Source organism: Mobula birostris, chromosome 12 (assembly GCF_030028105.1).
Source record: "Mobula birostris isolate sMobBir1 chromosome 12, sMobBir1.hap1, whole genome shotgun sequence".
Lineage (NCBI taxonomy): Eukaryota > Metazoa > Chordata > Chondrichthyes > Myliobatiformes > Myliobatidae > Mobula > Mobula birostris.
Window position 1 is genome coordinate 112,617,690 of NC_092381.1, and position 72,089 is coordinate 112,689,778.

At 46.0% G+C, this 72,089-nt stretch overlaps 1 protein-coding gene across 2 annotated transcripts; it reads right to left on the bottom strand.

Annotated features, from left to right (window-relative positions):
• Positions 1 to 5,803: 5,803 nt before the first annotated feature.
• On the bottom strand, positions 5,804 to 43,263 carry LOC140206411 (homeobox protein otx5-like). Of its 2 annotated transcripts, XM_072274779.1 has the most exons (5): positions 43,163 to 43,263; positions 29,471 to 29,486; positions 23,469 to 23,472; positions 22,738 to 22,889; positions 5,804 to 6,424 (listed from the first exon to the last, which is right to left on the bottom strand). In XM_072274779.1, exons 1-5 carry the CDS (start codon positions 43,261 to 43,263, stop codon positions 5,804 to 5,806), a joined length of 894 nt encoding a protein of 297 aa, XP_072130880.1. The 2 variants fall into 2 exon arrangements, with proteins under 2 accessions (XP_072130880.1, XP_072130881.1); XM_072274780.1 differs by lacking the exons at positions 23,469 to 23,472; positions 29,471 to 29,486 and having other exon boundaries at positions 43,167 to 43,263.
• Between the last annotated feature and the right edge of the window lie 28,826 nt (positions 43,264 to 72,089).

Sequence of the window (72,089 nt, forward strand, 5' to 3'; positions counted from 1 at the left end):
CCTTTTCTTTTCCATATCCATATCTTCTATCCCTTCCTTTCGTTTCCCCAGCCAGGATGAGGAAACTCCTCTCGATATTTTCTGTCTTGCCAAGAAGCCACCCATCAGCTTGCACCGAGGTGCATGAACCCAGCAACAAGTCTTCCAGGAACAGGAGAAAACCGGAGGTCTGAGTGAGGTATCCAGATCCGGTCAGTGGTTCTAAAGTTGCCAGTGTGGACAAGCCACTGGAGGACCAAATGGGCTTCGATGGTCATGAAACTGGCCTTCAGGAATGGCTGAGGATGGAGAGGACTCCTCCACTGGCAGGTGAGACCAACAATAAAGGGTTGAAAATCAAGGGTAGGTTTGGGCAAAGCCAGCTGGGAATCTGGGAGAATCTTCCATTGCTGGAAACCAATGGAAATATAGAAACTCTCTCTCTCTCTCCCACAGAAAGAAGTCAGTCAGTAGTGGACTTTGGGAGAAATGGGTTAAATTTACAAGGTAGGAGTGGATAGATGATGATGAGGGGATGATGGAGACAAATGAGAGGACTGATATTCTATTTTACAGGGTGATGATGAGAAGACGTGGCTAAGATAGGACAAGAACTCCAGGGTCACTTAATCAACCCTGAAGTTCATAGGTCATGTTATCAGCCCTGGGGTTTTGAGCCATTATATCAATCCTGGAGTTCAAGGGTCATCATAGCAACCCTGGGGTTTAGGGGCTGGTACACCAATCCCGGTCCAGTCCGTGGATGAACCAGCCATGGATCCTGGGAGCAACTGCCCCGACTGAGTAAATGCTCCTCCTGCAGGTGGAGCTGGATTGTCTGAGATGCACTGGGGTGCTGTGGAATGAGGGGTGATGCCAAGTTTTCGAGGGAGAGGGTCGGTGATGGGAGGACCTTTGAGCCACTTGGGATTGAAAGAAAAAGAAAATCTGTCACTCAGAAGGTCTGGCATCTTCAGAATTCTTTACCTTGGAGAAATGGGAATGTGTAACACTGAAGTTCACAGGTATTTGAAGCAGGAGGTCATCGGTGCTAAGACCGAAATTAGACCGGGCAGTGCATCATCCACAATCTTATTGGGTCTAAAGTTCTCCCGCTGTGGCTAATAAACTCTTAAGAGGCCATAATTACTTCTTCAACCCATCCCTTCAACATCCAGTTTGACATTGACCAATCAGAGCTGAGAGGCAATATGAGGGACCAGACTGACTAAGAACACGACACAGAGATCAGACCAGGCCTGTGTCTCAGTCACGTTGAGCTCACGTGATTGAATGAGGTGACCTGTTAAGTAGTTCACCTTGGAATAGGCTCCAGGATCTGGCTGACTTATTGGAGAGTCACCTCGGCACTGTGGGCAGAGGTGCTGTCTCACCAATCTGGAGTCCCAGGTTCAATTCCAACCTCTGGTTCCATCTGAGTGGAGTTTGCAGGTTCTCCCTGTGACCACACAGGTTTCTCCCCTGGCTTCCAAAAGACGTGCAGGTTGGTAGGACATTTGCCTCCTGTAAATTACCTCCTGTACAGAATGGAATGGCAGAGTAGCACAGTGGTTAGTAAAAACTAGCAACAGTAAAATACCAGCGACTTGGGTTCAATTCCCACTGCTGTCTGTAAGAGTTTGTATTTCTCCCCATGACCGTGTGGGTTTCCTCCGGGTGCTCCAGTTTCCTCCCACAGTCCAAAGACTTACCGATTGGTTGGTTAATTGAGGAGGGAGAAGATGGCAGCGCGACGCAGCGCGCGCGGCCGTTCCGAATGAATATCGATATGTGTAACTAGGGGTGCCATGCACAATCCGGATTTGATGGGGACAGCCGTGAGAAGCGCAGAGGAACGTCTGGAGTAACTTCTGAAATGCCTGCTTCGCTGCCGCTGCTACTGTGTGATCGAGAATCTCTGGAGACAAAGGGCCCAAATCCTCGGCTTTGCCTATTGCCTGTTGCTGGGCCGGGGTCGAAGTGCTCGGCAGAGATGGTGCTCGGTGCTCAGTGTCGGAGAGCTGGTTGGAGGCTCGGAGTTTTCAGACGGACTCGGAGTCGGACAGTGGTCGGATGCTTCCGGGATGCTGCATGGGGAAGTTGGCGGCGCTGGAGGTTCACCGTCTGTGTGAGATGATGGGACTTTCGAGAGACTTTGAGACTTTTACTCTGCCATGGTCTGTTCTTATCAAATTACGGTATTGCTTTGCACTGTTGTAACTATGTTATAATTATGTGGTTTTTGTTAGTTTTTAAGTCGGTTTGTCATGTGCTTTCGTGATATCATTCTGGAAAAACATTTTTATCATTTCTTAATGTATGCATTACTAAATGACAATAAAAGGGGACTGCGTGTTGTCAATCATAATAATTGGTCATTGTAAATTGTCCCATCATTAGGCCAGGATTAATTTGGGGGTTACTGGGCGGTGTGACTGAAAGGGCCAGAGGGCCTGTTCCACACTGTGTCTCAATCAATAATAGAGAAAGAATCGGTGGCTCAAAAGGCCTGGTTATTTTATTGATTGATATGTGGTGCAAAAAGGCCCTTCCAGCCCTTCAAGCCGCGTGGCCCAGCAACCCCCAATTTAACCTGAGCCTAATCGGGACAATTTAGAACGACCAATCAACCTACTAATTTGCATGCCTTTGGACTGTGGGTGGGGATCAGGGCAGCCAGAGGAAACCCACAGGGTCACGGGGAGAACGTACAAACTCCTTACAGGCAGTGATGGGAATTGAACCCGGGTCGCCTGTACTGTAAACCGTTGTGCTGACCACTCCGCTACCGTGCTGCCCCAGTTAGTACAATGCTTGGTGACTCCCTGGACCACCTTCCGCTGGATTTTTCCTACTGCAGGTCTTTTCCCAAGGTGCACTCACACTGCGCGGGTTCTGAGAGCAAGGTTCACTCGACAGCGTGAATCTTTGCCCCCTCATCCCAGCCACCCGGATCCCGTTCGGTTACTCCCTGCTGGCTCAGAGCAGAGTCCGTCAGCTGGGTTACAGCGCACGGCAGGCAAGTGGTGACGATGATCATCTTGAGGGATGCCATACCGAGGAACTGGGGCGCTGCACCTTGTTTCATTTCTCTCCGTGTTCTCCCCCAAATCTCCAGTGACTCCTCCGAAACCCAACATCCTGACTCAGAAACACGGAAGATTATGCAGGAGCAAGAACATGCACGAAACACTGCAGCAACTCAGTAGGTCAGTAGAAGGGGATGAACGAAGGGTCTCAGCCCGAAACGTCAACCATTTATTCCCCTCCATAGATGCTGCCTGGCCTGCTGAGTTCCTCCAGTGGTTTGTATTTTACCCACACTCAGAAACAGGTCGATGCTCTCTTACCGTCACTGGCTTTAAATCCTGTGACTCCATCCCCAGTAGCACTGAGGGAGCACCATCACAACAAGGACTACACGGTGAACTCTGCCCCCAGCCTTCATTCAAGAGAGGCTGGCCTTCCCAGCAATATCCTTCATTAAGGGATTGGGTCTGCAAACCATGCGGATCCCCAGTTTTGATTCTCCCATGGGGTGTTATGTTGAAGTTGTACAAGATGCTGGCAAGGCCTAATATGAGCGAGGCTATCAGAGCTTGCAGAGGGACCTGGATCAGCGGGAAAAATGGGTTGAGAAATGGTAGATGGAATGCAATGCGGACAAGTGTGAGGTGTTGCATCTTGGGAGGGCAAATCAGGGCGGGACTTACAGAGCGAATAGTAGACCACTGAGGAATGTGGTAGAACAGAGTGATGTGGGAATACAAGTCCATAATTCCTTGAAAGTGGTGTCACAGGTAGATAGGGTCGCAAAGAAAACCTTTGGCACATTGGCCTTCCTAAATCAAAGTACTGAGTACAGGAGATGGGATGTTACACTGACGTTGTACAAGACATTGGTGAGGCCTAATTCGGAGTGTTGTGCCCGGTTTTGGTGACCGACCCACGGGACAGGTGTAAACGGGTTGAAAAAGTACAGAGAAAATTTACAAAGATTGTCTGAATAGGTTCGGTCTTTATTCCCTGGAGCGTAGGAGAATGAGGGGAGATTTGTCAGAGATATACAAGGATAAGCAGGCTTTTTTTCCATTGTGGTTGGGTGAAGCTGGAACTAGAGGTCATGGGTTAAGGGTGAAAGGTGAAATATTTAAGGGGATCATGACAAGGAACTTCTTCATTCAGAGGGTGATGTGAGTGTGGGACGAGTTTCCAGCAGAAGTGGCGGATGTGGGATTGATTTCAACATTTAAGAGAAGTTTGGATGGGAGGGATATGGTCCGGGTGCAGGTCGATGGGACCAGGCAGAATAATAGTTCAGCACAGGACTAGATGGGCCAAAAGTCCTGTTTCTATGGCTTTCTGACTCTCACTGTGTATCCACCACTTGAATTTAGTTGTTCTGGGAAGGATAGGAAAGAATTCCCAAAAAGGCAACAGGAAAAGGGAACAGCACTGGGAGAGAGCTGTGAACCCCTCCACAGCTGGGCATGCTCAGAAGTGGGAACCAAATACTTATTTACTTTATACAGAAAGATTCCCTGGACCTGGTCTGTCTCATGAAGCCAAAACCCTTCCCAGAGTCACTAAGCTTGGTGACAAGGAGGCCCACGTTACAAAGCACAACTGAAGGGATTTGTTCTCATATCATTCTCAAGTGGAGCCTGCCCCGTCCTCTCAGTACAAATAACAAAGAGCTTTAAACATCCCCTGAGTGAAAACCGTGTTTATTAGTATTTCTAATGTTTTATTATTTAGAAATACAGCACGGACAGGCCCTTCCAGTCCAATGAGCTGTACCACCTAGCAATTTAACCCTAGTGTGATCACAGGACAATCTACAAACACCAGTTAACGTACTAACCCGTACGTCTTTGGACTGCAGGAGGAAACTGGAGCACCCGGAGGAAACCACCCCCCTCCCACGTGCTCACAGACTGAACTGCTAGGCTACCATGGCACCCCAGTGTTCCAGAAGATTTGTCAAGCTTAGTCACTTCCCTGACACAAACAGCTGACAAGCTGTAATCCGTAGCTCACTGTCAATAATCTTTAAGGTAACTCTTCTTTTGTAGAGAGTCCCAAAAGAAGTTGAAACAAAAATTCACACACACACACACGCACACACACATAGGATGGGATGAGAGGGAGAGAATTCCCAAAACACTTCGACCGGAATAACCAAACTAAAAGTTCCCGTTAACCCTCCTCTCCATCCAAGCAGTTCCGCAGTGTTTATGAAGCAGGGTTATTTACTAATCTGTAGAGACTCTTTCGATCACCCTCTAACATATAGAGTCAAGCAATAGGTCCTGGTCAGTGTTCAGTAACTCTGAAAACCTCTTCCCTTCAAAGTGGAAGTTCATTGAGGTCAGGTGAAAGACTGGACTGAACAAATGTGAGATTTTATCAGACTGTTGGTGTTCTTTGCAAAGTTCCAGCTGGCCGCAAGTCACTTTGGCCAGAGAGATTTTTTCCTTTCTCCGTTTCAACTCCACCCTGGTGACCAGACCTGAAACTCCTTTCGAAAAATTGTTAGCATTTGTTTTGGAGTCAACTGGCTTCACAGCTTCTATAATTTGCAACACAAGAGATTCTGCAGATACTGGAAATCCAGAGCAACGTAATCCAGAAGTCCTGGTGAAAGGGACTTGGCCTGAGACATCAACTGTTCATTCCTTTCCATGGATGCTGCCTGACCTGCTGAGTTCCTCCAGTGTTCTGTGTGTGTAGTTCTATAACTGTTATTGATCCGGGTTCAAGAGGGAATAATAAGAGAGAAACAGGACAGGGCTGTTGGGTTTTGATCGTTTGATCGGCAGCTTTACAAGACTTGGAACTTCCAAGAACTCTGGTCTTTGTAATCCAGGCAGTCAGCAGCACTGAAGTTCAGCTTCCAGGATGTGCCTTGGTCTTTGTAATCCAGGCAGTCGACAGTATTGAACCCCAGCCCTGTGGAGCCGTAACCTTGAGCAGACAGAGGGGCTGGGGACTGGCTGAGGTGACTGCCCATGGTCGGCGTGCCCAGGGGGCTGAGGGTGCCCCCAGGAGCGGAGAGCTGAGGGGGCATCGGGGAGAGGTAGGAGCCGCAGTCGAGGCCGCTGAAGTAGGCAGAGGAGCTGCTGTAGCCTTGGCTGTAGGCCGGAGCCTGGCTGTAGGTAATGGGGTAGGCGGTGGACCGCTGCATGCAGGACGCCGTGGAGGACAGCGGGTCCGGGATGGGCGAGATGGAGGCTGGGCTCCAGATGGACACGGTGGCATTGGAAGTGGAACTGGCTGTCACCCCCGTGCAGGCGGGCGTCGGGCTGTAGTGGCCGCTGGCGTTGGTCTCCGAGCTTGTGTCCCGGGCCGGCGAGTTCTTCTTCTTGGCTGGCCGGGCCTTAGCCTGGCCGCTGCTCTGCTGTTGTTGCTGGCGACATTTGGCTCGGCGGTTCTTGAACCAGACCTTCACGGGGACAGTAAAAACAGAGATTAGAACAAACGTCCTAGCCTTTCTGAGCCCCGTCGGGAGTGAGCCACAACCCGAGTCACTTCCTATGATGCACAGCAGATTCCACTGTCAAAGCATCTCCTCTCACTCATAAACACAAAATGCCAATAAGGTTGAAAGAGTGCAAAGAACATTTACAAGCATGTTGCCAGGACTTAAATACCTGAGTTATCGGGAAAGGTTGAACAGGTTAGGACTTCAATCCCTGGAATGTTGGAGAATGATAAAGGAGCACAAAATTACGAGGGGTATAGATAGGCTTTTTCCTCTGAGGATGGGTGAGACTAGACCTAGCGACCATGGGCTGATAGTGAAAGGTTTAAGGAAACATGAGGGGGGACCTCTTCGCTCAGAGGATGGTGAGAGTTTGGAATGAGCTGGCAGCAGAAGTGGAACTCAGCGGGTCAGACAGTGTCGATGGTCAGAGTAACACACACAAAATGCTGGAGGAACTCAGCAGGTCAGGCAGTGTCGATGGTCAGAGTAACACACACAAAATGCTGGAGGAACTCAGCAGGTCAGGCAGTGTCGATGGTCAGAGTAACACACACAAAATGCTGGAGGAACTCAGCAGGTCAGACAGTGTCGATGGTCAGAGTAACACACACAAAATGCTGGAGGAACTCAATGGGTCAGACAGTGTCGATGGTCAGAGTAACACACACAAAATGCTGGAGGAACTCAGCAGGTCAGACAGTGTCGATGGTCAGAGTAACACACACAAAATGCTGGAGGAACTCAGCAGGTCAGACAGTGTCGATGGTCAGAGTAACACACACAAAATGCTGGAGGAATTCGGCAGGTCAGGCAGCATTGATGGAAAGGAATAAAGAGTCAACATTTTGAGCTAAGACAGTTTAACAGGACATGATGAAGGGTCTCAGCCTGAAACATCAACTGGTTACTCCCCTCTATAGAAGCTCTCACTCAGCAGGATAAGGCAATTATGGAGATTATGGACACGACCCATTTCCATTACAGAAATCAGCTTGACCTCCACTGACTCTGTCTACACTTCCACACTGCCTCTGCAAGCTACCAACATTTGGATCCCTTATCTGGCTGATGAAGGCCTTGGTCCAAAACATTGGCTGTTTATTCATTTCCATATATGCTTCCTGACCTGCTGAGTTCCTCCAGCATTTTGTGTGTGTTACTCTGACCATCGACACTGTCTGACCCGCTGAGTTCCTCCAGCATTTTGTGTGTGTTACTCTGACCATCGACACTGTCTGACCCGCTGAGTTCCTCCAGCATTTTGTGTGTGTTACTCTGACCATCGACACTGTCTGACCCGCTGAGTTCCTCCAGCATTTTGTGTGTGTTACTCTGACCATCGACACTGTCTGACCCGCTGAGTTCCTCCAGCATTTTGTGTGTGTTACTCTGACCATCGACACTGTCTGACCCGCTGAGTTCCTCCAGCATTTTGTGTGTGTTACTCTGACCATCGACACTGTCTGACCCGCTGAGTTCCTCCAGCATTTTGTGTGTGTTACTCTGACCATCGACACTGTCTGACCCGCTGAGTTCCTCCAGCATTTTGTGTGTGTTACTCTGACCATCGACACTGTCTGACCCGCTGAGTTCCTCCAGCATTTTGTGTGTGTTACTCTGACCATCGACACTGTCTGACCCGCTGAGTTCCTCCAGCATTTTGTGTGTGTTACTCTGACCATCGACACTGTCTGACCCGCTGAGTTCCTCCAGCATTTTGTGTGTGTTACTCTGACCATCGACACTGTCTGACCCGCTGAGTTCCTCCAGCATTTTGTGTGTGTTACTCTGACCATCGACACTGTCTGACCCGCTGAGTTCCTCCAGCATTTTGTGTGTGTTACTCTGACCATCGACACTGTCTGACCCGCTGAGTTCCTCCAGCATTTTGTGTGTGTTACTCTGACCATCGACACTGTCTGACCCGCTGAGTTCCTCCAGCATTTTGTGTGTGTTACTCTGACCATCGACACTGTCTGACCCGCTGAGTTCCTCCAGCATTTTGTGTGTGTTACTCTGACCATCGACACTGTCTGACCCGCTGAGTTCCTCCAGCATTTTGTGTGTGTTACTCTGACCATCGACACTGTCTGACCCGCTGAGTTCCTCCAGCATCTTGTGTGTGTTGCTCTGGATTTCCAGCATTTGCAGACTCTCTTGTGTGAGTACAGTAAGGTAGTATTTATGATTGTCCATTCAGAAATCTGATGGTGGTGGGGAAGAAGCTGTTCCTAAAACTTTGAGTGTGTGTCTTCAAGCTCCTGTGCCCCCTCCAAGATGTAGGAATGAGAAGAAGGCACGTCCTGGGTGATGGGGGTCCTTAATGATAGACGCTGCCTTTTTGATGCATCGCCTGTTGAAGATGTCCTAGATGCTCTGGAGGCCAGTACCCATGATGGAGCTGACTGAGTCTACAACCATCTGCGGCTTTGTCTGATCCTGTGCATTGGTGCACCCATACAGGACAGTGATGTAACCAGTAGGAATGCTCCCCATAGTACATTGAAGAAATTTGCTGACATATACAACCTCTTCACAATCTTCTCCCTGTCCTGTTAAACATCTCATTAAGATATTTTTCGTTCCTTAAGGTTGTTATAGTGGGGGGTGGATATTGGGGACAAGATATTGGGGAGAGGCTCTCACAGCCTGCTAAATGCTCCCAATGATGTGTGTCCCAAATCTTCACGTGTGGCTTAGCTACTAAGCCCGGCATAGGAGAAGGGATAAAGAAGGGTTATTGGCTCGTCAGCCATGGTTGGCACCTGATCTAGAAGAAGGAAAACTCTGATATCAAACTTCCGTTGTTTAACGGCTATACTCACTCATGGGGAAGGCATTGGAACAAATCCCTGAGGGAAAAATCTGGAGCTAGAATCCCTAAGGCAGTCCTAGTTGAGTTCAATGCCGGCTGGCAACTCCTGTGATGCCACTGGGTTCATCAGATGCCTGGAGAGAGGGAGCTTCCTCTCCACGTCGTACTGCCCTGGCGTGTTTATCTAGACGGCTAGGACGCAATGTCCATGGTCAACCCAGACCAACAGACGCCTCACACATATTTTAGGAAAGAATTAATGTAAGAGTCGGAGACTTGATAATCACCAAGAACCCTTGGGGCTGGAACTGAAGAGAATTGGACTAACAGTGAGATCACGTTTCCACCTCTACTGTTTCTGTGCTGTGTGACTTAGTTGCATAAGGAGGTGAAGGTGGAGAGACTATAAGACCATAAGACGTAGGAGCAAAATTTGGCCATCGAGTCTGAAAAAGGATCTAGTGCTTTCCCAGCGTGTGATGGATAAACTCTTCTCAGACTTCCAGTCGATTATTACTGATGTCTCGATGACAGACTTTGCCACCTTCATCAGGGATGATGCCTGGGGATGTATAGTCCTGTGGTATTTATACCCCCATAGTCCATTCCTCCTAATTGGTTATTCCTCATCCAGTCAGGTTTCTGCTCTCCCACCTTGTTTGCAATCGAATTCCAGTTCTTACTTAGAGTGAGACCTTCGTCTTTGTTATGATTTTTTTCTTCTAATTTTATTGCAATAGCTTCCTTTACCAAATGGTCCCAAAAACCATTGGCACGACACAGTAGTTTTGTGCCATCAAAGTCAATCCTATGGCCATTGCAATTGCAATGTCCGGCTACCGCCGATTTCTCCGGGTAACCCAAAAGATACAGCTCCTGTGCTCCTTGATGCGGGTTTCCACCGTGTGGCCGATACACGCTGCTCCGCATTCACAGAGAATCCTGTAAATGCCAGCCGTCCTGAGTCCCAAGTCATCTTTGACCCTCATAAGTGGTGATTGGAGCTTCGTTATGGGTTTGTGGATGGTATGAATCTGGTATTTTGCAAGATGCTGGCGATCCTTCCAGAAACCGTGGAAATTAGGGAAGACAGACGGTAGCGATGGGTTCCTCCTCATTGTCAGATGTCCTGGTTTTCTGTTAGCTCTTTTAAGGGCCCGATTGATTTCCTTCACCATCTCGACCAATCAATTGGGCCCTTAAAAGGGCAGATGGAAAAACCATGATACCTAACGACGAGGAAGAACCCGCTGACTTGGCCTCCACAGCTGTCCATGGCAGTGAATTCCACAGATTCACCATCATTCTGGGGAGTGTCTAGCACTCACTGCCTGAAGAGGTTGGAGACGCAGAAATCCTCCCCACTTTTAAACAGTACATGAGTGTGGAGAAGAGGAGCTGTGGCGACAGACCCAGAGACGCAAATCAGGAACGGAAACAAGATCTCCACCTCGCTGACGACCAACACTGGCGCACCGCAGGGATGTGTGCTTAGCCCACTGCTCTACTCTCTCTACGCCCATGACTGTGTGGCCAGGCACAGCTATAAATTTGCTGACTATACAACTATTGTTGGCAGAATTTCAGATGGTGACGAGAGGGTATAGAGGAGCGAGATAGATCAGCAAATTGAGTGTTGTCACAGCAACAACCCTGCATTCAACATCAGTAAGACCAAAGAACTGACTGTGGACTTCTGAAAGGGTAAGATGAGGGAGCACACACCAGTCCTCATAGAGGGATCAGAAATGAAAAGAGTGAGCAGTTTCAGGTCCCTGTGTGTCAGCTTCTCTGAGGATCAATTCTGTGCCCAACGTATTGAAGCAGTTACAAAAAGAAGGCGCGACAGCAGCTACATTTCATTAGGAGTTTGGGATTTGGTATGTCACCAAAGTCACTTGCAAATTTCTACCGATGTACCATGGTGAGCATTCTAACTGGCTGCATCACCATTTGGTATGGGGGCGGTGGGGGTTACGGCACAGGATCGAAACAAGCTGCAGACAGTTGTAGCCTCAGCTCCATCGTGGGCACCAGCCTCCACAGAATCCAAGACAACCTCAAGGAGCGGTGCCTCTAAAAGGCAGCGTCCATCATTAAGGACCCCCATCACCCAGTACATAATTAAATATTGCGTTGTACTGCTGCCGCAAACACAACAAATTTCGTGACATAGGCTGGTGATATTAAACCATATTCTGATTTCATTTCCTCCAGGAGGACCACGACTTTACTGTGAGTTTGGAGGTTTGTGTGCCTCAGTGACCCAGAGAGCTGTGTTGGCTGAAGTCGGGGCCTTGTGTTTTGGCTCCTGGTAGGGTCACCCATGCCAAACAGGTCAAAGGGTAGAGGCCAGACTAAGGGGGGTCCACTGGTCCTCCAGGTTTGGGGGTTCAGCTCAGGGCTAACAACCCTGACTGGTCAAACATAATTGTTACAGAAACAGCAATGAAGAATCCTTCTACATCTGAGTGTGACGGTATTCCTGAGTCTCCACCTGGGACTTGTATGACTGACAGTAGTGAAAACCAAGAGGAAGCTACTGACACGATGAAGGAAGCCCTGAAAACAGCCAGCGGTGTAACAGGCAGTAAGTAAGTTGGTTGAATTATCTAATACATTGAGGGTGAGAGGGGGTAGGTTCAAGGGGATGTGAGGGGGAAGTGTTTTACTCAGTGAGTGGTGGATGTCTGGAATGTGCTGCCTGGTCTGGTGGTAGAGGCAAATACATCAGAGGTTTTTAAGAGACAGTTGGATAGACACATGGATGTGAGGAAGATGGAGGGATATGGACATGGTGTAGGTAGGAGGTCCCCGAGGACCTGGAGGAGGTTGCTGCTGACCGTACCACTTGGCGACAGCTGTGTAGGGACGGGGTTCGTATCCTGGAGATGGAAAGAACAACCAGAAGACAGCAGAAGAGAGCCAGGAGAAATGCAGCCATGGTTGCCCCCACTACCATGTATACATGTCCCACCTGCAATAGAGCTTGTGGGTCCAGGATAGGACTGTATAGTCATCAAAGATCTCACCGTTAAAGGAGTGGACGTCGTCATCGGATTTCAATGGAGAACCGAAGAAGAAGAAGTAGATAGGGAGGGACCAGTGTTTGGGTGTTTTTGATTTGCCTTTTAGCTGGTTCAGTACAACATTGTGGGTCAAATGGGCTGTACTCTACTATATAAGTAAGTGATTCTGATTTGATTAGGCTGGTCTTTTACCACCACATACACAATGGGCTGAATGTACCCCCTGCCCCCGAAGCTTTGTAAATTTTCCACGTTTCTAACAGCCCTATTACTAAATCAGTTTATGAAATGATAATATCTCCACATCATTCATGCTTTGCTGTTAAGTGAATGGCCTGTGGTGGTTTGCAAACAGCAGTTCCACACCTCCTGTTTATTAATGTTCATAATTTAACCTTGTTACTGTAAAGATCTGTCTGGGCAAGCAATCACTAGAGAATATGTGACTGCTGAGATCCTAATACACTGCTGTCTATTAACCTGGCTCATCAGAAAGAGAAGTGACAGGTTAATCTGGCAGAGGTCTGCCTGAGCCACAGTAACTGTGCTGTAATGGGTCGCCTGTCTTGGGAACCTCAGGCTCTGATGTGTTAGTGGTCTTGAACCTGGATCTGAGGGCTGGACTCGGGGGCGGGGGGCACTGTTCAAACAAGCAAGACCTAATGAGACACTAAAGGGATGACGAACGGGAGGGGACACAGAGGACAGGGAGACGTGGAGAGAAACCACCTCACCCCCCCCCCATCTCACAGAATCTGTCAAAGTCACGGAGAGAATGGCAAGGAGAGCCAGAGACAGTGGAGAAGTAATTCTAGAGTTATAGAATCAGAGAGAAATAAGCCCTTCTTGTCTATTCCAAAACCATTTAAGCTGCCCTCTCTGATCGACCTGCACCGGGACCATAGCCCTCCATACACCTACCATCCATGTAGCTATCCAAACATCTCTTAATCATCGAAATCACGCTCACATGCACCACTTTCACTGCAGCTCGTTCCATACTTTCACCTCCCTCTGAGTGAAGAAGTTTCCCCTCATATTCCCCTTAAACTTTTCACCTTTCACCCTTAACCCATGATCTGTAGTTGTAGTCCCACCCAACCTCAGTGGAAGAAGCCTGCTTGTACTTACCCTATCTATACCCATCATAATTTCGCATAGTGCTATCAAATCTCCTCGATCTTCTACATTCCAAGGAATAAAGTCCTAGCCTATTCAATCTTTCCTTATAACTCAAGTCCTCCAGTCCCAGCAACATCTTGATAAATTTTATCTGCACTCTGTCAACCTTATGTAAGGGGGTTTCGTCTTTATGTTACTGCGTAGGCTAATTAAAATGGCTTCTTTGTTATGTTATACTTGGGAATGCTTCTTTGTTATGTTAAACGCTGAGAAAGTCCTTCCCGCTAGCAGTTTGTTGAATCACGTTACTGATAAGAAGATGTTATGAACCAATTGGGATAGTTGTTATGTTTTTGGTGTATTTGTAAGATATTGTATGCGCGGGGTTTTGGGGCAGAAGGCGGGAGAGAGAGACAGAGAATGGACCAGGTGCTGTGAGTCCCCTAACGGGGTTGGACCCCAAGTGGAGCGTTCGGCGAGGAGGGGAGATGGAGATGGACTCGTGTGGAGCGTCTGGTCGACCACCGTTGTTGGTCCCAGGCAGCCGGTTGAGGTGGTCCGAGGGGTCGCAGGGCGAAGAGGAAGGTTCCTGAGCTCCAACTGTTTGTGCACGAAGAGATGGGCCTTTGATAAGTGTGGTGCCTTTTACTTTCCTTTTATATTTTATTCTCTATTAATTATATAGCTCCAGTAATATCTATAAACTGTAAATCATTTAGTCATATCTGGTGTATTGTCTGTTATTTGGGCGGGGTGGGGTACATCACACAGCATCCACACAAACTATTACCCAGTTTGGCGGGGCCGAGGGCTGTTTCCCTAGATGACAGCGAGCCGAGCAACTCTGAGGGTGGCCGGGGGGGCTACACCTATTTACATCTTTCCTATAGGTAGGTGACCAAAACTGCACACAGTGCTCCAAATTAAGCCTCACCAATGTGTTGTATTCAATCTAACCTATTTAATCTTGTGAAAAAGGTTTGGAATTCTGGAAAGTATAATTACAAGACCCTTTGACATTATGCAATCAGATGACAGGCCAATGAGTGGTACAGTGATACAGCAGGTCAGACCACCACCTCCCTGCACCAGGCTCATGGACCTAGCATCTACCCTTGAGTGAAGTTTCTACACTCTGAGGGTTTGCTCTGGGGGCTCCAGTTTTCTCCCAGAGCCCAAACCCCTGTGGGTTGATAGACTAGTTAGCCACTGTAAGTTAACTTTAATGTTCAGGAGTGGTAGAGAATATGCAAAGATAATGGAAATGTGTTTAAAATAAAATGGAATTAATGTACATCGGTGCCATTCTCTACGTTGCATGACACTGTAACGAAACAGTAGAAAGTCTGTAGGTGCTGAAAAACCAGAGCAATACACACAAAATTCTGGAGAAACTCAGAGGTTTATGAAGGGTTTTGGCCCGAAACATTGACTATTTATTCCTCTCCAAAGATGCTGCCTGACCTGTTCCGCCAGCATTTTGTGCGTCTGACACCCTGACTGCCGTTTCCAACTTCAACAGTTTCCATTTAACATCAGCGAGTGTCAGAATCAGAATCAGGTTTATTATCACCGGCGTGTGACGTGAAATTTGTTAACCTGGTGTCTATGGTATAGAACCTGCAATTCTTATTCTTCATAGAAAATTTAATATCAGAGAGTGTATACCGTGTACAACCTGAAATTCTTACTCTTCAGTTTAGAGTCAGCAGCGCAATTTTTGCAGTTTGCAAATGACGTCGAGATTGGGGGCTACAGGATAGCATCAAACAGCAGATGTTATTGATAAAATTGGGGAAATCTTTATTGGATAGAGATCAATGTGTCTCTGTTTTTTTTTCCCCTTTTCAAGGTGAACGGGCTGTATCAGTGGCCTTGACCCGCAGCTGCATTCAAACTGTGGTTCTTTGTGGCGATGGGACTTGCTCCCAGGGCTCACTGACCGGCCGTTTCTCAGTATCAGTTCATTCTATGCTGGTGCCGTTGACTGAAGCGTCACAGGAGAAAGCGGAATATTGGGAACAGCAGATCAGTGTCAGGGGCTTTCTACTTGGTGAACCACTCTTTGTGTCTCTCCCTCTCTCATTGGTGGGGGAGAGTTCGTTGCCGATTCTCGAGTTGGAGAACTCAAAAGGTGATGCGGCAGATTTTAACACCATAAATCAGAGAGTTGCTTGTTTTTGTAGGTCTCCCCTCTCACTGTGTGACACCTCTCTGCCCCTCTATTAGGGCACAAGAGGGCCTGTAGCATGTCAAACTGTTGGGTGAACGATGGTTTTTGTTGGACTGCAGAGCACGGTCTCTCTTTGGAGAGCTTTGCTATTGCTTACTTGGTGGGTGTTGGGCGCTGATGCTTCCTGCTGAAATGAGTAGGGTGGGGGAGAGGGGAAGGTTGATGCTTTGCTAAGGCTTGTGGAGAAGGGGGCTTTGGGATTCTAACATTTTTGCTGTCACTCATTCTTTGGGGTACTCTTCTGGCTTTTTCATGGATGCCTGTGAAGAGCAAGAATTTCAGATTGTATATTGTATGCATTCTCCAATATTAAATGGAACTATTGAATGACTGAATTTGTGAAGGGGCTTGTCACGTCCAGTCTGGGGCAGCTCACTCACCTCTGATCCTCACAGGACACTCAGCTCTTACCCGTGGGGTTGAGAGGGATAATAAATCAGCCATGATGGAGTGGCACAGCAGACTCAATGGGCCAAATGGCCTAATTCTGCTCCCATGTCTTATGATCTTATGAGCAACTCAGGATCTGAAAGGCAGGGGTGAAGTGCTAAACTATAAAACTAGGGACGGAGGAAACAGAAAGTACAACTCTAACTTGGAGTATTGGGAGCTATTTTGGGCCAGGTTCTCAGGAAAGAGATGCTGGCCCTGACGAGGGTCCAAGGGATGTTCACAAGGTAGCCATTTTGGTTGGCATGGATGTGTTGGGCCCCAAGATCTCATTGAAATCTTTTGGTTACCAAAGACCTTGATAGTGTGGACATGGAGTGGATGTTTCCACCAGTGGGGGAGCCTAGGACCAGAGGGCACAACCTCAGAATAAAGGGACTGAGATGAGAAACCTAGTCAGCTTCAGTGTAGTGAATCTGCAGAATTCATTGCTACAGAGGACTGTAGAAGCCAAGTGACTGGATGTATTCAAGGCAGATTTTGACAGACTCTTGTTTGGTAAACGGGGGAAAGGTAACATGGAAATTAAGGAGAATGGGGTGGAAAATATTCAGCCATGATTGAATGGTCCAGTAGAATTGGTGGACCCGACAGCCTAACTCTGCTTCTATATCCTGTGCTCTGAGGACTAGTAGGAGCTGAATGTCCTTCTGCTGTGATGTATATCCTACGGCCCTGCACTACGACAACCAGTGTCGAACATACATTCAGTGGCCACTCTATTAAACATCTCCTGTACCAAAAAATAGGGGCCACCAAATGTATTTTCATGGTCTTCTGTTGCTGTAGCCCATCATCTTCAAGGTTCAGTATGTTGTGCATTCGAAGATGCTGTTCTGCACACCACCGTGTACATTAATATTTTGATTGTCTTTGGCTATACACATGATCAATGCCTCTCATCATCTTATACACCTCTATCAGGTCACCTCTCATCCCTTGTGGCTCCAAGGAGAAAAGGCCAAGTTCATTCAATCTATTCTCATAAGGCATGTTCTCCAATCCAGGCAATCTCCTCTCAATCTCCCTATAGTATTCACATTCTTCCTCTAGTGAGGTCAGAACTGAACTTGGTACTCCAAGTGGGGTCTAACTAAGTTCTTATATAGAAACATAGAAACCCTACAACACAATACAGGCCCTTTGGCCCACAAAGCTGTGCCGAACATGTCCCAATCTTAGAAATTACCTAGGGTTATCCATAGCCCTCTATTTTTCTAAGCTCCATGTACCCATTCAGGAGTCTCTTAAAAGACCCTATCATATCTGCCTCCACCAATCCAGGCAACATCCTTGTAAATTTCCTCTGCACCCTTTCTATGGTTTCCACATCCTTCCTGTAGTGAGGCGACCAGAACTGAGCACAGTACTCCATGTGGGGTCTGACCAGGGTCCTATGTAGATGCAACATTACCTCTCTGCTCTTAAACTCAATCCCACGATTGATGAAGGCCAATGCACCATATGCCTCCTTAACCACAGAGTCAACCTGCACAGCAGCTTTGAGTGTCCTATGGACTTGGACCCCAAGATCCCTCTGATCCTCCACACTGTCAAGAGTCTTACCATTAATGCTATATTCTGCCATCATATTTGACCTACGAAAATGAACGACCTCACACATATCTGGGTTGAACTCCATCTGCCACTTCTCAACCCAATTTTGCATCCCATCAATGTCCCTCTGTAACCTCTGACAGCCCTCCACACTATCCACAACACCTCCAACCTTTGTGTCATCAGCAAATTTACTAACCCAACCCTTCATTTCCTCATCCAGATCATTTATAAAAATCACGAAGAGTAGGGGTCCCAGAACAGATCCCTGAGGCACACCACTGCTCACTGGCCTCCATGCAGAATATGACCCATCTACAACCACTCTTTGTCTTCTGTGGGCAAGCCAGTTCTGGATCCACAAAGCAATGTTCCCTTGGATCCCATGCCTCCTTACTTTCTCAATAAGCCTTGTATGGGGTACCTTGTCAAATGCCTTGCTGAAATCCATATACACTACATCTACTGCTCTACCTTCATCAATGTGTTTAGTCACATCCTCAAAAAATTCAATCGGGCTCGTAAAGCACGACCTGCCTTTCACAAAGACATGCTGACTATTCCTAATCATATTATGCCTCTCCAAATGTTCATAAATCCTGCCTCTCAGGATCTTTTCCATCGATTTATCAGCCTCTGAAGTAAGACTCACTGGTCTATCATTTCCTGGCCTATCTCTGCTCCCTTTCTTGAATAAAGGAACAACATCCGCAACCCTCCAATCCTCCAGAACCTCTCCCGTCCCCATTGATGATGCAAAGATCATCACCAGAGGTTCAGCAATCTCCTCCCTCACTTCCCACAGTAGCCTGGGGTACATCTCATCCGGTCCAGGTGAATTATCCAACTTCATGTTTTCCAAAAGCTCCAGCACATCCTCTTTCTTAATATCTACATGCTCAAGCTTTTCAGTCCACTAAGTCATCCCCACAATTGCCAAGATCCTTTTCTGTAGTGAATACTGAAGCAAAGTATTCATTAAGTATCTCTGCTATCTCCTCTGGTTCCATACTCACTTTTCCACTGTCACACTTGATTAGTCCTATTCTCTCACGTCTTATCCTCTTGCTCTTCACATACTTGTAGAATGCCTCAGGGTTTTCCTTAATCCTGTCCGCCAAGGCCTTCTCATGGCTCCTTCTGGCTCTCCTAATTTCATTCTTAAGCTCTTTCCTGCAAGGCTTATAATCTTCTATATCTCTATCATTACCTAGTTTTTTGCACCTTTCGTAAGCTCTTCTTTTCTTCTTGACTAGATTTACAACAGCCTTTGTACACCACAGTTCCTGTACCCTACCATCCTTTCCCTGTCTCATTGGAACGTACCTATACAGAACGCCACACAAATGGCCCCTGAACATTTGCCAGATTTCTTCCATACGTTGACCTGAGAACATCTGTTTCCAATTTATGCTTCCAAGTTCCTGCCTGATAGCCTCATATTTCCCCTTATTCCAATTAAACACTTTCTTAACTTTCTGTTCCTATCCCACTCCAATGCCTTAACATTTTCTCACGGCTCTTGAACTCAAACCCACGGTTGGTGAAGGCCAACACACCATTCACCTTCTTAACTACACTGTCAACCTGCAGCAACTTTGAGTATCTTCTGGACACGGACCCCAAGATCTTGCTGATCCTCCACACTGCCACATGTCTTACCATTATATTCTGTCTTCAAATTTGACCTACTGAAATGAGCTACCTCACACTTATCTGGGTTGAACTCCATCTGCCACCTCTCAGCACAGATACGCATCCTATCAATGTCCCGCTGCAACCTCTGACAACCCTCCACACTATCCACAACACCCCCAACTTTTGTGTCATAAGCAAACTTACTAAGTCATCCCTCCACTTCCTCATCCAGGTCATTTATAAAAATCACAAAGAGGAGTGGTCCCAGAACAGATCCCTGCGGAATATCACTGGTCACCGACCTCCATGCAGAATATGAACCATCTATAACCACCCTTTGCCTTCTGTGGGCAAGCTAATTCCGGATCCACAAAGCAGGGTCTCCTTGAATCCCATGCTTCCTTACTTTCTGAATGAGTCTTGCATGGGGACCTTATCAAATGCCTTGCTGAAATCCATGTACACTACATCCACTGCTCTATCTTCAATGTGTTTTCTTACATCCTCAATCAGGTTCGTAAGGCAAGACCTGCCCTTGACAAAGCCATACTGACTATCCCTAATCAGATTATGTTTCTCCAAACACTCATAAATCCTGCTTCTCAGGATCTTCTCCAACAACTTCCCCACTACTGAAGTAAGACTCACTGGTCTATGATTTCCTGGGTTATCTCTACTCCCTTTCTTGAACAAAGGAACAACATTTGCAACCTTCCAATCCTCTGGTACTTCTCTCATCCTTATTGATGATGTAAAGATCATCACCAGAGGCTCAGCAATCTTTTGCCTCACTTCCCACAGTAGCCTGGGGAATATATCTCATCTGATCCCAGTGACTTATCTAATGTAATGCTTTTCAAAAGCTCCAGCACATCCTCTTTTTTAACGTCTATATACTCAAGCATTTCAGTCTGCTGTAAGTCATCCCCACAGTTGCCGAGGTCTTTTTCCCTGGTAAATACTGAAGCAAAGTATTCATTAAGTACCTCTGCCACCTCCTCTGACTCCGTGCACATGTTCCACTCTCTCACCTGATTGGTCCTATTCTCACTTGGCTCATCCTCTTACTCTTCACATACTTGTAGAATGTCTTGCGGTTTTCTTTAATCCTGCTCGCCAAGGCTTTCTCATGGCTCTTTCCAGCTCCCCTAATTTCATTCTTGAGCTCCTTCCTGGCACCCCTGTAATTTTCTAGAGCTCTAGCAGTAGCTAGTTTCTTGAACCTTTCGTAAGCTTTTCTTTTCTTCTTAACTAGATTTTCTACATCCTTTGTACACCACGGTTCTTTTACCCTACCATCCTTTCCCTGCCTCAATGGAACATACCTATGCAGAGCTCCATGCAAATGTTCCCTGAACACTTGCCACATTTCTGCCGTGCATTTCCCTGAGAACATCTGCTCCCAATTTATGTTCCCAAGTTCCTGCCCAATAGCATATTTCCCCTTACCCCGATCCAATGTTTTCCCAAATTGTCTGCTCCTATCCCTCTTGAGCGCTAGAGTTGTGATCACCACCTCCAAAATACACTCCCACCGAGAAACCATCTGTCTGAGTGCATCTTTGCTCTATCGTCTGTTTATCCTTCCTCAGAAACTCACCACAAACTGTCTCTACTTGTGTGCAAACTGCCCCATCCTCTGCCTCTTCAATTCAGTTCTCACCACCCCCCCCGCAAATCTAGTTTAAACCCTCCCCAAGAGCATTAACAAACTCCCTCCCAAGATATTGGTTCCCTTCCAGTTCAGCTGCAACCTGTCTCACTTGTACAGGTCACACTTTCCCCAGAAAAGGTTCCAATGATTAAGAACTTGAAAGCCTGCCCCCTGCACCATCTCCACAGCCACTCATTCGTCTGTGCTATCTCCCTGTTCTGACCTTCACTAGCTCGTGGCACTGGGAGTAATCCAGAGGTTAGCACCTTGGAGGTCCTGCTCGTCAGCCTTCTTCCTCACTCCCTAAACTTACTGCACAGGACCTCTACCCCGCTCCTGACTATGTCATTGGTACCAACATATACCACGACCTCCGGCTGCTCACCCTCCTCTTCAAGAATATTCAGCAACCGCTCTGAGACATCCTGGAATCTCACACCCAGGAGACAACACACTATCCTGGTGTCTCTTTTACTGCTGCAGAATCTCCTACCTGTCCCGTATCGCTCCACCTGACTTCACCCTACCCTTCTGAGGGTCAGAGCTGACTGCAGTGCTATTGGTCTGGCTGCAGCTGCCTTGCCCAGATAGGTCATCCCCTCAGCAGTATCCAAAGGGGTCACCTGTTGCTGAGGGGAACGGCCACAGGGGGACTCTGCACTGACTTCTTTCTCCGTTTACCAGTCTTGGTGTTCACCCACCTACTCCCTGAATTCTGCCCTCTGGGTGTAACCACCCGCTCAAAAATCGTTATCAATTGCTCTGCCTCCGGATGATCCTTAGTTTGTCCAGCTCCAGCTCCTTAATCCAGCCTTTCAGGAACTGGAGTGGCTGCACTTCCTGCTCCTGCAGGTGTAGTCATCAGGGAGACCCTCAGGTTCCATAAATTCCCACATCCTACAGGAGGACCATTCCACTGTCATATCTGCCATCCTGTCTGCACTGGACAATAGGCAACCAAGACCAAATCTGCAATATCGAAAGGAAAAATCTACCCTTCTTACCTGTTTCCTTGGCCTCAGCCTCTTCTCCTTAAAGCCTGACACTCCTACTCTCACTGCTGGCTTGCTCCCAACAATGGACGACAATGATTGTAGGAATGAAAGGGTTATTGTAGGAGGAGTGTTTGATGGCTCTGGGCCTGTACTCGCTGGAATTTAGAAGAATGATGGGGGATCTCATTGAAAACTATCGAATGTTGAAAGGCCTCGATAAAGTGGATGTGAGAGGATGTCTCCCATTGCAGCGAAATAGAGGAACATCCGTTTAGAACGGAGATGAGGAGGCATTTCTTTAGCCAGAAGGTGGTGAGTCCATGGAATTCGTTGCCATGGGCAGCAGTGGAGGCCAAGTTATTGTGTATGTTTAAGGCAGAGGTTGATAGATTCTTGATTAGTCAGGGCATGAATGGGGAGAAGGCAGGAGATTGGGGCTGAGATAGAAAATGTATCAACCATGATGAAATGGTGAAGCATACTCGATGGGCCGAATGGCCTGATTCTGCTCCTATATCTTATGGACGCAGATTCATTGGGCCAAAAGGGCCTGTTACTATGCTGGATCTCGAAATAAAAAAACTGGAATACCACACGTCTCTCATCCCAGTTGAATTCCACCTGCCATTCCTGGCTCTCCTCCCCAGATCCCATCATATAATCTTCCACATTGAGTACTACACCATCCATTCTGGCGACGTCGCCAATCCAAGCCTATGCCTCTGAGCCCCTCAAACCCTGCACCAGCTCTGAAGTGTGTACCAAACCCATCTCTTACCTGAACTCTGGACTCGGGGAGATTGATCTTTAGTGCCACCTCTTCCCGCATGAAGATGTCAGGGTAGCGAGTCTTGGCGAAGAGAGACTCCAGGATGTCCAGTTGTGCACGGGTGAAGGTCGTTCTCTCCCTGCGCTGTTTCCGTGGAGTTGCTGAGGCAGAAATCAGGCCAGTCAATTACATTCATAAAATATTTCCCAATTCCAGACTTCAGATTTATTTTGATTCAGCACTGAATAGTCCCTTCCAGCATTTCAAGCTCCGCCACCCAGCAACCCTGATTTAATCCTAGCCTAATCACAGGTCAGCTTACAATGACTCCCAGTCGTTACCAATCAGTTGTACAACCTGTACGTCTTTGGACTGTGGGTGGAAACCGGAGCACCCGGAGGAAACCCACACGGTCACGGGGAGAACGTACAAACTCCTTACAGGCAGTGGCGGCAATTGGACCCGGGTCCCCTGTACTGTAAAACGTTGTGCCAACCACTACACTACTGTGCTGCCCTGCTATTGCACCTTAGCTCTCCACAAGAGCTGACCCATGGACATCCATGCACACATCTATTTACTGGTGCGCAATAGAGAGCATCCTAACAAACCGCATCACTGCAGGGTACAGAAACCGCACTGTGGGGCACAGGACGGCTCCACAGCGGGGGTCAAACCGCACTGTGCGCACAGGAATTCTCGACAACGGGGAGTCAAAACTGCCTGCGCACCACCTGCACCGGCCTTCTCACCATCAAAGACACAATCAGAAGGGTTGCCGGAACGGCCCACTAATGTCATGAACATCACCCACCCTGCTCATGGACTGTTTGTTCCGCTCCCGTCGGGGAGAATGCTCAATAGTATCCACGGCAGGACGACCAGACTCAAAACCAGTGACTTTCCCCAAGCAGTGAGGCTGATCAACACCTCCACCCACTAACCCACCCCTCCACACCCCCCCACCACCACGACTTTATCATTTCCTGTCAGAGACACCTCACATACAGACACTCCTGTACCGTTATGGACAATCCATTTGTATATAAGCTATCTTATGTCTTAAGCATTTATATTTATTGTGTTTTTTATTCGTTATGTTCTTTACCTTTTAGTGTTTTTTTGCGCTGCATCAGATACAGAATAACAATTATTTCATCTCCTTTATTTACTTATTAGTATACACTACAGAACAGGCCCTATTGGTCCTTCGAGCCGTGACAAACAGCAATCTCCAATTTAACCCTAGCCTAATCACAAGACAATTAGACCATAGACCATAAGACATAGGAGCAAAATTAGGCCATTTGGCCCATCGAGTCTGCTCCACTGTTCAATCATGGCTGATCCTTTTTTCACTCCTCCTCAACCCCAGTTCCCAGCCTTCTCCCTGTCTATTCCATCATCTAAATCTTTTATATACAGCATAAAAAGAAGTGGTCCCAACACCGACCCCTGTAGAACACCACTAGTCACTGGCAGCCAACCAGAAAAGGATCCTTTTATTTCCACTCACTGCCTCCTACCAATCAGTCAATGCTCTAACCATGTTAGTAACTTTCCTGTAATACCATGGGCTCTTAACTTGGTAAGCAGCCTCATGTGTGGCACCTTGTCAAAAGCCTACTGAAAGTCCAAATATACAACATCCACTGCTTCCCCTTTATCTATCCTACTTGTAATCTCCTCAAAGAATTCCAACAGGTTCATCAGGGTGGATTTTCCCTGAAGGAAACCATGCTGACTTTGTACTATCTTGTCCTGTGTCACCAAGTACTCCATCACCTCATTCTTAACAATTGACTCTAACATCTTCCCAGCCACTGAGGTCAGGCTAACTGGTCTATCATTTCCATTTGCAATTTTCCAGTCCTCCAGCACCATGCCAGAGTCCAATGATTTTTGAAAGATCATTTCTAATGTCACTACAATCTCTACCGCTACCTCTTTCAGAACCCTAGGGTGCAGTTCATCTGGTCTGGGTGACTTATGTACCTTTAAGTCTTTTAGCTTTTCAAGCACCTTCTCCCTTGTAGTAGTAACTGCACCCACTTCTCTTCCTTCACACACAACATCAGGCATATTGCTAGTGTCTTCCACAGTGAAGACTGATGCAAAATACTCATTTAGTTCATCAGCCATCTCCTTGTCCCCTGTTATTATTTCTCCGGCCTCATTTTCTAGTGGTCCTGTATCCACTCTTATTTCTCTTTTATTTTTAACATACTTGAAAAATCTTTTACTATATCACTTTGATATTATTTGCTAGCTTGCTTTCATATTTCATCTTTTCCCTTCTAATTACTTTTTAGCTGCACGCAATTTACAGTGACCAATTAACCTACCAACTAGTAAATTGTCTTTAGACTGTGGAGGAAACCAGAGCACTTGGAAGAAACCCACGTTGTCACAGGAAGAATGTAGGAACTCCTTATAGGCAGAGGCGGAAATTGAACCTGGGAAGCCGGGACTGTAAAGGGTCATGCTAACCACAACACTATCATGCTGCACCACTTGGGCATTGGAAATGACATTAAACAAACTTGAATCTTGAGGTATTTCATTAATAAAAAAAGAATAAAATTAAAAAAGAATTTTAAGAATTCCGTTATGAAGATGGAAATTAGAAGTTATTCACCCCCTTGTTTCAGCTTCGCTATTTACCGTATTGTGGTGTTTTGGAAATATTCAAAACTTTTAGTATTTTAACGTAGAAGTTGCTCTGCTCTTATCTATTTATTTAATTAGGAGGCCATTCATCTACTAATAGCTCTCAAATTGTATGGCCACACACTCAGTGATTCAGGAACAGGTTCTTCCCCCTCTGCCATCCCAATTCTGAATGGACATTGAACCCACGAACACTACCTCACTACTTTTTTTTATTTCTGTTTTTTTGTACGACTTGTTTTAACTTAACTACTTAATAAACATATATATACTTAATATAACTCAGGTTTTTCCTCTGTACTTATTTACCATGTATTTCATTGTACTGCTGCCGTAAAGTTAACAAATTTCATGACATACGCTGATGATATTAAAGCTGATTCTGACGTGTAAAGATAGTTGAAATGCATATGTCATCACGCTACCACATGACGCGTGAGCACCCGGCTTAAGGAAACACGAAGTAAGGCCTGCACTTCAGACTCCTGTGTCTTCCTTTGAACTAGTTTAATGTCTCAAAGCTACAGAACGTAACAGTTCTGACCTTTAAGATCAATCGAATAGTTCCATCCCACATTGCCATTTTAATTCTATACGTCTATCCGTGGTCTCCTCCACTGTCATGATGAGGCCACACTTAGGTTGGAGGAACAGCACTTTGTTTTCCATTTGGGTAGCCTCCAACCTGATGGCATGAATATTGATTTCTCAAACTTCAGGTAATGCCACACACCCTTCTCCTTCACCATTTTCCATCCCCTTTTCCCGCTCCCTCCTTATCTCCTTGCCGGTCCATCGCCTCCCTCTGGTGCTCATCCCCTCTTTTTCTTTCTTCCATGGCCTTCTGTCTCTTTCACCAACTTACTTCCGAGTTCTTTATTTCATCCCCTCCCTCTTCAGGTTTCACCTATCACCTTGTGTTCTCTCCTCCTCCCCCACATTTTAAATCTACTCCTCAGCTGTTTTTCTCCAGGCCTGCCATTGTGTTTCAGCACAAAGCGTAGACTGTACTCTTTTCCTGGCCTGCTGAGTTCCCCCAGCATTTTGTGTGTACTGATCCCCCCATAGCCCTCTATCTTTCCTTCATCCGTGTCATGCAGCAGCTACGATCCAGGGATTCCCAACCTTTCCATGCCATGGACCAACAGCGTTAAGCAAGGCGTCTGTGGACCCCAGTTGGGAAATCCCTGGTTAGTAGACAGCAGAGTACAAGGGCCATAGCAAGGTAAATTGGGAGATCAAATATTAACTTCATATCTCAATTCCTTCCCTTAATAGAGTCAAAGAGCTCTACAGTGCGGAAACAGGCCCTTCAGCCCACCTAGTCCATGCCAACCTATTCTTCTGCCTCATCCCATTGACCCACAACAGGACCATAGCCTTTATCTCCCTCCCATCCATGTACATCCAAATTTCTTTTAAATCTTGCAATTGAACCCACATCCACCACTCTGTTGTTAGCTCATTCCACTTTCACACCACCCTCTGAGAGTGAAGAATCCCCCTCCCTCAGGTTCTCCAGAAATATTTCATCTTTCACCCTTAATCTATGACTTTGAGTTCTGGTTTCACCCAACCTCAGTGGAAAAATCCTGTTTGCATTTACCCTATCTATACCTCTCATAATTTTGTACACCTCTATCAAATCCCCTCTCTTTCTCCTTCACTCCAGGGAGTGAAGTCCGAACCTATTCAACCTTTCCTGATAACTCCGGTCCTCCAGTCTCAGCAGCAACTTTGTAAATTTTCTCCGTACTCTTTCAACCTTATTTACATCTTTCCTGTGAGTGGGTGACCCACCAATGTCCTAATCATCTTCAATATAAATCCCATCTCCTGTACTCAGTAATTTGATTTCTGAAGGCCAATGTGCCAAAAGCTCTCTCTACAACCCTGTCTACCTGTGCTGCCACTTTCATCAAATGATGGAGCTGTATTCTCAGATCCCTTTGTTCTACCACACTCCTCGGTGTCCAACTATTCTTCGATAGCCTTCCTTGCTGTCCACTGCACCCTCAGTCTAGGTGTCCTCTGCAAATTGGCTGATGGCTGTGCCCTATCAAGCCTCATTTACCCATCACCACACCCCATCCCACCTGTGACCAATGCTGACTCTCAGTGAAGGAGACACCAAATTGAAAACCTGGCACCATTGCAGTACGCCCACAATGCTCGGCAGAGAACACAAGACAACAGAACATGACAAGTAACGGTAGTGAAACAATACCACTCATGCCCCCAGTGTCATGGAACCATAACGGTTAGCGTAACAATTTCAGCGCCAGCTGTACGGTCATGGTTCATTTGTACCTTCTCCCTGTGGTTGCGTGGGTCTCCTCCTGGTGCTTTGGTTTCCTCCCACAGTCCAAAAATACTCAGTACAGGGTTAGTAAGTTGTGGGCATGCTATGTCGGTGCCGGAAGCTACCCCCAGCACTTCCTCTGACTGTGTTGGTCATACCCACCAGACTTTCAAAGAATGTCAAGGGGATCTCATTGAAACCTACTGAATATTGAGAGGCTTAGATCAGGGGTTCCCAACCTTTTTTTATGCCATGGATCAATACCATTAAGCAAGGGGTTTGTGGATACCAGGCTGGAAACCCCGAGCCTAGATAGAGTGGATGTGGAGAGGATGTTTCCTATGGTGGGGGAGTCTAGGACCAGAGGACACAGATAGAGTGGATATATAGAGGATGTTTCCCATAGTGGGGGAGTCTAGGACCAGAGGGCACAGATAGAGTGGATGTGGAGAGGATGTGTCCTATAATGGGGGAGTCTAGGACCAGAGGACACAGATAGAGTGGATTTGGAGAGGATGTTTCCTGTAGTGGGGGAGTCTAGGACCAGAGGACACAGATAGAGTGGATGTGGAGAGGATGTGTCCTATAATGGGGGAGTCTAGGACCAGAGGACACAGATAGAGTGGATGCGGAGAGGATGTCTCCTGTAGTGGGGGAGTCTAGGACCAGAGGACACAGATAGAGTGGATGTGGAGACGATGTTTCCTACAGTGAGGGAGTCTAGGACCAGAGGGCACAGATAGAGTCGATGTGGAGATGATGTTTCCTACAGTGGGGGAGTCTAGGACCAGAGGGCACAGTTAGAGTGGATGCGGAGAGGATGTTTCCTACAGTGGGGGGTCTAGGACCAGAGGGCACAGATAGAGTGGATGTGGAGAGGATGTTTCCTATAGTGGGAGAGTCTAGGACCAGAGGGCACAGATAGAGTGGATGTGGAGAGGATGTTTCCTACAGTGAGGGAGTCTAGGACCAGAGGACACAGATAGAGTGGATTTGGAGAGGATGTTTCCTGTAGTGGGGGAGTCTAGGACCAGAGGACACAGATAGAGTGGATGTGGAGAGGATGTGTCCTATAATGGGGGAGTCTAGGACCAGAGGACACAGATAGAGTGGATGCGGAGAGGATGTTTCCTACAGTGGGGGAGTCTAGGACCAGAGGGCACAGATAGAGTGGATGTGGAGAGGATGTTTCCTATAATGGGGGAGTCTAGGACCAGAGGACACAGATAGAGTGGATGCGGAGAGGATGTTTCCTACAGTGGGGGAGTCTAGGACCAGAGGGCACAGTTAGAGTGGATGTGGAGAGGATGTTTCCTATAGTTGGGGGGAGTCTAGGACCAGAGGGCACAGATAGTGGATGTGGAGAGGATGTTTCCTATTTTAGGGGAGTCCTGGACCAGGGGGCACAGATAGAGTGGATGTAGAGAGGATGTTTCCTATAGTGGGGGAGTCTAGGACCAGAGCCTCAGAGGAGAGGGACGTCCATTTAGAATGGAGATGAGGAAGAATTTCAACCAGAGAGTGGTGAATCTGTGAAATTCAATGTCACAGGTGGCTGTGGACACAGGTCATTGGGTATATTTAAGGCAGAGGTTTCTAGGTTCTTGATTAGTAAGGGTGTCAAAGGTTATGAGGAGAATGAGGTTGAGAAGGATAGAAAATCAGCCATGATTGAATGGCAGAGCAGAACCAATGGGCCAAATAGCCTAGTGCTCCTATTTCTTATAGTCTCATAGGAGATGGAATCATAGAAAAGGACAGCACAAAAACAGGCCCTTCAGCCCATCTAGTCCATGATGAGCCATTTAAACTACCTACTCCCATTGACCTGCACCGGGACCATAGCCCTGCATACTCCTGCCATTCACACACCTATCAAACCTCTTAAACGTTGAAATCGAGCTCGCATGCATCACTTGTGCTGATAACCCATTCCACACTCTCACCACTCTCTGAGTGAAGAAGTTTCCCCTCATTTTCCTCTTAAACTTTTCACTTTTCACCCTTAACCCATGACCTCTGGTCATAATTCCATCCAACCCGTGGGAAAAGCCTGCTTCCATTTACCCTATCTATACCCTTCATAATTTTGTATAACTCTATCAAATCTTCTCTCAACATTCTATGTCCCAAGGAGTAAAGTTCTAACCTATTCAATCTTCCCTTATAACTCAGGTCCTCCAGACCCGGCAACGTCCTTGTAAACTTGCCAAAAAGTACACCGGCTCCGCCTTGCTTTTATAACTAAAGTATTTTTGAAAATCTGTTCTGGTTAAAATATTTTGCATCCCAATTAATAAGTTTTGGTGAATGTGGGTGGAGCTACAGATGGTGTCAGAGGGCAATTTCTCCCAGCCCGTCACTGAAACAACTTAAATTCTTCTTCTCCTAATGCCTCTTTTTCCACTAACAGTGAAACAGTGAGCTGTTTGGCCCCTTCTTGCTGTGAAAGGAGTGATATCTCTCTCTCCCTTGTTGGTGTGAGAGAGACGTAATGTATGGCTCTATTTCTTTTAGAGCAATGAACACACCCCCAGCCCCACCAGTACTGATCTGTCACCTGTGCATGCACTGTTGTCTGCGCATGCGCTGTTGTCTGCTCATGTGCATTGTTCCCTCTCTCTTTCTCTCTCTCACTGCAATGCGAATACACTAGCCATCTCTCGCGTTCATGCTTTTATTTAATTGATATGTAGTTGTGCACAGACACAGCAAATTGGCTATGAGTATGAACCTGAATGTCTGAGAATATCACGAACTGCACCGATAGTGGCGGGACGAAACAGCGAGAGTTAAACAGCACGAAAAAGCCAAAGGACGCATGAGTAACTTTGAAAGACACACTAAATATAAAGTGAAAACAGCGTGGCCATGGCTTCAGTCAGGGAAGTTGACAAATTTGGAAGCACTAATGAAGGTTGGGAGTTGTACGTCAAGAGAGTTGAACTGTCTTGTAACAGAAACAACATGGGGGAGTACAAGAAAGCTCTTATGCTTCTTAGCTTAATGGTGGAAGGACACACAGTCTCTTAGGCAACTTAGTAATCCCTGGAAAGCCAGCAAGCAAGAGCTTCAACGAAATTGTTACAATTTTACAAAATCACTTGTATCCTAAGCCATTGGCAAAAGCTGAGAGATTTAGATTTTACAAAAGAAACAGTCAAAAGGTGAAAGCATTCTGAATACATTGCAGAACTGTGCAAACTTTCCCAGTACTGTGACTTTAGAGATGGATTTTCTGATGCATTAAGGGACAGACTTGTACGTGGTATGTGTAGTCAAAGCACTGAAATGAGGCTATTGGCACAGTGTCCCTGAATGGTGCAAAAAGGCAAAAATGATATCGATGTGGCAAATCCTCCCATGATGCAAATGCCTGGTGGTTCAAAGAAAAAGTCTGCAGAAAGTGTCACAGACAAGATCACACAGAGAGAATGTGCAAGGCAGATAAAAACTGAGTGAAAAGTCTCAAACACATATCTAAGTAAATACATAAAATTACCAAATGGAAAACAGAATCAAACAACAGAATCTGATAAAGGTGAACTGTCATGCCTGGAACTGCATCGTAATACTGAAGCAGATTGCAAAATCATCAGGATCACGATAGATGTGTCTGGTGTAAATCTGAAAATGGAGCCAGATACAGGGTCAGATTTATCCATAATTCCAGAGGCTGACTACAACAAGCTGTTTTACATAGAAACATACATGGAAAATAGGTGCAGGAGTAGGCCATTCGGCCCTTCGAGCCTGCACCGCCATTTATTATGATCATGGCTGATCATCCAACTCAGAACCCCACCCCAGCCTTCCCTCCATACCCCCTGACCCCCGTAGTCACAAGGGCCATATCTAACTCCCTCTTAAATATAGCCAATGAACTGGCCTCAACTGTTTCCTGTGGCAGAGAATTCCACAGATTCACCACTCTCTGTGTGAAGTAGTTTTTCCTAATCTCGGTCCTAAAAGGCTTCCCCTCTATCCTCAAACTGTGACCCCTCGTTCTGGACTTCCCCAACATCGGGAACAATCTTCCTGCATCTAGCCTGTCCAATCCCTTTAGGATCTTATACGTTTCAATCAGATCCCCCCTCAATCTTCTAAATTCCAACGAGTACAAGCCCAGTTCATCCAGTCTTTCTTCATATGAAAGTCCTGCCATCCCAGGAATCAATCTAATGAACCTTCTTTGTACTCCCTCTATGGCAAGGATGTCTTTCCTCAGACTAGGGAACCAAAACTGCACACAATACTCCAGGTGTGGTCTCACCAAGGCCTTGTACAACTGCAGTAGTACCTTCCTGCTCCTGTACTCGAATCCTCTCGCTATAAATGCCAGCATACCATTCGCCTTTTTCACCGCCTGCTGTACCTGCATGCCCACTTTCAATGACTGGTGTATAATGACACCCAGGTCTCGTTGCCCCTCTCCTTTTCCTAATCGGCCACCATTCAGATAATAATCTGTTTTCCTATTTTTGCCACCAAAGTGGATAACTTCACATTTATCCACATTAAATTGCATCTGCCATGAATTTGCCCAATCACCCAACCTATCCGTCACCCTGCATCCTCTTAGCATCCTCCTCACAGCTAACACTGCCACCCAGCTTCGTGTCATCCGCAAACTTGGAGATGCTGCATTTAATTCCCTCATCCAAGTCATTAATATATATTGTAAACAACTGAGGTCCCAGCACTGAGCCTTGCGGTACCCCACTAGTCACCGCCTGCCATTCTGAAAAGGTCCCATTTATTCCCACTCTTTGCTTCCTGTCTGCTAACCAACTCTCCACCCACACCAATACCTTACCCGCAATACCGTGTGCTTTAAGTTTGCACACTAATCTCCTGTGTGGGACCTTGTCAAAAGCCTTCTGAAAATCCAAATATACCACATCCACTGGTTCTCCCCTATCCACTCTACTAGTTACATCCTCAAAAAATTCTATGAGATTCGTCAGACATGACTTTCCTTTCACAAATCCATGCTGACTTTGTCCGATCATTTCACCGCTTTCTAAATGTGCTGTTATCACATCCTTGATAACTGACTCCAGCAGTTTCCCCACCACTGACGTTAGGCTAACCGGTCTATAATTCCCCGGTTTCTCTCTCCCTCCTTTTTTAAAAAGTGGAGTTACATTAGCCACCCTCCAATCCTCAGGAACTAGTCCAGGATCTAACGAGTTTTGAAAAATTATCACTAATGCATCCACTATTTCTTGGGCTACTTCCTTAAGCACCCTGGGATGCAGACCATCTGGCCCTGGGGATTTATCTGCCTTTAATCCCTTCAATTTACCTAACACCACTTCCCTACTAACATGTATTTCATTCAGTTCCTCCATCTCACTGGACCCTCTGTCCCCTACTATTTCTGGAAGATTATTTATGTCCTCCTTAGTGAAGACAGAACCAAAGTAATTATTCAATTGGTCTGCCATGTCCTTGCTCCCCATAATCAATTCACCTGTTTCTGTCTGCAGGGGACCTACATTTGTCTTTACCAGTCTTTTCCTTTTCACATATCTATAAAAGCTTTTACAGTCCGTTTTTATGTTTCCTGCCAGTTTTCTCTCATAATCTTTTTTCCCCTTCCTAATTAAGCCCTTTGTCCTCCTCTGCTGAACTCTGAATTTCTCCCAGTCCTCAGGTGATCCACTTTCTCTGGCTAATTTGTATGCTTCTTCTTTGGAATTGATACTATCCCTAATTTCTCTTGTCAGCCACGGGTGCACTACCTTCCTTGATTTATTCTTTTGCCAAACTGGGATGAACAATTGTTGTAGTTCATCCATGCAACCTTTAAATGCTTGCCATTGCATATCCACCGTCAATCCTTTAAGTGTCATTTGCCAGTCTATCTTAGCTAATTCACGTCTCATACCTTCAAAGTTACCCCTCTTTAAGTTCAGAACCTTTGTTTCTGAATTAACTATGTCACTCTCCACCTTAATGAAGAATTCCACCATATTATGGTCACTCTTACCCAAGGGGCCTCTCACGACAAGATTGCTAATTAACCCTTCCTCATTGCTCAATACCCAGTCCAGAATAGCCTGCTCTCTAGTTGGTTCCTCGACATGTTGGTTCAAAAAACCATCCCGCATACATTCCAAGAAATCCTCTTCCTCAGCACCTTTACCAATTTGGTTCACCCAATCTACATGTAGATTGAAGTCACCCATTATAACTGCTGTTCCTTTATTGCACACATTTCTAATTTCCTGTTTAATACCATCTCTGACCTCACTACTACTGTTAGGTGGCCTGTACACAACTCCCACCAGCGTCTTCTGCCCCTTAGTGTTACGCAGCTCTACCCATATCGATTCCACATCTTCCCGGCTTATGTCCTTCCTTTCTATTGCGTTAATCTCTTCTTTAACCAGCAACGCCACCCCACCTCCCCTTCCTTCATGTCTATCCCTCCTGAATATTGAATATCCCTGAACGTTGAGCTCCCATCCCTGGTCACCCTGGAGCCATGTCTCTGTGATCCCAACTATATCATAATCATTAATAACAATCTGCACTTTCAATTCATCCACCTTATTACGAATGCTCCTTGCATTGACACACAAAGCCTTCAGGCGCTCTTTTACAACTCTCTTAGTCCTTTTACAATTATGCTGAAAAGTGGCCCTCTTTAATGCTTGCCCTGGATTTGTCGGCCTGCCACTTTTACTTTTCTCCATAGTACTTTTTGTTTCTACCCTCACTTTACACCCCTCTGTCTCTCTGCACTGGTTCCCATCCCCCTGTAGTGAACTAACCTCCTCACGCCTAGCCTCTTTAATTTGATTCCCACCCCCCAACCATTCTAGTTTAAAGTCACCTCAGTAGCCCTCGCTAATCTCCCTGCCAGGATATTGGTCCCCCTAGGATTCAAGTGCAACCCGTCCTTTTTGTACAGGTCACGCCTGCGCCAAAAGAGGTCCCAATGATCCAAAAACTTGAACCCCTGCCCCCTGCTCCAATCCCCCAGCCATGCATTTATCCTCCACCTCATCGCATTCCTACTCTCACTGTCGCGTGGCACAGGCAGTAATCCCGAGATTACTACCTTTGCGGTCCTTTTTCTCAACTCCCTTCCTAGCTCCCTATATTCTCCTTTCAGGACTCATCCTTTTTCCTACCTATGTCATTGGTACCTATATGTACCACGACCTCTGGCTCCTCACCCTCCCACTTCAGGATATCTTGGACACGATCAGAAATATCCCGGACCCTGGCACCAGGGAGGCAAACTACCATCCGGGTCTCTGGACTGCGTCCACAGAATCGCCTACCTGACCCCCTTACTATCGAGTCCCCTATCACAACTGCCCTCCTATTCCTTGCCCTACCCTTCTGAGCTACAGGGCCAGACTCTGTGCCGGAGGCACGGCCACTGTCGCTTCCCCCGGGTAAGCCGTCCCCCACAACAGTACTCAAACAGGAGTACCTATTGTTAAGGGGCACAGCCACCGGGGTACTCCCTATTACCTGACTTTTCCCCTTCCCCCTCCTAACCGTGACCCACTTGTCTGCCTCCCGTGGCCCCGGCGTGACCACCTGCCTGCAACTCCTCTCTATCACCTCCTCACTCTCCCTGACCAGATGAAGGTCATCGAGCTGCAGCTCCAGTTCCGTAACGCGGTCCCTTAGGAGCTGCATCTCGATGCACTTGGCGCAGATGTAAACGTCCGGGAGGCTTGGAGACTCCAGGGCCTCCCACTTCCGACACCGAGAACAGCAAACTGCCCTCACACTCATACTGCCCCTCTCCTCAAATAACAACAGAAAATGAATGCCAAACCTCCCTCACCTTGCCCGTTTCCGCCTAAGCCCGTTGAGCCGAAGCCCTTAAGTCACTCTGCTCCCGGCTCACTCCGCCACCTGCAAACTACGCTGCCCGCTCTATGAAGCTCTGTTCCTTTTAAATCTGCTGCGCTGCACAGCCCGACGTCACACGCCTGCGCAGTCCTGCCTCTCAGAACGCCGTTGGAGAAAAAAAAATAACGAAAATTTCAAAAATGTCTTTCTCGGCACTCCCACTCAGACTCTCAGACTCCTTCTTCGAATCAAACCCGAAGCAGGATGTCTGCCCTTTTAAATCTGCCACGCTGCACTGCCCGACGTCACAGGCCTGCGCAGTCCCGCCTCTCAGAACGCCGTTTTCTAAGATATGTATTGAAAAGTGGAGGGCCAGCACTTTTCAGAAGTAAATGGTTGAGAAAAATCCAACTAGGCTGGCACTAAATCAAAGCTCTCAGTGTGGCATTAAAAGGCAACTGCAGCCCAAATGGTAGCACTAACCAGAGGTTGTCACAGCTGCTTAATGCTAATCAGGTGTTTGAGGAAGGAATAGATAAACAGATCGAAGACTTGGCCAAAAATTATTCAGGATGCCAAAAGGTTATACCGGTGGGAGTGGCCACCGTCACCATGGCAAAGTGTACATATTGACTTTGCTGGGCCATTCATGGTTTACACGTTCCTGAATGCTGTGCATGCTCATTCAAAGTGGCCAGAGGTTATACCAGTGAAGTCAACCACATCAGCAAAGACTGTCTCTGCTCTGAGGACTATCTTCACTAGAAATGGCTTATCAGAACACATTGTGAGTGACAACGGACCACAATACACGTCAGAAGAATTCCAACTGTTCATGAAGAGAAATAGCATCTGACATCTCAAGTCAGCTCCTCACCACCCAGCAACAAATGGGTTTAACTGAAAGGTTTATCCAAACCTTCAAGAAGTCCATGAAACCAACGGACAGGGGGGACTTTTCTCTACACCACAAGGTGGACAACTTCTTTTTTGTGCATTGGAACTCTGTTCATGCCACGACAAATCAAACACGTGCAATGCTGTTCATGAGCAGGAATCACATAGACCTCCTGAAACCAGACCTATGAAAGGAAGTACAAAATAAACAGTTCAGCCAGTATCCAAGTGGAGCAGCAAGGAGCTTTGGGATTGGACAGGAAGCTCTGGCGTCTGATTACCAAGAAGACAAGTGGAGACCCAGTAGGATAGCTGCAAGAACTGGACCACTGGCGTATACAGTGGATCTTGGAAATCAGACATAGAGATGTCATGTGGACCAGAAACCGGATGCTCAACCAAAGAACACTGAGTCGATTGCATCCAACAAGATGGACACATTCCATCCACCAGACTTATCTCTTTGTGATGATGTCACTGACAGCAACGCAACGCTGGAAACCGAGAATGTTGGCTTAGACAAGACGCCTGCCAAATCTGATGCCACCCCACAGGTCCAGAGGAGATATCCTGAAAGAAACAGACGCCAACCAGAAGACTGAACCTTTAGAACTGTGAAGTTAGTTATGAGCTGTTATTCTGAAAGCATGTTTATTTGGTATATGGGTTTATGAAAGGGAAATTGAATGTTTTGTACATTTATGGTTTTATGTTGCATTAATTTAAAGGGGGAGGAAGTGTAGTGTATGGATCTATTTCTTTTAGGGAATGACACCCCTCCCTTAGCACCAAATATTGATCTGTTGTCTGCACATGCGCTGTTGTCTATGCATACACATCATTCTCTCTCTCTCGTTCATTGCAATGTGAATCCACCAGTTAGAGCCATCTCCTGCGTGCATGCTTTTATCTAATATATATGTAGTTCTGCAGACACAAGAGAGCCTGTGGGATGTTGAACTGTTGGGATGAACGGTGGCTTTTGATGGACTCTAGACCATGGTCATTCTTTGGGGCTTTGCTGTTACTTGTGTGGACGGAGAGTGGGAGGAGAGTTGATGCTGCTTTTGTGTGGGAGGGGAGCAGGGACTTTGGGGTTCTTATGTTGTTTCCCAGTCATTCATTCTTTGGGGTTTCTCATCTGCTTCGAGGATGTCAGTGAGGAGTAAGGATTTCAGGTTGTATACTGTATACATTCTCTGATAGTAAATGGAACCAGTGAACTTGCTTGCACTATCTCCTTAACTTAAAACTTATTGTCCAGGCACCATGAGGAAACTTATGGGATCATTATTGTGCACTAAATTCCTGCAGTGTTTTTTAACATTACAAAGAAACTTCATTGATTATTTAAGTATTAAGTTTAAGGAAAGAAGTATTTTGACTATCATTAAATGGATTTTAAGATGAATTTGTCTTGTCTTTGTCTCGCAGTGGCCACTTTACAAGGTACACCTGCTCATTAATGCAAACATCTAATCAGCCAATCATGTGACAGTAACTCAATGCATAAAAGCATGCAGACATGGTCAAGAGGCTCAGTTGCTGTTCAGACCAAACATCATGATACAGAAAAAATATGGTCTAAGTGACTTTTGAAATGATTGTCGGTGACAGACGGGTGGTGTGAGTACCTCAGAAACTGATTCTCATGCACAACAGTCTCTGGAGTTTACAGTGAGCAGCTGTTCCGTGATGAAAACGCTTTGTTAGTGAGAGAGTTCAGCGGAGAATGGCCAGACTGGCTCAAGGTGACCGTAATTCAAATAACCACATGTTACAAAAGTGGTGTGCAAAAGAGCATCTCTGTATGCACAACACATTGAACTGTGCGGCAGAAGACCACGAACATATACTCAGTGGCCACTTTATCGGGTTCAAGGGGTATCTAATAATGTAGCCACAGAGTGCATCTCACTGATTCTTCCCCAATTAACAAACTGCTGTTGTGACTGGATTAGAAAGGTTTAAAGCAAGCCTTTCCAACCATTTTCATGCCATGGGCACCGACCATTAACCGACATGTCCATGGATCCCGGGTTGGGAACCTGTGCTCTATAGGAATTGGGCCAAATACAGTCAAATAGGCCTAGTTCGGTAGGCATCTGGGTCAGCCTAGATGAGTTGGGCTGAAGGGTCTTGTTCAGTACAGTCTGACTCTGTCACCTTCTGAAGGTTACAGAATTCAAAGATTCAAAGTATGTTTATTATCAAAGAATAAAAAAATTAGCCATAGGAGCTGAATTAGGCCATTCAGCCCATCAAGTCTACGGCATCATTCCATCATAGCTAATTTATTATCCCTCTCAACACCATTCTTCTGCCTTCTCCCCATAATCTTGGATGCCCTGACTAATCAAGAAACTATCAATCTCTACTTTAAATACACTCAAATGACACAACTTCCACGGTCATCTGTGGCAAATAATTGCACAGATTTATCACTGTTGGAAACCACTTTTCTTTAATAATACTTTTTATAAAATTTGTACTTTTTAACAAACTCTTAAATTTTTCACATTGACTGGTAGAAAGCGGTATAGCAGCTAAACTACTGGTTTATCACCACTCTCATTTTTCATTGGCTAAGTATTAGCACATTACCTATGTGATGTTATTGTTTAAATATGTAACCTATTAACTAGTTTATTCCTATCTGAGGAATTTCCCTGACTTTATCTACAAAGGTGATAGATTTTTCAAGCACCACCTTTATTCTTTTGTCTTTGCATTAGTTCCCCCTTAGCACTGTTTCTCAGCTCTTTATTTAGTTTTCTTAGTATTTATATGTTTGTTTGTACTCTAAAACAAACTGAGATCTTGGAATTAAGACTTCTCATCATTCCTGACTCCTGAAAGAACCCTGAGGATCAGACATCTGACAACACCCTCTGGCTAAAGAAATTCCTCCTCATCTCTGTTGTAAAGACTGAAGAACCCATTTCCATGATGAGCAGTACAGTGCCTAAGCCTTTTGCACAGTACTGTAGTGATTTAATGTATTGCATCGTACTGCTGCCACAAAAATACTAATTTCATGACATATGTGAGTGATGATAAACCTGATTCTGATCTGGGTCTCTATTGAGGACAGAGAGTAGGAAGGGACAGGGAATCATGGTTGGGAACAGCAGAAGAGAGAGAAGAGGGAGCGGGAAGCACCAGAGAGACATTCTGTAATGATCAATAAACCAATTGTTTGGAATCAAAAGACCTTGCCTGGTGTCTCAGGGCTGGGTGTGTCTGCACCCACGCCGCCCCCTGCCCCTGATACTCCTTCTCTGCCATCTGTCCTACACCTCTCCCGCGGCGCTCTACTCTCACCATTCCCAACATAATTTTCTCCCGCCAGATTGACAAACTCACTCTCCAATCCAGTGCAGTGCACACGTTAGTAGATGTAGTACCCACTGAAAACAATGGCTACCCTTCAAAGTTGCTGTTTCCCAGGGTAGTAATGTCTAATACCTGAAGGTTTACATTGAAGGTGGGGGGGTAGATTCAAGGGGTGATGTGAGGGGTAAGTCACAGGAAGTGTTGGCAATGACTGAACCCAGGTGCAGAGGAACAGCAGAATCCCATGACAATATGGAATCAAAAGGTTATCCATAGGCATTCCAACAGAATTCCAATGGTGGCACAACCAAGCGACATCATGAGGAAAATCATTCTCAACACAAGGAGCTTGTGATGAGCTCTAATCAGGATTAAGTGGAGGGGTCGCAGAGCAGCTTGGCTGGAAGGCCCAGAAAGGCCTACTCTGCTCTGTATCTCAATATATAAATAAAAACATTGTAGATTTGTCTCCCTGCATTCTCACTGGCTCTCCCCACCCTCCACACCTTCGACGATCTACACTAGGAAGAGTTTACAGCAGAGCTCTGAGGGCTCAGGCAGCTGCATCACCATGCTCTCCACCATCCAGGAAATCTTCATTATAAATGCCTCAAGAAGACATCCATTACTGGGCCCATGCCCTCCTCCTTCCCTTTCTCCCATGATCCATTCTCCTCCTGCCCTTGACCTTTCTCACCCACCTAGCTTCACATGTCACCTTTGAGCTACCCTCCTTCCCCCCTCCCCACCTTTTTATTCTGGAGTCTTCTCCTTTCCTCCGCAGTTCTGAAGAAGGTTCTCGGCCTGAAACCCTGACTGTTTATTTAAATCTATAGGCACTGCCTGGCCTGCTGAGTTCCTCCAGCATTTTTGTGTGTGTTGCCTGAATTTCCAACATCTGCAGATTTTCTCTTGTCATTTAACTCAGTACTCCTTTTTCTAAAAAAAATTATTTTTAATTTGTAATTTATGGAAATGTTTGTGTCTCTGCACATTACTGCTGCCACAAAACAAATTTCACAACATATTAGACTGTAATAACAAACCCCATTCTCATTCTAATTAACACTAGGGTAGACCGCCACAAGCTTTTTTACCACCCCTCCCAAGGTAGAAATGTCAAATACTAGCAAGGACGCTTACTTTTTGCCCATCACACCATTAGCACCTAGGGCAGCAGTGAAGGTCCTCCGTCACTAACAGTATTCAGAGCTTTCTTCGTCAGCTCAGTTTTCACTACTGTCAGTCATGTAAGTCCCAGGTGGAGACTCAGGAATACCGTCGCACTCAGATGCAGAAGGATTCTTCATTGCTGTTTCCGTAACAGTTTTGTTTGACCAGCCAGGGATGTTAGCCCTGAGCTGAACCCCCACCCCCGAACCTGGAGGACCAGTGGACCACTCTGAGTCTGTCCTCTACCCTTTGACCTGTTTGGCACGGGTGACAAAACCCTGACTCCAGCCAACATAGCTCTCCGGGTCATCGAGGCCTGCAAGCCTCCAAACTCCATGACAAGGTAGTGGTCGTCCTGGAGGAGTGGGCATGCATTTACGGGAATTTACAAGAGCTGTGTGAGGCAAGTTTTCACGCAGAGAGTGGTGGGTGGCTGGAATGTGCTGCAAGGGGCGGTTGTGGAGGCAGATATGACAGAGGTGTTTAAGGAGCTCAGTCGGTTTTGAGAAGCAATTAAAGTTCCCTGACTTCATCACATCATCATCACTGAGGCTTGACATGGCTATTCTGTCAGAAATCTCAGAGCAGATGGTCATGGTAGAACTGAGAGTTTCTTGGGAAGACCGGGTTGAGGTGGTGTTCAAGCATAAGAAAGGCAAACCCCAGGAGCTGGTAGAGCAGTGCCAGAGACGGGGCGGAGGACATGGTACGAGCCTACAGAGATGGGGTGTGGAGGTTTCGTTGGCTGCTCGCTCTGCAGAATCTACTCTCGCCTTGGCACTACAGGGGGCTACAAAGAAAGAGCCACCAGGATCGTCAGAGAGGCTGCTGAGTGAGCCTCCAGATGGCTTTAGATCACGTAGCGTAACCCGTGGACCAATGCTGCTGGGACGCAAGCCTCACCAACCCTGGCTGGGTCGCCTGGGCGAGCGTGTCTGATGTTGAAAGACTCGAAACCCCCGATGACCCCAGGTTACATCACTGGTGATGCGTCCAGCGCATCCGAGGTTGCGTCTCGGCATCATTAGACAGGCGCATGAATGTGCGCAGAATGGAGAGATGTGGATCACGTGCATGCAGAAGGGATGAGTTTAATTTGGCACCATGTTTGGCACAGTTATGATGGACTAAAGGGCCTGTACTAAGCTATGTTCTGAGTTCTATAAAACTGCATGTCCTCAGGATGTCCTGATCCCTATATTCTAACTTACAGAGCAAGATTGAGTAAGTGGGGGCTTCATTCCTTAGAATGTAGAAGATTAGAGGCATACAAAATTATAAGGGGTATCAATACGGTAGCTGCAAGCAGGCTTTCTCCACTGAGATTGGGTAAGGCTAGAACTAGAGGTCATGGGTTAAGGGTGAAAGGTGAAAAGCTTAAGGGTAAGCTGTGTTAGAGTTAGTGGGTTGTGAGCGAGCTATGTTGATGCCAGGGCCACGGCAACACTCGCAGACTTCCCTCAGCACATTCTCGGACAAACGACGCATTTCACTGTACGTGTGACAAATAAATCTAATCTTTAATCTTTATCTGTTCTTCACATAACTTAGCAAACCTTGCATCTTCTTTCACTTTGAATCAATGCCCCAGTGTCAGAGAGGGTCTCGCACCCAAAATTGTCTGTTTGAAGGCAGACATCAGTGACCAGTGAGCTGCAGCTGGAAGTATCACACAGACCTCAGCTCCCCACCCCGCAACTCAGAGTGAGAGTCACAAGCAGCAGAACCCCTGCCCCACAGCTCTTGAAGCCCAGACTCGATCCTAGCCTCACACACAACATGCTGGAGGAACTCAGCAGGCCAGGCAGCAGCTATGTTGAAATGTACAGTCGATGTTTCAGGCCGAAACCCTTCAGCAGGACTGGAGAAGGGTTTCAGCTCAAAACGTTGCCTGTACTATTTTCCATAGATGCTGCCTGGCCTGCTGAGTTCCTCCAGCATTTTGTGTGTGCTGCTCGGATTTCCAGCATCTGCAGATTCTCTCTTGTTTTCAATCCCGGGCTCAGCTGTTATATGTGTGTGTGTGGAATAGAGCAGGAATTTTTTTTATTTTATTTTATTTTTTTACGCGGTCTAAAATCTGCACAGCACTTTAAATTAACATTACGTACAAGAAGTTTCCAGCTGCGTGGCAACAGAGGCTATGAGCACGGAAGCATTTCGGTTACTGCGTGGCTGCACACCCTGGAGGGAATGGTGAGGAAAAGGGAGTCTGAACAAAATATTAACGACTTACTTTGATATCCGACGGCCGAGTGCAAGAGGTCCATACCCGAGCCGGTAAGGGTCAGCCCGTTGACTGCATAATGTGGTTGTTTAATGTAGGACATCATGCTCGAGGTTAGACTCGGGTTAAGAGTCTCTCTCTCTCTCCTGAATGGCCCAGGCAGACGAGTCGCTATCCTACCCCAGTCTGATCGTCACTACAAGAAGGCAGACAGAAGAAACCGAGTAGGATGTTATTTCAGTCCGAGACAAGGTATACATTTGATGACAAACCCATCAAAGATTCTCCGCACCTCCTTGCATCCGAATCACACTCCAAGGGCAAATAGCTGTGACTGCCAGGCAGTAGGGAATGAAATTTGAAAACAGTGATTTACGCATAAACATTTCGAGGAAACACAAAACATGTTTATCTTTGCAAAGTATTTCTTTTGAGTCGGTAATTTGTTGGCTTAAAACTTGTGAAAAATCTCCAAAATACCAATATACAGTGGCTGATGGCTGGTGGTGCTCAACTCAACAGACCCCGTCCCTCTTCTCAATTTCGTGGCTTCCAGCAGGAGGACGAAGGTCAGGTTTGTGTATATACTTTGATAACGTACATGCTTTGACAAGAAATGTACCTGCCCTGGCCCAGCACTTGGTGCCATTACAAAGGAGGCACAGCAGTGCCTCTGCTTCCTTAGAAGTTTGCGGGTTCAGCACGACATTTAAACTTTGACAAACTTCTATAGATGTGTAGTGGAGAGTGTACTGACCAGCTGCGTCACAGCCTGGTATGGAAGCACCAATGCCCTTGAACGGAAAATCCTACAAAGAAGTAGTGGATGCGGTCCAGTCCATCACAAGTAAAATCCTTCCCCACCATTGAGCACACCTACATGAAATGTTGTCGCAGGAAAGCAGCATCTATCATCAGGGATCCCCACCACCCAGGACCTGCTCTCTTCTCACTGCTACCATTGGGAAGGAGGTACAGGAGCCTCAGATCCCACACCACCAGGTCCAGGAACAGTTATTACCCCACAACCATCAGGCGCCTGAACCAGTGTGGATAACTTCACTCCCCACAATGAGCCTCAGGTCCCACACCACCAGGTTCAGGAACAGTTATTACCCCACAACCATCAGGCTCCTGAACCAGTGTGGATAACTTCACTCACCACAATGAGCCTCAGGTCCCACACCACCAGGTTCAGGAACAGTTATTACCCCTCAACCATCAGGCTCCTGAACCAGTGTGGATAACTACACTCACCACAATGAGCCTCAGGTCCCACACCACCAGGTTCAGGAACAGTTATTACCCCACAACCATCAGGCTCCTGAACTAAAGGGGATAACTACATTCAACTTCACTCGCCCCATCATCCATCATTGAAATGTTCCCACAACCTATGAACTCACTTTCAAAGACTCTTCATCTCATGTTCTGGATATTTGTTGTTTATTTGTTTATTATTATTATTTCTTTCTGTTTGTATTTGCATTTGTTGGCCTTCTGCACTCTGATTGTCTGCCCTGTTGGGTGTGGTACGTATTTCACTGATTCTATTATAGTTGTTGGATTTATTGTGAATGCCCACAAGAAAATGAATCTCAGGGTTGTATATGATAATATATATGTACTTCGATAATAAATTTTCTTTGAACTTTGAAGTGTCTCTGAGTGCTTTGGAGCCCATTACAGTCCCAAAACACTCTTATCCCACTGAGAGGAGAAAGTGTGTCCTGTCAAGGTGGGTTAAGTAATGGTAGATGTTTGAAAATCTCGATTCATCACTCCCAATCACACTGAAAGCAGAAAACGCTGGTCACGCCTTGCCACTTTTAAAAAGCTGTTTCATCCTGTATTATGTCCAGCAATTGACAAACACAATGATAGGCAAACTGTTTGGAACGCAGACCAACTCATCTCAAAAGAATTCCAGTGTAGTTAATCAGATTCAGTGAATTGTGAGGACTCCAGTCTATTCTGGGGTTGGCCAGCAGGGACAGACATAGATTCCCAAGGGTTTTCTTCCCAGAACCAATAGGACTCGCTTGTTATTATCATTGACTGAACTCGTTCCTAATTAACATCTGGGTATTTAAACCCTGCTTCCTGTACCTTAGTTTGTTCAATCTTAAAGTGAGATCTTGTAAATAGCAAGAGCCTCTCTTTTTTTGAGATTCTCTGTGTTTTTTTCTGAGATTCTCTGTGGCTTGCTGCCTGCTATTCCTGGAATATACGTGTGCATCAAGGAGTTGGATTTCTGCATTTGTGTTTGCATTTCTGCATTTTTGAGTTGGACTGGTTGCCTGTTTTTGCCCGTCACAAAGTTCAAAGTAAATTTTATTATCAAAGTACATTTATGTCGCCATATACAACCTTGAGAATCATTTTCTTGCGGGCATACTCAGAATAGTAACTATAACAGGATCAATGAAAGATCAACCAGAGTGCAGAAGACAACAAATTGTGCAAATCCAAATATAAAAAAAAGCAATAGATAATGAGACCATGAGATAATGAGATAAAGAATCCTTAAAGTGAGATCATTGGTTGAAGGAACATCTCAATGATGGGGAAGTGAGTGTAGTTATCCCCTTTTGTTCAAGAGCCTGATGGTAAGGGGTAGGAACTGTTCTTGAACCTGGTGGCGAGAGTCCTGAGGCTCTTGTATGTTTTACCTGATGGCAGCAACAAGAAGAGAGCATGGCCTGGGTGGTGGGGATCTCTGATGATGGATGCTGCTTTCCACTGACAGTGTTTCATGTAGAGGTGCTCAATAGTTGGGAGGGCTTTACCTGTGTTGTACTGGGCCAAATCCACTACCATCTTGGCTAAAAAAAAGTAAAGCATGCTTTTGAATCTGCTGCATATCAACTTTTGTCTGCACCACGGTTTCTGCAATGGGGTTCACTCTCAGTCCTCTCAGCCAGACTTTCAACCCAGTGACCTGAGTTCGATTCCTGATTGGGCCATTTCCCTTGCATAAATATGGATTAAAACCTGGAGAAAAACTCTGCAAATACTCAAATTACAATAAAATGAGAGTAGTTTTAGAATATAAAAGCAAGGATGTAATGTTGGGACTTCACTGGTGAGGTCCCACTTGTATTGTGAACAGGTTAGTGCTTCTTATCTTGGAAAGGACATGTTGAAACTGGAGCAGGCTCCAGGGAGGATCACAAAGATTAATCCAGGATTGAACGGCTTGTGATATGAAGAGCGTCTGATGGCTCTGGGCCTCTACTCAGGAGAGTGAGAGGTGGCCTCATTGAAATCTATCGAAAGGTGAGAGCCCTTGATAGAGTGGATATCAAGAGCAAGTGGACAAGTCTAAGATCAGAGGACACGGCCTCAGAATAGAGGGACGTTCTTTTAGAACCAAGATGAGGAGGAATTTCTTGAGCCAGAGGGTGGTAAATGTGTGGAATTTGTCACCACAGGCAGCTGTGGAGGCCAAGTCACTGGGTATATTTAAGGCAGAAGTTGATGGATTCTTGATTAGTCAGGGCATGGAAAGGCAAAAGATTGGAGCTGAGAGGGAAATGGATCAGGCATGATGAAATGACAGAGAAGACTCGATGGGCCAAATGGCCTAATTCTGCTCCTTTGTCTTATGGTTTTATGTTCTAAATATCATTTCCATGTCTGTTCTATTGGAATAGCTGTTCTTGGATAACACTAATCTCCTCTGTATCTAAACTTCAGTCCAGGTTTCTTGCTGTTGAACAAAAAACTACAAAATAACATCTTCACAAAATGCTGGAGGAACTCAGCAGGTCAGGCAGTATCTATGGAAAAGAGTACCTACCTGGTTTCACCCATCACCTGTCACCTGGTCTCTTTCCCTTCCTCCTTCCCACTTCCCCTATTCCCCACGCTGATCTTTTACTTCTCTCCTGCCTATCACTTCCCCTGGATCCCCTCCTCCTTCCCTTTCTCCTACGGTCCACTCTCCTCTCCTATTAGATTCCTTCTTCTCCAGACCTTTACCTTTCCCACCCACCTGGCTTCAGCCATCACCTTCCAGCTGTCCCCCTCTCCCCACCTTTTTATTCTGGTGTCTTCCTCCTTGTTTTCCAGTCCCGATGAAGGGTCTCGGCCTTAAACGTTGACTGTTTACTCTCTTTTGTGTGTGTTGTTTTGGATTTCCAGCATTTACAGATTGTCTCATGTTCGAAAATAACATACTACATTTTAAAAAACATTTTCCATCTTATTGGCAACTATTTTAAATACAAAGAATATAGATAGATACATTTCCCCATTGATATTATGTAAACAAAAGTAACAGAAATGTATACAATGGTTTTTAGTTTCTAATCTGACACTGTCTGACCTGCAGAGTACTTCCAACGTTATTTTTTGAGTTTAAGATTTTAAACATCTGTTTTGTGCAAATTTCGCTTCATTATCCATGCCCAGCGCCTAGAATCAGAATCAGGTTTAATATCACTGGTATATGTCGTGAGATCTGTAATTTTGCGGCAGCAGTATATTGTCATACATTTTTAAAACTACAAATTGCAGTAAGAAATACATATTTAAAAAAAAGCAGTGCAAAAATAGTGGAGTCAGAGTCATAGAAAAACACAGGCCCATGTAGTCTGTGCTGAACCATTTAAACTACCTCCTCGCGCTGACCTGCTCTGGGACCACAGCCTCCCATCCATGTCCCAATCCACACTTCTCACGGGTCAATGGCAGTAGGCAGTTTAGATGGGCTGAAGGGCCTGTTTCTGTGCCATACTTTTCCATAACTCTCTCACACATCTCTATCTTATTGTAATTAATTGTTTTATGTATTTCACCATGCTGCTCTCACAAAACAATGAATTTCATGACAGTTGTCAGTGACAATAAACCTGATTTTGATTCTCTGGGTTCAAAGGGTCAAATATTTAGAATCTCAGATTGCATTTACTGCTACGTGCACTCAGGTACGGAGAGGTGTAGGTACACTGAAAAATGTGCTTGCAGCAAGATCACAGGCACACAACGTACATTCCCTCGTACTGTCTCAGTGGAATGGTCTGTTTGGATTGCATGCAAACAAAGTTCTCCATTCTACCTTGGCACTCGCAAACTAATTTCAGGCATACACCAGTACACTGGGAGTATGGACTGTACTAAGACCACACTTGGAATATTCTGCTCAGTTCTGGTTACCTCATTACAGGAAGGATGTGGAAACTCTGGAGAGGGTGCAGAGGAGATTTACCAGAAGAGATGTCTAATCCTTAAACACCTCCATTCCCCATCAAGAAGGGCTCAAAGCTCGCCACTACTTCCTGGATAATAGACCTCACCAGTTCCCCACCACCACTACCCTCCTCCGGTTGGCGGAACTGGTTCTCACATTTAATAACTTCTCTTTTGGCTCTTCCCACTTTCTTCAGACTAAGGGTGTAGCTATGGGAACTCGCATGGGACCCAGCTACGCCTGCCTCTTCGTTGCTTATGTGGAACAGTCTGTGCTCCAAACCTATTCTGGTACTGCTCCCCAACTTTTCCTTCGATACATTGACAACTACATTTGTGCTGCTTCCTGCACCCATGCTGAGTTCGTCAACTTCATCGACTTTACTTCTAACTTCCACCCAGCCCTCAAATTCACTTGCTCTATCTCGGACACTTCTCTCCCCTTTCTCGATCTCTCAGTCTCTATCTCTGGAGACAGACTGTCCACTGACATCTTCTACAAGCCCACTGACTCTCATAACTACCTCGACTATACCTCTTCCCACTCCGCCACATGAAAAAATGTCATTCCCTATTCCCAGTTCCTCCGTTTCCGCTGCATCTGCTCCCAGTGTGAGGTTTTCCTTTCCAGGACATCTCAAATGTCGTCTTTCTTTAAGGATCGTGGTTTCCCTTCTGCCGTCATCAATGATACCCTCACCCGCATCTCCTCCATTTCCCGCACTTCGGCCCTCACCCCATCCTCCCGCAACCACAACAGAGACAGAGTTCCCCTTGTCCTTACCTACCACCCCGCCAGCCTCCGGATCCAGCACATTATCCTCCGCAACTTCCACCACCTTCAACAGGACCCCACCACTAAGCACATCTTTCCCTCTCCACCCCTCTTCGCTTTCCGCAGGGATCGGTCCTTCCGCCACTCCCTTATCCGCACGTCCATCCCCACTGATCTCCCACCCGGCACTTATCCCTGTAAGCGTAAGTGCTACACCTGTCCCTACACCTCTTCTCTTGCCACCATTCAGGGCCCCAAACAGTCCTTCCAGGTGAGACAACACTTCACTTGTGAGTCTGTTGGAGTCATCTATTGCATCCGGGGCTCCCGGTGCGGCCTCCTCTACATCGATGAAACCCGACGCAGATTGGGGGACCGCTTTGTTGAGCACTTCCGCTCCGTCCGCCACAACAGACAGGATCTCCCGGGAGCCACCCACTTCAACTCTGCTTCCCATTCCCATTCAGATACGTCCATACATGGCCTCCTCTACTGCCATGATGAGGCTAAACTCAGGTTGGAGGAGCAACACCTCATATACCGTCTAGGTAGTCTCCAGCTCCTTGGTATGAACATAGAATTCTCCAACTTCTGGCAATTCCCTCCCCCTCCCGTCCCCTATCCCTATTTCACTCTGCCCCGTCCCCCAGCTGCCTACCACCTCCCTCATGGTTCCACCTCCTTCTACTACCCATTGTTTTCAGGGCTATGACCTCAATGCTTCCCCTCGCCCACCCTTTTGTCTTTCAAATTACTGGTCTTTCAACTGAAGCTACAAGCATTCTTCAAATCCTTCCCCATCTTTCATTCTTCAGTCCTGACGAAGGGTTCCGGCCGGAAACGTTGACTCATCGTTTCTGACTGATGCTGCCCGACCTGCTGAGTTCATCCAGTGTACTGAAAGTGTTGCTTTGATCTTTTACAGCATCTGCAGATTATTTTGTGTTTAAGATTTACCAGAATGTAGCCTGGATTAGAAAGCATGTCTAATGAGGATAGGTCCGGAGCAAAGTTCAATTTGGCAGTATACATGTATATAGTTCATTGACAATGAATGGTTTGACTTCTCCTTGGAGTGAGGGTGGATAAGAAGTGATTTAATAGAGGTGTATAAGACAAGAAGCATTGATCAAGAGGATAGCCAGAAACTTTCTCCCCCAGGGCAGAAATAGCTAATACCAGGGCACATAATTTTCAGGTGTTTGGAGGAAAAGTATGGGGGGGGGGGTGATGTCATATGCAAGATTTTTTCTCTCACTGAGAGTGGTGGGTGTATGGAACACCCTGCCAGGGGTGGTGATAGGGACAGTCACAGTCCCCTGCCCGGAAGTTTTCATGTTTTATTGTCTTACAACATTGAATCACAGTGAATTTAATTTGGCTTATCTGACAGTGATCAACAGAAAAAGACTCTCATGTCAAAATGAAAACAAATCTCTACAAAGTGATCTAAATATAAAATGCAAAATAATTGATTGCATAAGTATTCACCCCTTTTAAGATGACACACCAAATCATCACTGGCGCAGCTAATTGGTTTCAGAAGTCACGTAATTAGTTAAAAGGAGATCACCGTGTGCAGTCAAGATGTTTCAATTGATTGTAGTAAAAATACATCTGTATCTGGAAGGTCCAACTGTTGGTGAGTCAGTATCCTGCCAAAAACTACACCAAGAAGACAAAAGAACACTCAAAGCAACTCCACAAAAGGTTATTGAAAAGCACAAGTCAGGAGATGAATACAAAAAAGTTTCCAAGTCACTAAATAATCCTTGGAGTACAGATAACTCACTCATCAAGAAATGGAAAGAATATGACACAGCTGTAAGTCTCCCTGAGAGCAGGCTGTCCTCAAAAACTGAGTGACCATGCAAGAAGGGAACTAGTGAGGGAGGCCACCAGGAGACCTTTGACACCTCTGGAGGAGTTACAGGCTTCAGTGGCTGAGATGGGAGAGACTGTGCATACAACAACTGTTGCCTGGGAGCTTCACCAGGTGCGGTTTTATGGGAGAGTGGCAAAGAGAAAGCCACTGTTGGAAAAAACTCACATGAAATCTCAGCTTGAGTTTAACAAAAGGCATATAGGAAACACTGAAGTCAGCTGGAAAAAGGTCTGATGAAACCAAAATTGAGTTTTTTGGCCATCAGACTAAATGCTATGTTTGGTGTAAGCTAAACACTGCACATCATCAAACACAGACCATTGCTACTGTGAAGCGTGGTGATGGCTGCATCATAAAACGTAGAAATCTACAGCACATCACAGGCCTTTCAGCCCACAACGTTGTGCTGACCATGTAACCTACTCTAGAAGCTGGCCAGAATTTCCCTACTGCATAGCCCTCTATTTTTCTAAGCTCCATGTTCCTATCCAGGAGTCTCATAAAAGACCCTATTGTATCCTTCTCTACCATCGCCACTGGCAGTGCATTCCACACACACCCACCACTCTCTGTGTGAAAAACTTACCCCTGACATCCCCCGGTACCTACTTCCAAGCACCTTAAAACTATTCCCTCTCATGTTAGTCATTTCAGTCCTGGGAAAAAGCCTCTGACTATCCACACGATCAATGTCTCTCATCATCTTATACACCTCTGTCAGGTCACCTCTCATCCTCCGTCGCTCCAAGGAGAAAAGGCCAAGTTCACTCAACCTATTCTCATAAGGCACACTCCCCAATCCAGGCAACGTCCTTGTATATCTCCTCTGCACTTTCTCTATAGTATCCACGTCCTTCCTGTAGTGAGGTGACCAGAATTGAGTACAGTACTCCAAGTACGGTCTGACCAGGGACCTATATTAATATGAAATATTAGCTCTCGGCTCTTGCTGTGAGGATGTTTCACTGCAGCAGGCCCTGGAAGGCTTGTGAAGGTAGAGGGTAAAATGAATACAGCAAAATACAGGGAAATTCTGTAGGAAAACCTGATTCAGTCTGCAAGAGAGCTGCAACTTGGGAGAAGATTTGTTTTCCAGCAAGATAATGGCCCCAAACATAATGCCAAAGCTGCAAAGGAATGGCTTAAAAACAAACAAATTAATGTCCAGGAGTGGCCATGTCTGAGTCTAACCCTCAACCTAATTGTGAATTTGTGGCTGGACATGAAAAGGGCTGTTCACTCACGATCCCCATGCAATCTGACAGAGCTTGAGCAGTTTTGTAAAGAAAAATAAGGAAAAATTGCAGCATCCAGATGTGCAAAGTTGATAGAGACCTATCCACCCAGACTCAAGGCTGCAATTGCTGCCTAAGGTACATCTACTAAATACTGACTTGGAGGGGGTGTAATCAATTACTGTGTGTTTAATAATTGTAATAAATTTAGACCTATTTGTAGAAACTGCTTTCACTTTGACACAAAGAAGTCTTTTTCTCTTGATCGGTGTCAAAATAAGCCAAATTAAATCCACTGTGATTCAATGTTGTAAAACAATAAAACATGAAAACATGCAGGGGCGGTTGTGAATACTTTTTATGGGCACTGCACATTAGGGACATTTGAGAAACTTTTAGCTAGGCACATGGATGATAGAGAAATGGAGGGCTGTGTAAGAAGGGAGTGTTCAAATGATCTTGGGTCAGCACATCATGGGCCAAAGGAACGGAACTGTGTTACGCTCTATGTTTTATGAAAGATATGCCTTACAGCGAAAGAACGACTAACAAAAGCAAGACAGTCTAAATTGTTCTGTTTCCAGAGACCCACCGAGTTCCCCCGGGGGTTTTGCTGTTAGCTCAGAATGTTTTGGAATTTGCAGCCAAATTTGACTTCAAAACGCCCTTGAACACGTTAAGATTTGCCCGCTGTCTGCCTCACACACCTCCAAAACATCCACGAGTGTGGAAAGAGCATACAGCAAGACGGGCAGGCCATTCAGTCCATTTTGCCCCCCCCCCCGCAATACCACCCACAGTCCATTTTGCCCCCGCAATACCTCCCACAGTCCATTTTGCCCCCTGTAATACCACTCACAGTCCATTTGCCCCCTGTAATACCTCCCATAGTCCATTTTGCCCCCTGTAATACCACCCACAGTCCATTTGCCCCCTGTAATACCTCCCATAGTCCATTTTGCCCCCTGTAATACCTCCCACAGTCCATTTTGCCCCCCACAATACCACCCACAGTCCATTTTGCCCCCTGTAATACCTCCCATAGTCCATTTTGCCCCCTGTAATACCTCCCACAGTCCATTTTGCCCCCCACAATACCACCCACAGTCCATTTTGCCCCTCACAATACCTCCCACAGTCGCTGGAAGAACTCGGCAGCATCGGTGGAGGAAGGAATTGTGTGGGATCTGGGTTTTGGGGTATCATTTTAAGGTGTTGGGAAGGACATAGAGAGGGAGAGGGAAGTCAGAGTAGTTGTTTTTTATACACAGAGTGGCTTGTGCGTGGAATTTGTTGCTGGGGGGTGGGGTGGTAGAGGCAGATATATTCGGGGCATTTAAGAAACTCTTAGACAGAAAAACCGAGAACTATGTGGGAGGGAACAGTAGTCTGATTGGCCGATGTTAATTTAGGGTTAAATATTGCCACAAAGACATTGGAGATATCTGCACCCCACCCACAAACCCCACACCAACTCGCCACCCCTCACTCTGTGTTTCCTTATATTGTTAACCATTGACCCCAGCGTGCAAACAACTGGTTTAATATCGCATCAGAGAGCCGGGCGCCTCAGGAATGTAGCGCTGCCTCAGAACGCCGGAGGCAGGTGAGCGAACCCTGGCTGCCTCAGAACGCCGGAGGCGGATGAGCGAACCCTGGCTGCCTCAGAACGCCGGAGGCGGATGAGCGAACCCTGGCTGCCGAAGAGGACTATGTTTCATTCCTTCAAGCACAGCAGAAAGGCAGAAAAATAGAACACAGAAGAGTACAGCACAGGAACAGGCCATTCGGCCCACAATGTTGTGCTAACCAAATAGAAAGCAAATCAAAAATGCTCAAACACTAATCTCTCCTACACCAAGTCCATATCTCCCCATCTTCCCTACACCTAAACACCTCTTAAAACCCTCTAATATATTAACCTTTACCACCATACTAGACAGGGCATCCACTACACTCTGAGTAAAAACACTTACCCCTCTCATTCCCCTTGAACCTACCCCCCCTCACCTTCAACGCATGCCCTCTGGTATTAGGCATTGCTACCCTGGGAAACAGATACTCTCTGTCCACTCGATCTCTGCCTCTCATAATCTTGTAAACCTCTATCAGATCTCCCCTCCCGTGATGAGGTCCCGACCACCCAACCTCCAAGCCCTGGTTTATAAACCTTATGGCTTTTAAACCCCAAAGCATCAACTTTTTATCCCCCTCCATAAGACCATGAGGCATAGCAGCAGATTTAGGCCATTCAGCCCATCGAGTCTGCTCTGCCATTTCATCATGGCTGATCCATTTCCTCCTCAGTGCCAATCTCCTGCCTTCTCCCATAACCTTTGACACTGTGACTAATCAAGAACCTATCAATCGCTGCTTTAAATATAGCCACTAACCTGGCCACCACATCCATCTGTGGCAATGAATTCCACGGATTCACCACCCTCTGGCGAAAGAAATTCCTCCTCATCCCTGTCCTAAATGTTTTAACCTTTTCTGCCTGATTTGCTGAGTTCCTCCAGCATTTTATGTGTTTGTGTGTGTGTGTGAGAGTGTGTGTGTGAGTGTGTGTGTGAGCGTGTGTGTGAGTGTGTGTGTGAGAGTGTGTGTGTGAGCGTGTGTGTGAGTGTGTGTGTGAGAGAGTGTGTGTGAGTGTGTGTGAGAGTGAGGGAGTGAGTGAGTGTGTGTGTGTGAGTGTCAGTGTGAGAGTGTGTGTGAGTGTGTGTGTGAGTGTGTGTGGGAGTGTGTGTGAGAATGTGTGTGTGAGTGTGTGAGAGTTTGTGTGTGTGTGAGTGTGTGTGTGTGAGAGTGTCTGTGTGAGAGTGTGAGTGAGTGTGTGTGAGAGTGTTTGTGTGAGAGTGTGTGAGTGTGTATGTGAGTGTGTGTGTGTGAGAGGGTGTGTGTGTGAGTGAGTGTGTGTGAGAGCGTGTGTGTGTGTGTGTGTGAGAGTGAGTGAGTGTGTGTGAGAGTGAGTGAGTGTGTGTGAGTGAGTGTGTGAGTGTGTGTGTGAGAGTGTGTGTGTGTGTGAGTGTGTGTGTGTGTGAGCGTGTGTGTGTGAGAGAGCATGTGTGTGAGTGTGTGTGTGAGAGTGTGAGTGAGTGTGTGTGAGTGTGTGTGAGAATGTGTGTGTGTGAGTGTGTGTGTGTGTGTGTGTGAGTGTGTGTGAGAGAGTGTGTGTGAGCGTGTGTGTGTGAGAGAGTCTGTGTGAATGTGACTGTATGTCTGTGTGTGTGACTTGCTCTCTGTAACCCCACTCCATCTGCCACCAGCCGAACCTCCCCATTCAGCAGAGGTGACAGGTTTTAGATTAGTCGGGATGTCAAATGTTACAGGGAGAAGGTGGGAGAATGGGGTTAAAAGGGATAATAAATCAGTCATGATGGAATGGCGGAGCAGACTCGATGGGCTGAATGGCCTAATTCTGCTAATATGTTAAGTTCCTCCTGCATTTTTTGTGTGTCGCTCTTGGCTGCCTGCCTGATACAAGTCTGAACTAATGTCCTTCATTCCCGGAGGACAAGTGATTACGGATTCTGCAACCAGTGGGTGGAACAGTGTCTGTGGGGTGACATGGACAGTGGGGTTGAGCTCCTCCAGTACTTTGTTTTGCCTTGTGCCTCTCTCTCTCTCTCTCACACGTGTACTTTCACCCCTCCTCTCTCTCTTTCTCCCTCTTTCTGTCTCTGTCTGGTATAAGTACTTCTGTGCCCTCAAACTTTTCTCTCTCTGTCTGGCATGCATACATTCACCCCTCTCTCTCTCTCAAGTGTACTTTCGCCACCCCAGCCCATCACTGTGGTAAATCTCTTCCACGATTTCTCAAAACTCTTTGTATCTTTTCTAAACCATGGAACCCAAAAGTGATCTCCTGCGTAACCCAGCAGTGTTTGACATTAGATTCTGGAGGAACCCTGTGGGTCGGGCAGCATCTGTGGATGGAAATGGATAGTCGACATTTCCAGTTGAGTCCCTTCTTTACTCCCCCTCTCTCTTTCAGACCAGATGAAGGGTTTCGACCGGGAACTTCAACCGTCCATTTCCCTCGGCAGACGTTGCCTGATCGGCCGTGCATTGCTCCAGATCTGCAGCTTCTACATTCCCTTGTCTTTCCACCTCAGTCTCCCACCACCACACCCCTCCTCTTGCTTTCAGTTCCAAAGCTGGAAAACCCTTCTGATTTTTAGAACCATTTTCTAGCCTTTTTGATCAATTTCAACAAACTGAGTCATTTTGTTCTTTCAGAATTACAGCTCCTAGTTTCTATCACCTCTAATTCTTCCCAAGAAACTAACACTTCACATTTCTCAGCTTCATCTGCCTCTCCGCTCCATCTCTCTGTCCACACTGTCACACCATCCCACATTCCACACCATTGTCTGTCCATTTCATTGTCCTAACAAAGCAAGACCATCCACACCATTGTCTCATCCACATCTTCCTCTCGTCCACACCATCCTTCTGTCCAGTTCAATGCCTCATCCAGATCCACACCACCACCCCATCTTATCTCCCTGAAGTCAACCCCCTCATCACTCTCCATCACACCCACCGCCTACAAGGAAGCAGGACTTCTCCCTGCCTCAGTAAAGCAGCCAACATAATCAAAGACCTCACCCACCCTGGACATTCTCTCTTTCTCCTCTCCCATTGAGTAGAAGATACAAATGCCTGAAATCAGTTATCACCAGGCCCCAGGACAGCTTTTGCCCCACTGTTATCAGACTCCTTGATGGTCCTCTACTATGACAAATTGGACTCTTGCCCTCATAATCTACCTGCCTTCTCTTGCCCCTTGTACATTACTGTCTGCCTGTTCTGCCCTTTCCCTATGACTGTGACACTTTACTCTGCCCCCTGCTATTGTCCCCCTGTTCTGCCTCAACGCACTGATGTGGTGAAATCATCTGTAGGAACGCCATGCAAAACGTACTTGTCCACTGTACCTCCGTATCCGTGACAACAACTAACACAGTTACCAATTAATTTACAATTTACAAATGTGGGGAGAATGGAAAGGAACACAGGCCATTCACCCAGCACACCTACTCCACCACCCTTGACATCTTCAAGGAGCGATGCCTCGAAAAGGCAGCATACAACATTGAGGCCCCCATCACCCAGGACAAGCCCTCTTCTCATCGCTACCATCACGGAGGAGGTACACGAGCCTGAAGACACACACTCAGAGATTCAGGAACAGCTTCTTCCCCTCTGCCATCCGATTTCTGAATGGACATTGAACCCATGAACACTACCTCACTACTTCTTTATTTCTATTTTTGCACTTCTTATTTAACTATTTTATATATATATATATATTTGAGTAAACTCCTTAAAGGCAGCAGCGGGAATTGAACCCAGGTCAGCACAATGCTACCTGTAAGGTCACGGACATTCATATAACAGTTATAATGTCTGAATCAGAAATGAAGGAATCTTTATTCTAAGAAGACTTGATAGAGATGTACAAGATGATAAGAGACGCAGATGGATGGACAGTCAGAGACCTTTTCCCAGAGTGGAAATGGCTCAGACAAGGGGCATAACTTTGAAGTGATTGGAGGAAAGTATCGAGAGCTGTCAAAGGTAGCTCTTTACCCGGAGAGTGGTGGGAGCATAGAGCACACTGGTAGGTGGTAGGAACAATTCAGAAACTCTTAGACGGGTCGGATTGATCTCGGAGTTGGTTAAATATTATAAGCTGAACGGCAAGGACTGTCCCATAATGTTTCACGTTGTAAGGGTGATGGATCTTCCGATTCTCCGCCCAGAGGAGCTGTGGAAGTTCGGGCGCCGACTAATTGTGACAGAGGCGGAGAGATTCTTGGGCACTGAGGATGGAAGAAACAGGGTAACCGGGATGGGGTGCTGAACCACCCAGCCGAGAGGTAATTGAATCAGCTTTAATGTCACCGGCACAGGTCGTGAGATGTTAGCTTTGCGGCAGCAGCACGATCCAATGCATGATAACAGAGAGAAAAATGTATTACAGGAAGTATAAATATATATGACTATAAGATATAAGAGCAGAATTAGGCCATTTGGCCCATCGATTCTCCTCCGCTATTTCATCATGGCTAATCCAATTTTCTTCTCAGCCCCAATCTCCTGCCTTCTCCCCGCATCCCTTCATTCCCTGACCAGTCAAGAACCTAACTGGTTGGTAGGGTAACTGGACATTGTAAATTGTCCCATGGTTGGGCTAGGGTTGAATAGGGGGGTTGGTGAGCGGCGCGGCTCGAAGGATCTATTCCGCGCTAAATAAACTAAAATAAAATAAATCTTACCGCCCACAAGTTCCATTCGCCGGATGATTTGAAAATCACTTTAAAAATAGATCATCAAAATTACATTTAAAGAAGTCCCACCGATTCGTTTACGCCGTGACCTGCCTCCCTTGCAGGAAGCTTCTCCCGAGCTTCCTTTCTGTGAGCAGCCTCTTGCTAATCCAACTGGAGACATTCTGTACGTTCAGTTTAACAGGTCCCTTCTTTAAACTGCCACTGCATCGCTCCTCAGCAGTCTCTAAAGATAAAGGAGGCTAGGTGTTCCTCAGCTGCTTTCCCTTTTTGAGGGGGTGAGGTTTGAATCTGCCGGCCCCGCCAGCATCGCGGATCAGGAGAGATCTCCTCTCACCTTCGCTCAGCTACCCCCTTCCTGCCTCGCTTCACCTTCGCCCCGTGATGTTTCCCGACCCCGCTCCACTGAATCTCCTCACAGCCGCAAGGCATAAGAGCAGAATTAGACCGTTCGGCCCGTCGAATCCGCTCCACCGTTCCGTGATGCCTGATTTCCCCTCTCAACCTCAACTTTCCTGCCTTTTCCCCCGTGACCTTTGACGCCCTGACTATTAACCTCCGCTTTAAATATACCCAATGACTCGGCCTCCACCGCCGTCCATGGCAATGAATTTACTCCTCTGGCTAAAGAAATCCCTCCTCATCTCTTTTCTAAAGAGACGCCCCTCTATTCTGAGTCTGTGCGCTCCGGTCCACATATTTATCACGTTTCGCAGTTCAGGCGAACAATAGATGCCTGGGAATGAAATTGCTGACCTCAGGACTCCAGGGTGAAATGCCCCGCTCTTCCTCGCTGATCGGCACTGCCTAATGCCGCCGAGATCTGCGCTTACTCACCAGGAACAACGAAGACTCTGACAAAACGCATTTAATTGCCGTTTCGAGCAGAGTGGTCTCGACGCTGCCCACTTTCGCCCGAGCCTTTGCGCGAAAATCTATTGTTTCCGGTCATGTCCTTATATTTCACAACGATCCCGTTCTCTATTTACAAAAGAAAAGGTGTCTATTTGCATTTGAAGTGTCTACCCTCCTATTCCGCGCAATTAACAAAGTGAAATTGGCTCTCTATACGTGCTAGACTCGGTAAAACTAACTCGGCAATCACGCAAACACACTTTAAAGTGGCGACAAGCGACAGACAAAGTGTTACTTGCAATTTCCTGTCTGCATGGACAGCACCTCGCTCTGTTTTTCACCTGGCCGAGCGCTGGAAAACTGACTTCATTGCAGAAATCAAACCCACAAATGGGCCTTCCTGTGAACGAAAGTCTTGCGCTTCCAGATCAATTTATTATCAAAGTATGCACACGTCGCTATTATACAACCCTGAGATTAATTTCTGCAGGCATTCATATTACAACAAATAAATAGGATGGAATAAATAAAAAGCACACAAAAGCTGCACCACCGTCTGGTTTGGGGTGGGGGGGGGGTGCTGGCTATTGAACCGGATCGAAGTAAGCAGCAGAGAGTTGTAAACTCAGTCCGCTCCATCACGGGCACTGCCTCCGTAGTATCCAGGACATCTTCAAGCAGCGGTGTCTCAGAAAGGCGGCATCCATCATTAAGGACCACCATCACCCAGGACATGCCCTCTTCTCATTGCTACCATCAGGGAGGAGGTACAGGAGCCTGATCAATGACTCAGGAACAGCTTCTTCCCCTCTGCCATCCGATTTCTGAATGGACATTGAACCCATGAACTCTACCTCACTACTTTTTTATTATTTCTGTTTTTTTGCTCTACGGATTTAATATAACTATTTAATATACGTGTCTGTACGTCGACTGTACCTCTTCCTAGAGATGCTGCCTGGCCTGCTGCGTTCACCAGCAACTTTGATGTGTGTTGATTTAATATACGTGTGTGTGTGTGTTTCAGTAATTTACTGTGTACTGCTGCCGCCAAGGTAACAAATGTCGTGACATATGCCGGTGACATTAACCCTGATCTTGAATCTGACAGGCAAACAACCATTGTGCAAACTGTGCAAATGTACAAAGAGAAGGACAAAGTAGTTAAGTGATAAATACCGAGAACACGAGTTGTCGAGTCCTTGAAAGTGAGTCCGTAGGTTGTGGATCAGTTCAGGGTTGGGATGAGTGAAACTTGCTTACTCCTTAATAAAAAATAAATACAACTTTCTCTAAACTTTCAAGTAACATAGTTCTCAAGGAGCGAAATAAAGGAACTCCAGATACAAGTATCCTGAAATAAAAACTGTTAGAAACGCCCAGCGTGTCAATTTATTTAGAAACATAGAAAACCTACAGCACAATACAGACCCTTTGGCCCACAATGCTGTGCCAAACACGTACTTAATTACAACAGATTTCGATTCCTTTGGGAGTCCTATGGAATACACAAAACCTTGACGATAATGTCAGTATATTATAGTTCATTAATTATTTTTAGAAACTTTTCAATTGATTAAAAACTTCATGTACTAAACATGAATCAGAATCAGGTTTATAGTCACGGACATTGTAAAATGAGTTGCTTTGCGGCCCCAGTACGGTGCGATACATTTAAAACACCCACAAATTACAGCAAGAAACACCCGCGCCAGTGAGATCCCTCACCCAGCAGCATTCAGAAAGGCAGCATTCGAGTTTTACGTTTTATTAAAGCGTTTGATTAAAGAGCTATTAAACACTTTATTAAAGCGTTTCATTGAAGAGTAATTAGAGTCCCCAGTGTGTGTTGTTTTGGATCTTCAGTACCTACAGATTATCTCCTGTTTGTCATTAGAGTTTGGAGTTTGAACCAAACACAAAAAATGAGTTTAGAATTAAACAACTTGGTTACGTAATTAAAGGCCGTATTAAGAGTTTCGCCCGCCTTGACCGTAGAGTTTACGGTTTGGACGTCAGAGCCAATGGTAGAACAAAATTCCCCATCAGTGTTGCAAAGAAAAAGGTATTTTATATATATACACATTTATAATACCGGGGCTTGAAGGAGCAGATAGAAAGGATGTGGGAGGTTAAAGCCGGAGTAATCCGAATGGTGATAGGAGCACTTGGAGCTGTGACACCTGGACTGGGAGAGCGGCTCCAGCAAATCCCGGGAACAACATCTGAGATCTTGTTCAGAAAAGCGCACTACAGTACTAGGAACAGCAAAGAGACTACGCCAAATCCTGAAGCTCCCAGACCTCTGGTAGAAGACCCGAGAGTGAGGGAAAAATACACATACACGCCACCCACAAGGGTTATATATAGCCAATAACAATCTTGGTCATGAGACCAATGATCGCCTGCAACATAGGACATACCATATATGTCTGTCTATATCAATGGTTCAATTTAATATCAGAGAACGTTTACACTGAAATTCTTACTCCGCAGACATCCACGAAACAGAAGAAAAACCCATGTATGTGTGAGTGTGACCAAATTAAATGAGAATTGGAAGAGAGCAAAACGTATTTTAAAAGATAATTATTTCCCCTCTAGAAAAGTTGCCACTAGCTCGTCTTTATTCAGTAAAACTTCCTAGTGGGGCGCGATTTATTATCCACATCTACGTATCTATTTAATTTGTGATTACGATCCCTGTGCGCGTTCACTCCAAACAACCCCAAAAGCAGAATCCTTCGTCGGTTTCATTTTAATACCGCACAACTTCATATTCTGCATTTGCAGAATCTCTTGTGTTTATCATTTTCCTGGAGTCCTATATTTTAGGTTAGAGGATAATCTGTAATGAAATATCCCGTCCCTCTCACCGGAGAAAGAAAACGCAATTAGGGGGGATCGCGCTAATTAATAATCAGGCCAATGGTCAACACCTCAGTTCGCCCATTTAACGAGAGAGATGTTATCAACATCGAAATTCGAGTTAATGGCCGGCCTGTTTACTTGGCTGCCGGGTAAATCAAGAGCCCACTCCTCTTCAATTACTGCTATTGTCTTATCGTTGACAACCCCCGCGGAACACATTAACACCGCACTGGGAATCTTTGCTAACGACACACAAACCAATAAATAAACAATAGCATTTTCTTTTAAAGCTGCGACGTACTTCAATTGATATTGTTAACACAAGAGATTCTGGAAAGCAAGAACGAACACACACACACACACACACACACACACACACACACACACACACACACACACACACAATGCTGGAGGAATTCAGCAGGCCAGGCAGCATCTATGGGAAAAAAAGTACAGTCGATGCTTCGGGCCGAGACCCTTCAGCAAGATTGCAATCGACTGTACTTTAAAATAATCTTAGTTTTGAGGAAAAGCACTCTGTAACAAAGCGTTTTATTTTAAACGAGTTCTGTAGTTATTAACAGTAACGCACAATTATACAGAAAAGAACGTTTCTCTGTACGTACACAAGAGATTCTGCAGATGCTGGAAATCCAGACCAACACACTCAAAATGCTGGAGGAACTCAGCAGATCAGGCAGTGCCTGTGGAAAGGAAGAAATAGTCGACGTTTCGGACCGAGACCCTCTCAGGACACTGTATCGTGCATCAGGATCCTGAGAATTAATCGAGGGGACCGTGGACCCCTGATTGAAATCTCTGCTTTATATGGTTTGTTTCATAAATATCTGTCCCTTGGGGGGAAAAAAGATTGACGGGATTTGTTTTAGCCATTGGGGACGTGGGAACATTTACTTTCTTCCAAGAATAATTCAATGCCGCACTTTCACGCGCCTTCTCGTCTCCCCTTTGTTTGCCCGCGCCGGTGAAATGCCCCGGTCCTGACCTCGCAGTGTTAAAAAAGCCGTTTCAAGAGTTTTGCTGGTTTTAATACCCCCCCCCCACCCCCCGCGAGAGTCTATCACTAAGTTACCATCTTACAACAAACAGTTACAATAATGTATTTCATACAGTCGCTAATGGAGACAGGGAAACCGCGGAGACCGTAGGTTAAATGTTACATTCTAAACCTTCAGAAATCCAATTTACACGCTAATAAAGATATTGACACTGTGTGGGATTTGCAATCAAACATTTTGTGCAAATTGCAAACTGGACCTTCGGTGATTGAAAAAGACCTTAAGACATAGGAGCACTCGAATAAGGGAAAAACGACGTGTGTAGCGCTGGTGCGTAACGTCGCGGTGAAACTTCTCCTAATAACCCAGAATACACGTTGATAAAGAGTGGGATTTTCTCGCAATGTGGGTAAAGTCAGCGCATTTAGCAAACGTCTTCTGAACTGCTAACAGTCTAAAATTAATAATGCTATTGGCATTGTGTGGATTTGCGGAGGGTGGGGATGCGTAGGTGCCCAACTAAACCTTCAGTAACACAAAATGCACGTTATTAAAGTTACTGGCGTGTGTGTGCGTGAGCGGGATCGGTGTGCAATATCGCGGCGCAACGGCTGTTCGAAAGCTCCGGTAACCCGGTATGTACATCGATAAAGGCCGTGACGCGTGTGGAAATTCCCAGCGAGGGTGTGTCATTCAGTGACTTTTTCTAACATCTTCTCCGGCAATTTAAAATGTACAGTTATAACGACATTGGCATTGTGGTGGGACCTGCAGGGGAGGGGTGAACCAGGGGTTCCTAACCCCTCGGTTCATGGTAGGGGTCCATGGCACAAGAACGTTTGGGAACCCCTGCTCTAAACTTTCACAAGCTGGATTGCGTGCGTGTGTGTTTGCTTGTCTTTGGACTACCAGTAACTGCACCCTCAATTTGGGGAACGTCACTCAGGGACTTGGCGGGGGCGGGGGGGGGGTGGTCTATAATGTATTTTTGGTGTAACTGTATATGTGTTTGGTGTCTTGACCCTTCGCTATCTAAACCTTCAATAATCAAAAATACCCGAGAATAAATATTTTGACGCTTGTGTGTGTGTGTTGGCCGCGGGGCCACACTTTAGTGTGTAATATCGTTGTGAAACGGTTGTTCCAGCCCAAAACAGATATTGTTAAAGATAACGACGTGTGTGGCAATCCCATGGAAGGTGTGTAAATTTAGTGACTGGTTTGTGTGGCAATTTAAAACGTTCTTTAGTAACGAAATTGGCGTTGTGTGGTTTGCAGAGGATCGTGTATAAATTAACGAACCAAACATTCGGTAACTTAAAATATATCACAAAATTAAACATATCGACATGTGCGTGGGATTTAACACGTGCATGTAGATAGCAAGCCTGTTTTCGTACCTTCAGTAAGTAAAAACATACATTATTAAAGATGTCCTAGTGAAGGGGTTCGGCCCGAAACGTCCACTGTTTACTCTTTTCTATCGAATCTGCCTGACCTGTTGAGTTCCTCCAGCATTTTGTGTGTGTTACTCTGACCATCGACACTGTCTGACCTGCTGAGTTCCTCCAGCATTTTGTGTGTGTTACTCTGACCATCGACAATGTCTGACCTGCTGAGTTCCTCCAGCATTTTGTGTGTGTTACTCTGACCATCGACACTGTCTGACCTGCTGAGTTCCTCCAGCATTTTGTGTGTGTTACTCTGATCATCGACACTGTCTGACCCGCTGAGTTCCTCCAGCATTTTGTGTGTGTTACTCTGACCATCGACACTGTCTGACCTGCTGAGTTCCGCCAGCATTTTGTGTGTGTTACTCTGACCATCGACACTGTCTGACCCGCTGAGTTCCGCCAGCATTTTGTGTGTCTTACTCTGACCATCGACACTGTCTGACCCGCTGAGTTCCGCCAGCATTTTGTGTGTCTTACTCTGACCATCGACACTGTCTGACCCGCTGAGTTCCGCCAGCATTTTGTGTGTGTTACTCTGACCATCGACACTGTCTGACCCGCTGAGTTCCTCCAGCATTTTGTGTGTGTTACTCTGACCATCGACACTGTCTGATCTGCTGAGTTCCTTCAGCATTTTGTGTGTGTTACTCTGACCATCGACACTGTCTGACCTGCTGAGTTCCTCCAGCATTTTGTGTGTGTTATTCTGGATTTCCAGCATCTGCAGAATCTCTTGTGTTTGTGGCACAACGACTTCAATTAATTTTCTAAGGAATTCTGGATGGTGACAATGGCGCCTAACAAATTTCAGTCGAGTCAGTCCAATTTAAAAAATTCAAAAAGCAAACATCTACTGTTACTCACATACACGAGAAAACCTGCGGGCCAGGCAGCATCTATGGAAATGAATAAACAGTCGCTGATTCGGGCCGAGACCCTTCAACAGGACACTGTTATTAATACGGATACATCTGCGGTTACTAGTGGTTTCGATGCTATGTGTTTATAATATTCTATTAACAATATCACATATATATTAAGGGAGATTAATTCCATGCAGAGGGTAATTTAATTTTCGTTATAAGGATATTGTGGAAATTGTAAAATTTCGATTCAGATGGTAAAGCTTTCGTTCTCCGGCCGCTCAGAGAGAGCGAGAGAGAGAGGCCCGGTGAAAACACGCAGACGCACACAAATTAGTGTTTAAAATATTCACAATATTTCCCTTCCACAAGCGTCCAAAGTTTAAACTAAAATTAAGGCATCAATAAAATATTCTACCAATAAAAACTGAAGGCAAAAATATACCAGCGAGGCGAGGGTGATTTCGGGTTTACTTACGAGGCTTAAGGGTAAATAGTTGGAAAATAATGCTTAGGATTAATTTACGTTAAACTCGTAAAAAAAAAAGAGGATTTTCCAGTGTCACATTACGGCATTGGAATTGTCAAATCTTTTATAAGCCAGTTAAAATTATAGTTTTCATAGACCTTGGACATTTTCGCCGCTTGCCTACCTGGTCCTAGCGCGGGGAATTCAAGTGGGTATTTATCGAATTTTATTTTAATCGCGCCACGTTCTGCTGTCGTATCTTTTGTTCTAACTTTTGCAAAGTTCACAATTGCCCTTTGGGCGCAGAAGTGATTCTTATTAGTGAAACCAGCATCCCTCCGGACATACAAGCTTGGTAACGATAAAGAAAAGTTTCCGAGGTATTATTGCTTTGACGGACGCCACTAGGAAAAAAAAGCTGAATGTTCAAATGATATTTAGAGCTTACCCGCGTTTGCAGAGAAGCACGCTTAAATAACTCGGAAGATGCAGACGTCCGCTGGCCGAAGGTCTCGCGCGGGCCTGGAAACGAATCATAACAGGGGAGTTTAGAATTTGCAGAGTACTTTCTAACCGGCTTCGACAAGCCCTCAGATCTGTAAAATCGGTATAATTAGCGAGGGGTGGGAGTCAAATATGTTAAATGGATATAGGAGAACCTTAAGCTTCAAATAAAACGTGTCTTAACCTTGTTAGAGACGCGCCTATGGGAAGTGAGCGGGGAGAGTGCGGCTTTCGTGTTTTCTCGCAGCTTGACTCGCGGACTGTGTCCAATCACCGCGCATGGGACGTGACAGTGGCTGGGAGTATTCAACCAACTGCTCTCTCTCTCTCTCTCTCTACCTCCCCCCCATCTGTCTCTCCCTCTGTCCCTCTCTCTCTCTCCCCTTTCCCTCTGTTTTACCGTCTCCCTGTTCCTCTTCCCCCTCCCCGTTTCTCTTCCCCCCCCCCCCCCGTTTCTCTCCCCCCCTCTCTCTGCCACCCATCTTGAAAGAGTGAGTGGTGTGAGCAAGTATTGTTCCGCCCTGAACGCTCTCCCACCTCAATGCCCGATCCTGGAAGAATCTTCCCGGATTGTACACAATGGCAGGCTAAAACTATTCATTCCTGGAAACACTCACGGGGTTACAGAGGAGAGAACTTACTTTATTTAAATATTTATTTTCTACATATATTATATAACGTTATATACTTTATATAACTTTATATAAGTATTTCTTCTCTACATTTTTTTTCTTTACAGATGCGGTCGCTTTTGGCCTGATTTACGACATTGAGCTTGGATGTAACGATGAAAAAGGCACGCCGGGGGCTATATTTCATCTGGAATTTCAGCAGATTTGGTGTGTCACCAAAGACTCTAGCAACTTTCTGCAGGTGAGCATTCTGACAGGTTGCAGTGCCGTCTGGTACGGAGGCGCCCCCGCACACGACCGGAAAAGGGTTACGGAGAGAGGGCTGTGTACTCAGCCAGCACCGCCACGGGCACAGGCCTCCCCGCCGGCTTTAAAAGGCGGCATCCATCATTCAGGGCCCCCACCCACACGACATGCCCTCTTCCCATTGCTACACACACTCAGGGTTTCAGGAACAACTTCTCCTCCGCCAGCAGATTTCTGAATAGACAATGAACACCATCTCAGCATTTTTCTCTCTTTTTACATTGTTTATTTTTTAATATATTTCTTACAATGTATATTATATGTTGTGTATTGCACCTTACTACCCACAATGTTGTGCCGGATTACTTAGAGGTTTAACTGAACCTGCCTGCAGAGTGTCCCTGTGCCTCCGTTGCCTTTACACTCGTGTGCGTATCCGAACGCCCGTCATGTTCGCGTCCGTCACCAGCTCTGGCAGCGCATTCCAGGAAAGTGCGCACACCAATCGGTGATTCGGACGCTGTGATCGTCCCCGCCGCTCTCGGTGTGAAGAAAAAATCCTTACCCCGCACATCTCCTTTGAGCTCAACCCCGCTCGCCTTCGGGTATTAGATCTGGGGCTGTAAGATTCCACATTCCGACAATTACATTTTCTGCGCGGCCGCGAAAGGTTGAACACAATCAATTCTCCATCGTAAGATTTCTGAACTGTTACGCAATTGTTTAGTAACTCCCGTTATTTTATGTCTTTGCACTGTAATGCTATCGCAAAAGAACAAAATTTACGACATATAAAATTAGAAAGGTTATTGATCAGAAACCTTATCGAGATTCTGATTCTGAACGAATCGTGCGTCGCAAGAATCTTCAGTGAGCGGCATCCATCATTAAGTACCCCCAATCACCCAGGACATGCCCTCTTCTCATTGTTACCATCAGGAAGGAGGTACAGGAGCCTGAAGACACACACTCAGCGATTCAGGAACAGCTTCTTCCCCTCTGCCATCAGATTTCTGAATGGACACTGAACCCATCAACACTACCTCACTCCCTTTTTTATTTCTGTTTTTGCAATTCTTATTTAATTTAACTATTTAATATATATACATGCTTACAGTTATTTTGTTTTTTCCCCTGTTATTTTGTATTGTGTTGTACTGCTGCCGCAAAGTTAGCAAATATCATGATATATTAAACCTGATTCTGATTTCTGACTTGCGATTTATTAAACTCAGTTTCTTTCTGGGAGCCTTTCATGCTTTTAGACCTACATGTCAGAGATGACATGACATAAGCGTAAAATCCATGGTATTTCTTTATTTTCCTGTGAATGCCTGCGAGAAAATGTATCTTCTTAGATACAAAATTTAGTTTGACGGTGAAACTGTGGACCCGGCCGCCGTTGCGGTGCTGAGGGGTTCCAGCATTTTGTCGGAGACGGTTGCCTTTTCGATGGGAAGTTAATCCGAGGTTTCTCACGGGATGGTCGTTGAACTGGCAACACACACAAAATGTTGGAGGAACTCAGCAGGTCAGACAGTGTCGATGGTCAGAGTAACACACACAAAATGCTGGAGGAACTCAGCGGGTCAGACAGTGTCGATGGTCAGAGTAACACACACAAAATGCTGGAGGAACTCAGCAGGTCAGACAGTGTCGATGGTCAGAGTAACACACACAAAATGCTGGAGGAACTCAGCAGGTCAGACAGTGTCGATGGTCAGAGTAACACACACAAAATGCTGGAGGAACTCAGCAGGTCAGACAGTGTCGATGGTCAGAGTAACACACACAAAATGCTGGAGGAACTCAGCAGGTCAGACAGTGTCTGAGGTCAGAGTAACACACACAAAATGCTGGAGGAACTCAGCGGGTCAGACAGTGTCGATGGTCAGAGTAACACACACAAAATGCTGGAGGAACAGCAGGTCAGACAGTGTCGATGGTCAGAGTAACACACACAAAATGCTGGAGGAACTCAGCAGGTCAGACAGTGTCGATGGTCAGAGTAACACACACAAAATGCTGGAGGAACTCAGCGGGTCAGACAGTGTCGATGGTCAGAGTAACACACACAAAATGCTGGAGGAACTCAGCGGGTCAGACAGTGTCGATGGTCAGAGTAACACACACAAAATGCTGGAGGAACTCAGCGGGTCAGACAGTGTCGATGGTCAGAGTAACACACACAAAATGCTGGAGGAACTCAGCAGGTCAGACAGTGTCGATGGTCAGAGGAACACACACAAAATGCTGGAGGAACTCAGCAGGTCAGACAGTGTCTGAGGTCAGAGTAACACACACAAAATGCTGGAGGAACTCAGCAGGTCAGACAGTGTCGATGGTCAGAGTAACACACACAAAATGCTGGAGGAACTCAGCGGGTCAGACAGTGTCGATGGTCAGAGTAACACACACAAAATGCTGGAGGAACTCAGCAGGTCAGACAGTGTCGATGGTCAGAGTAACACACACAAAATGCTGGAGGAACGCAGCAGGTCAGACAGTGTCTGAGGTCAGAGTAACACACATAAAATGCTGGAGGAACTCAGCAGATCAGACAGTGTCGATGGTCAGAGTAACACACACAAAATGCTGGAGGAACTCAGCGGGTCAGACAGTGTCTGAGGTCAGAGTAACACACACAAAATGCTGGAGGAACTCAGCAGATCAGACAGTGTCGATGGTCAGAGTAACACACACAAAATGCTGGAGGAACTCAGCAGGTCGGGCAGTGTCGATGGTCAGAGTAACACACACAAAATGCTGGAGGAACTCAGCAGGTCAGACAGTGTCGATGGTCAGAGTAACACACACAAAATGCTGGAGGAACTCAGCGGGTCAGACAGTGTCGATGGTCAGAGTAACACACACAAAATGCTGGAGGAACTCAGCGGGTCAGACAGTGTCTGAGGTCAGAGTAACACACACAAAATGCTGGAGGAACTCAGCAGATCAGGCAGTGTTTATAGAAATGATATTTCAGACCGAGAACCTACGAATGGATGGGGAAAATTCCAGAGTAAAAAGGTTGGGGTTGGGGGGAGAGAAGGCTAGCTGGAAGGTGGTAGGTGAATACAGATAGGAGGAAAAGGTTAGGGACCGGAAAAGGAATCTGATAGGAGAGAGTGGACCATAGGGGGAAAAAGATTCCCGGACAGTGTTTTCAAGAATTGCGGCAAACTCGCTGCGGTGACTTTGGGTTGATTTTGGTCCCTTTATCTACCATCTCCCGAACCAGCGAGACAGCTTCACTCACCTCAACTCTGAACTGTTTCCACAACCTATGGACTCATTTTCAAGGACTCTGCAACTCATTCTCAGTATTTTCTGACGACCTTTTTGTTTGCAGTTCAGTCTGGTAAAACCTGAGTGCCCAAGCACACTCATTTGTCAATTGCTCGGAGCTTTCAGACTATTCTGGTGGTGTTTAGTATTCAAGTTCCTGGGTGTTAAGATCTCTGAGCATCTAACCTGGTCCCTACATATCGATGTACAGTAGTTATGAAGAAGGCAAGATAGTTCTATACTTTATTAGGAGTTTGAAGAGATTTGGCATGTCAACAAATACACACAAAAACTTCTATAGTTGTACCGTGGAGAGCATTCTGACAGTCTGCATCACTGTCTGGTATGGAGGGGCTACTGCACAGGACCGAAAGAAGCTGCAGAAGGTTGTAAATCTAGTCAGCTCCATCTTGGGTACTAGCCTACAAAGTACCCAGGACATCTTCAGGGAGTGGTGTCTCAGAAAGGCAGCGTCCATTATTAAGGACCTCCAGCACCCAGGGCATGCCCTTTTCTCACTGTTACCATCAAATAGGAGGTACAGAAGCCTGAAGGCGCACAGTCAGCAATTCAGGAACAGTTTCTTCCCCTCTGCCATCTGATTGTTAAATGGATATTGAAGCTTTGGACACTGCCTCACTTTTTAAAATATACAGAATTTCTGTTTTTAAAAATTTATTCAATATACGCATACTGTAATCGATTTACTTATTATTAATAATTATTTGATTTATTATTATTATTTTCTCTGCTAGATCACGTATTGCATTGAACTGCTGCTGCTAAGTTAACAAATTTCACGTCACATGCCGGTGATAATAAACCTGATTCTGTGACTTTCTGGTGATTTACCTGAACGTTGCTGTGTAGGACTAATTGTTTAAATTAAACATGCTTTTAATTCAGCATGTTTCTTTCTGGTGCTTTTCATGTTACTATTAATTTACACAACTTGTCTTCTGTTGCACATTGGTTGTTTGTCAGTCTTTATGTGTCGTTTTCTGATGTACTTCTTCAGTTTAATGTGAATGCCTGCAAGTAAATAGATCTCAGGGTTGTATATGGTGAGTTTTACACAGAACATAGGTAGTATAGTACAAGGGCAGACCCTTCAACCCACGGTGTCATGGCGAACCAGATAAAAAGCAAATTAAAAGAACACAAAAATCTAATCCCTCCTACCTACGACTCATTCCTCCGAGATGCAGCACAGAGTGTCATAAGAAGTCATTCCTGCCTGTGGCCATCAAACTTTACAACTCCTCCCTTGGAGGGTCAGACACCCTGAGCCAATAGGCTGGTCCTGGACTTATTTCATAATTTACTGGCATAATTTACATATTACTA

Bases quoted from the DNA above. Each gene is read 5' to 3' on its own strand.
- LOC140206411 (XM_072274779.1), bottom strand. From the start codon at position 43,263: ATGATGTCCTACATTAAACAACCACATTATGCAGTCAACGGGCTGACC. The intron at 6,425-22,737 runs GTAAGAGATGGG...GTCCCCGTGAAG, and splicing joins TCCCCGAGTCCAGAGTTCAG to GTCTGGTTCAAGAACCGCCG.